Below are 55,219 nucleotides of genomic sequence, written 5' to 3' on the forward strand. Positions count from 1 at the left end.
GCCTGGGAATTTACATTTGGAGTTCTGATGTTAAAGACATTTAGGAGCAATGTTTTACACTGATTTCAGTGCAGGTTTCCAAAGACAGCAGTTGTGTGTATATATAGACAGGCAGGGTGAATTTAGTTGACTTTTATCTCATTCTTGCAATGAAAATTCTATTTCCAAGGCCATGCCTGCTGAGCAGTGGGATGAAGGTTTCTTCCCTGTTTGCCAGGAAAAAAATACCTTCAATACCTCAGTCGAAATATACCTTCAGTCGGGATTTCCAGGTGTTCAGGTTGCAAAGTTTCTTGTCCCAGCACATCAAGCTGCTGTTGGGGAATGTGTTCTTGCCTTCAGCTGGCATCTCTGCTGTTGAGCTTAGGCCCCTACATAAAATTCATCTTTTGTGGCTTTACTGTTCCCACAGGTTTGTTCGTATTAACACAGGGGCTTGTGTAGATGTTTTACCCAGCACACGGATTGCTCATTGCTCACAGACAAAGCTGGCTGTAAAATGAGAAACTCCTGCATTTTCCATGGAGCTGGTCATAATTTTCTATTAAAAATCAAATTATTCTCCTGCAGTTCAGGAGAAGATGGAGGCTTTCCTAACTCATTGCATTGCTGGAGGCAAGGTATCCAGCATGCAAATATTTGGAGAATAGTTAACAGGGTGGTTAAACCACTTAGTTAAGCAAGAGCAACCAAGATTACAATCTAGGCATAGTTAATGAATATGTCTGCAATCTTGTTTTTAATAGGAGCTGAGGCTTTGCCTGCCTTCAGGTGCATAGATTGGTTTAAGTAGCATATAATTGCCTGCTCTCCAGAGCAGATGCCTGCAGACCTCCTTGTCCTGCTGAGGAAGCTGGAGAAGAGCAGAGATGAGGATTTCACTCACACAACCAGATGAAACCTGGTGGTGGCTGCAGGGGCACAATAGGCCCAGTTTTTCAGCAGTGTGAATGGGACTTGTAAATGCTCTGGAAAAAAGCCTGATTTGTGGCTTTTTAAATGGGCTGCTCCATCTGGCAGTTACATCTGCAAGGGAATCCCAGCAATGGAGGGATACCAGTCTAGGGGGATCTGGGCATTCCTGAGCAAATGCAGGGTGTGGGATCTGGGGCCAGGCTGGGAGCAGCTCTGCAGGCAGGGACTGCAGAGTCTGTGTTGAACAAACTGCAGGGCCAGGCTTCCCACATCCTGGGGAGCCCTGCCAGAGTGCATTGGCCCATGGAAGTGTCCCCAAAGGAAAAGGCTTGCTAGCCTGCAGTGTCCATCATGCCCCATGTTTCCAGCAGAGTGTCAGCAAATTCTGGGGTCAGTGCTGCCCTCAGGGTTCTCTGTGGGGAAGAGATGTGCTGCAGATGTGGACTGAAGGTCCTGGCAAAGCTCTGGGCAGCATCTTTTCCTTCACGAAGTGCTGGGGGTGTGCCATTATCCAGACAGCTCCCTTGGGCTGCCCAGCTTCCAGGGCACGTATGGCAGTCTTTGGGGCTGTGTGGAGATGACAGGAAAGCTGGGCATAATGAACCTCTTTCGTGTCATTTTCTCCTCTTTCCACTGTGCAGGGGAAGGTGCACGTGCTGCAATTCAGCAGCCACCCTTCCCAGTGTCACTGTCCTGTGCTGGGGCCCTGCAGCCCTGTGCCAAGCAGGGACCTCCCTTCCCCCTGCTCAGCTGCCTGGGGTTCAGCTTGGGGTCACACCAGGAGGGTATCAAAGTTCCAGCTCCATTTTCTGGGGAGGGGGTCCTTTCCATATGCCCAGCCCTCCCCAGGCAAAAGCTGGGCCCAGGTGACACTGGGGCCACAGAGCCTCGCTGAGTGTCCTTCCAGCTGATGGACACTGCCATGCCAGCAGCACCTGGCTGCTTTTCCCCAGTGCTGGCTTCCAGCAAGGCTGGGCTGATGCTGTGGGGGAAGCAAACAGGGTGGGACAGAAGGACACAGAGGGGGACTGGTGCAGACTGGAGTGAACTGGTGTGTGCCAGGCAAGGGGAAAGCAAAGGGCAAAGCAAAGCAGAAGGAAGGAGACTGGGGCTCTGCCAAGCCGTGGGCTGTCAATGGGATGGCCACAAGGCACAGGGACAGGGGTGTGAGGGGACAGGCAGCACTGCTGGGTGCACAGGTGCTGGTCACAGGTGGAACAGAGACAGCTCATCCCAAGGCCAGGGCAGGGCTGCAGATCCCTGCCTTTTTAAACATATCCAAGCAGAAAGGCATCTTTGTGTTCCCTTGTCACATTCAGGGGCGCTCATAGAACCTGGGCACCAACACCCCCACACACACCCCATGATGATGGGGTGATGAAACCAGTTTCAACAGGTGGATGTTGAACTTCAGAGCTATGTGCCATTGTCCAAAGTGGCTTTGAGTTCCCTCCCTGCTCTGAAAAGGGATTTCTCTTTCCACCTCTGTTGCAACCAGTTCCCTGTTGTCACAGTAACACAAGCAAAACAAGTCAGGCTGGTTTTCAGCAAGGAAAAAATCTCCACAAATATTTTCCTTAGTTTGCAATTAAAAAGCTTCAAACCAAACCCATGGTCACAGGTCAAAAGTTTCCTCGGATATAAAGTAACAGAGGAGCCTCCAAGTCAACTTCTATTTCCCTCTTGTCCTCTAGTCCTCATTGTTATCCAGCAACTTCAGACTTAAATGGAAGCATTCTTTGCCCCACAAGCTGGAAGAGATAATTTAGCACCACTGTTTTTTAGGCACCTCTAACACATTGAAAACATCCCTTCCTGGGTCTAAACCCCATTTCAATTAATTCATTGTCCAGGTTTAACCCCAGCTGGCAATTGAGCTCCACTCAGCCGCTCACTCAGCCCCCATGGTGGCACTGCCCCGTCAGGGTGCAGAGCTCCTGGGCTGTGCCTGGGTGCAGCCAAGGGAAAAAGAGCAGCAAGGACTCACCCGTTCTCCAAATCACAGCAAACCCATCTTTATTAGTGACACCGTGGCAGTGTGTGAGAGAGTAGCCATTCACCAAATGCAGGAGTTGATTGCCTCTGCTTTCCGAGGATTTGATTCTGATCACCCAGAGAATTCTCCCACAGCCCACTGGGCCCCTTCCAGGTTGTGCTTTGTAGGGATGGGATCAAGGGCAGTGGTAATTCCTGGCCTTACAGTCATACCTCAGAATTCAGCAGCTGAGTTAAATATTGTTCCCATTGCTCATTGCAAGTCAGAGAAGGCATTTTCAGAAACTGCTTGAAACAATTAATTTGTACAGTGGTTTTAGGGGGAGAAGCACACTTAAGTGAGCACACAGCAATTAAACTGACACAGTTTCACACTTGTGCTCCTTGGTGTTTGTTGTTCACTTTTCCCTTGATACCAGTAACAACCCTGGACACATAAAGGTGAAGTCCAGGTATATTTTAGCCCTTTGAACCCAACTGTACTATATTTTTTCAAAGCTGAATGGCTTTTTTTTTTTTTTTTTTTTTTTTTTGGCCCCAGCATCAAACTGTACCCAGCCTGTAAGATACTGAAGGGAAACAGGTTGTGCCAAGATATTCCTTTCTCTGGCAAGCTCCTTGTCTTCATCACCAAGATCCCACATAGAAAGCTGCTTGTTTCTAGGCTATACATCAGAAAACAAAACCCAAACCCAGCCTGGAGAAGGCAGCCGTTGTTCCTGGGGTTGTTCAGGCTCTCAGGACGATTTCCACCGCAGGAGCGAGAACACCTTGTGGATCACGTAAAGCAGGGTGGCCACGAATGCAAATACCTGGGATGGAAAAACACAGCAGCCCATCAATGTTCTGTGGCACAGTGCCACTCCAGCACTGAGCCCATGCCCATGCCCACGCCTCGTGACATGCCACATGTCTGGGGACACCCGTGCACGCTGAGATGGTGACTGGTTTCTCTCCCCCCTCCCCAAACAGTTGGTGCAAATACAGATTTGCACTTGAGGCCACTCCAGAGCCACCTGCTGCCATTCCTTGCCCTCCTGCCAGGCACTCACCACGGCAGCAATGTTCTCCCTGTACTGATGTGCCAGGATTGGGAAGAGGCCAAGGGAATAGGTCGTGTAGGCTTCCAGCACCGCGGCACTGAGGTAGAACAGCGCTGCCGTGCAGTGGCAGATGGCATCCTAAGGAGCAAGGATCACACAGTCACCTCCGAGAGAGTCATGCTGCCCCTACAGCCATCCCCAGGCTGCAGTCTGGAGAGCAGCAGCAGCACCCTGCTGGTGACAAACCCACCCCTAGGGTTTGTCGCAGGCACGTACCAAGGTGACCCAGCAGCTGCCGCCGCCGTGAGCCCCACAGAGGTAGAGGCACAGGAGGGAGATGGACATGACGAAGCAGAACACAGAGACAAACATCACCCAGCCCTGCAGCATGGGGTCTGGGACCTTCGAGGATGCCACCAGGATCCACACAAGGCCCCCAATGATCTGCAAGTCAAAGTGGGGGACATGGTGAGTGTGGGGTAAAGTCCGTAGCAGAGCCAAAAGCCACTCATGCCTCTCGCACTGCACATGGCAGCAGCCCATGAGTTCTTCCCAGCCTCCACCCGAAAATGGGCATTTAGCTGGGAGTATCTGCCACTGATCCTGACCAAAAAAAATTCCTCACTGGTGCCACTGCCACTCACACCCTCCCTACACCAGTGTGCTTAGGAGCTGGCTCAGACCGTTTTGAGAGCTGGCTTTAATGAACAGGGAGGCTGATTTAGGAGAGGTGTGTTTGCTTCACACCCAGCGTGTCAGATCCCTGCCAGGAGCAGTGTCAAACCCAGCTCACCTGCACAAGCAGCACAGGACCTGCCCTCACAGGGGTCACATGCAAATATCACTCTGAAAGGAGGGAACAGACTGAGGAGAGGTTTGACTCCCTGGGTAGGGGAAAAGAGCCTGAGGCTCCCAGCTCCTCCTTGGTAAAGGAAGCTTGTATTGCTGCTCCAACTCTTTGAGTCATCCTTCATTGGCTACACCAGAGCTGTGCCTGGTCCCAGCTGCTGGTGTGGGAGTGGGTGGGACCTTCTCAGCCAGCCTTGGGAGTTTGCCATGGGTTTCCTGGTGGTACACAGGGACAGCCATGTCTGGGCTCCATCCCTTGACCAGCAGACTCCTGCACAAGAGGATGGGAGCATTATGTTCAGTGTTGTGGAATGTCTGGAGTGCAAGTGGTGCCTTTGCACTGAAATGCCCTCAGTAGCTTTTCTGTGCCACAAATCAGCCCCGTTGTTCCTTGGACTTGTGCGAAGTTTGGTCTGTGCAGCATCCTGGGATAAGGAGCTCCACAGCTGAGCCCACACTCTGTGGATTTGGGGACCTATACCTCACCACCAGCCAGTCTGGGATTCAGGCAAATGCCCAGAGGTAGGAGAGCCTTGCTCACTCTAAGGTCATTCTGATCCTTGTATGGCCAGTGTATCCCAATCAGCGTCCAAGTGCCAGCTCATACTCATACTCATCTCCATTTCCATTTCCTTCCAGGCATTTTGCAAGTAGAAAGGAAGTCTCTGATTTATGGTAACTCAGAAAATGTTACATCATTTGTGTCACCCCTACAGTTGTAGGAAAGTTTGTTGGTGCCATTATGCAAATTGACACATTTCATCAATTATGTGGTTGAGATGTGGCAAAGACCTGAGTGAAAATGGGTCTTCCAAAGTGCTGCTCTTCTGGTCTCTCTTGTAACAACCAAAGGCTGAGTCTTGAACACTAATCCAGTCATGGGCTGACACAATGTGTGTGTTGCAGCTAAAAATCCTGAGGAAAAGCCTTATGCACCATTAAAATCAAGCACAAATTATGGTGAGATACAAGGTTGGGGAAAGAAGCACCACAGCTCACTTCCTACCACTCACCATCTCTCCTTTTTGCAGGCTGTGCTTACCCACTCAGAAAAGTCTGTTTGATGTGGTTTGATTATTGACTTTGGTTTTATGGTGAAGAATCATAAAAAGGAAGGAAGGACTGAGGCTTTCAATAACTCACAGCAGGATGTGGACAACAGTCTAAGAAAAAAAATCAACCTTTAAATAGCTTTTACAAAGAAAACAATATCTGCTTTCAGCTTGTTTCAGGTTCTTCACATAGGTCAGGGTATCCATATGTGCAGTAAGTTCTTCAAATTAAATAGATTACAAGAATTAAAGTGAGCCTCACAGATTAAAAATTGTAACTTTTGATCAGCCTATGCAAATGTGGCAATCATCTGAGCTGCAGGTAGGATCTTCTGAAAATTTCACAACCATCTTAGCATTTAAAATGCCAATTTTGTTTTGTTTTGTTATGTTACCATCTTGGCCGATGGTAGGCAACCTGAGATTCCACTAAGGAATGAGAAACTCTTCATCCCTGTGATTCAAGGCAGCCATCTCCTGTGTACACAGCAGACATCACACAGCTGCACAGCCCAGAATCTGCCTGGAGATGGAGAAATCCAGTCATGCAGCATTCCTCCTTCCTGGGTAGTTCCTGGGCCTTCAGGATGCACATTTTCAGACCTTACCCAAACCAAGGATAGGGTGCTCACTTCAGCAAGCTGCCCTGCCAAACCCCCGGAGACGGGGATTACAAACAAACAGTTGGAGGGGAATGAGCTCTCTGAGGCCAACAGGACTGACATAACTCAGGGGCAGGGGTGGCTGGCAAATGTCAGCCCGGCCAAAACCTCCACAGGCACTTAGCATCTTCCTTCCTGTAGCTGCAGGAAACCTGGGCATTGCTCTCGGGTAGAGATCAGGTCTGCAGAGCACGAGTGGAGCGGCTGAAGCAAAGCCTTTCCCTACATCCTCTTTGCTACATTGTTATCACCAGAAGAATGAAGGAAACGCTGTCAATCCCAGGAGTGGGGAGCAAGCTGGGTGACAGGAAAGGATTTGGTGCCAGATGGCAAAGCTGGAGTTTTTACTGTGAAATAATCTGAATGGCATCCTAGAATACTCAGCCAGAGCTTTCAGCGCTGGACCAAAGCCCTCGGAAATTGGAAAAAAGCCTCCCAAGCTCTTGTGAGAAGAGCACGTTTCATGCGTGGGCCAGAGAACAGGGGGGAAAAGTTCAAGCTGAGACTTTGTATCTCATAACCTATGCTCAGAGCAAATGCTTTTAACCACCTGCGCCAAGTCCATTAAGATTATGATCTCCTCCTGCTCAATGAAGTTACAATGTGGAAAGAGGTTACAAGGTGTTTGCTCACCCTTTGCTCACCTTTCGCTCACCCACACACCCTGGGTCCCGCAGCTCCGCACCTGCGGCTCAGGAATGCCGCGATGGAACAGCGCAGCCCCGGCTGCTGCAAACAATTCCCTCCGCTCGCCCTAATTCCCTGTTCCAAGCGAGCAGCTCATCCTCTGCCTGCGCTATGTGCTAAAATCACCTCCGGGTAATTAAGCAGTTCCATTTGGCGGCCTACTTAAACCCACCAGCAACCCTTGCTGCTTTTTCAGGCAGGAAATTAAAACGTTTTTCAAAAGCTCCAGAAAAATCCCACTGCAGAATAAAGGAGAACTTCAGAGCCCGTGGTTTTCTCCAAGGATGAGATGCCCTCCAGCCCCTTGTGGCTCAGGGACCTGGCGTGGGTCCTGAGCCACTTGTCTGGGGACAAGTGTCACCCCTCGGACACCTGCAGCACAACCTGTGCTGAGTGCCCAAGCAGCAGCCACGGCCCTCCCCCAGGGACAAGCCAGCACTCACGATTTCAGGGATGAAGAGCACATCTGGGAAGGTCGTCAGGACGGCCAGGCCGCTGGGCAAAGTGCTGGTGGAAGTTGAGGAGGACATTGGAAGCCTCTGGCACGGTCCTTATCGGTCACTCTTGCTCCTCACTGCTGAATGCAGCCTCCTTACCTCTCCCTCTCGCTCTCCCTTCTTTCCTGCCCTTCCTGCTCTCGTTTCTTCCTCTTTCCTCCCCTTCCTGCCCTGGTTCCTTTCCTCCCTGCTTCCTGCTGACAGATGAAGACAGCTGTGAGTGGCACAGGTGTGGCCAAACCCTGTGACCTGGAGTCACATGGGAGGTGTTCGGGACACGCAGGGACAGCCCCGGGGCGCTGGGAGCAGAGTGTGGCTGTCCCCGCAACTGAGCGTGTCAGGCAGGTCCCTGGGCAGGGCCGAGTGGCACTGGGTTGGCAGCTGAGGGCAGCAGGGGACACCTGTGCCCATCCACCTGGACAGCCTCGAGTCCCCTTTGATTTGCACAGTGAGCCTGCGTGGCCCCCGCACACCTGAGGTGGTCACAGCAGAGGACACGAGGGTGGCTGGTGGCCAAGGCAGGCCAGGATGTGACACGGGGCAAACAGTGGGGCCTAGAAATGTCCCACAGACATCCAGGGAGGAGGGCAATCAAACTGCAGGACAAACCACCTCCATCATCTCTGAAGGAGATTGGAAATGCCAAGGTAACACAAATGACCTAAAATGATGAGACTTCCTAGGCAGTTTCACTTTTTAAATTTTACCTTTTTGTCTGTAGTCCATGGCAGCATATGGAATATTTAGTCCTTTTTAACACACTTGGGCACACAGCAAAAACCACAGAACTCCAGAAGCTGAGGCCAAAAAGTGCAAAGAAAGAACTTTCTTTGCGAAAGGAAGACAGGGTAAAACCTGTCCCTTTAAAACCTGTCCCTTTTAAGAAAGCAGTGAGGCAGATGAGGGAGGAGGCTGCAACATCAGAAAAACTGGGGAAATGCTTTTAAGAAGCAGATTAAGTGAGGGGCAGGGTTACATGGCAGAGCAAGCACAGACACAGAGCTGGTGGGGCAGTGAAGGGGTGGGATGGATGCCTCTTACCCAGAGCTGGAGCTCTATTATTTCCAGTCTATTGAAACAAAAACATCTAAGTAGATAATGCCATCCTTCTTTTTCTTCTGGAGACCTTTTTTCACTTAAATGCAGAGTCCACGCTGACCTTCATGACTTCTTCAAATGTGGGAGAGTGTTCTTCCTGCATCTACCTGATCTCCCACTTCTCCAGTGATCCCTTTGCCCTAAGGTGACACAGCTACACATAGTGAATGAAACCTTGGATATGAGGCAGACCTAGAAACCTAGCTAAGAGGGAGAGCTGGAAGCAGTGGGAACATAGGCATTGGAGCTGGAGACACAGACACAGCTCCAGAGGGTCTCACTGTCTCTGTAAGGGATGGAGATTAAGCTTTCCTGTTCCTGGGACCACAGGACTGGTGTGAGAACAAGCAACTGCATTACAAGGGGCAGGGCTACTGGAGCTGTTCCATTTGGAAGGGCTGTGACAGCTTTAAAGAACCCCTTCTTTGTCTTATTCACAAATATTTGGTGATGGATTAAAAACCAGGGGGTTTAGTAGGACACTGGGTTCAGTGGTGAAGAATGCTGAGACCAGCTGGACCGAACTCTTATTTAGGCCCCTCATGAGGGCGCTCCTCCTAAATGAGGTGGGCATCAACAGGGATGTGAAGAGCCTGGTAGGGAAGTGAGAGATGGAAGTTTTGAGCAGAAACGAAAGAACTGGTAACATCTGACTCAAACATGTTCTGCTGAGGACAACACAGCACCTAAAAGTTTCAAGACAGTCAACCTCTTCATACTACAAAAGATCAGTCCCAGTTTTCCCAGCATATCTCCTTGAGATGCATGAAGATCCTTCCCTTGGGTGGGAACACCCCTCAGGGACAGCTCTGGAGGCTGAATGAGAGGCTTGCCCATGGCCAGTGACATGGGTGAGTAACATCAACCTCTATTTGATAGTTATTAAACTGGCTATGTTATTGGTGCAATAAATAGAGCACTGTATTAGCAGCTTTATTGTGTAGTAAATAACTAATCAGATTGTAGTTTTGCCATTTTGCATTTTTCTCTTTTTACATTTTCATCTAATCATTGTCAATTTAAATAAAGCAGTCATTTATTCATCCCAATCCTTACCAGCTGCTGGCCACCTGAAAGAAAAGGATGACACTACAGGGCTCCCTAGGCAGGTATAAGCCACTGAGTTTTCTGTTCTGGAAAGACTTCTCTGAAAGAGATCCCTGGACACACACAGTTTTGGAGCTGGGATCCAAATACTGGAGGTGAGCTCCAGAAAGAGGATGAGGATGCCTTTATCTGCTAAGGTCAGCACCTCACCCCATCGTTGGTGGTGCAGGAGATGCTGTCCCAGGGAGATACAAACCAGCAGCAGCTCCTTGGAGAGAAGTTCTGTGTTAGAGCAGTCCCTGGTGGATGTATTCAACACTGGAGGCAGCCCTCAAATTTTGGTGCAGGGCTCCTGGGAGGATTACTCCCACACTGGAAGTGCCATGAAAGAAAGCAGGTGCTGGCCTTCACCTCTCCTGGGGAGCCTCTTATCTGCATCAGGAACACCAGGGAGAGCTGCTTGCCTTCCAAAATAAATGTGTTTCTTTTTGTGCTGCCACATCTTGCCAGTAGGGTCTAGACACTTCTGGCTTCAGATCTGCCCTTGCGGTTTCTGAGGCAGTATCACAGGACATTCAATTGTCTAGGAAGTACACAGGGTATAGGGTGGAGTTCTGAATGGTGGCAGTGGGAAGGTAAAAGCCAACATCTTTTTTGTCCTTTTTAGTGGGAGCAAGTAGGGGAGGGCTTCAGGTTTGGATCCCGAAGAAGGGAAAGTAAATCACCTCTGCAGTTTCTAGGTTACAAAAGAAAGGTATAGTCCAGCACTGGCTCTTTCTTCCAGGACCTTCTCTGAGGGAGCAGCTACTGGAGTTTTTTCAATTTTGGACATAGATTCTGTGAGAGAATCTGAGGGCACATACAGTGAAAAGAAAGAGCAAAGACCTGCGTGTGGTGCAGTTTACAGGCTGCAAGAGGAAGGGGAAGGCCAGGGCTGGCTTTTTTCCCCAAGAACTGTATGGAAGCAGTTGCTGGCTGTTTAAAGTGTCAGAGCTGGGCTCTGGGAGATGGATACGATGGATGCAGCTGAGAAGGAAAGTCCAAAATTCCAGGACGTGGGGTGTAATTCCAGAGGTGTGAGACAAATGTGGAGTCAGCAAGTATTTCCTCCGCTGGCAGCTGTTGTGACCAAGACTTTTGCTGCATGTGTACAGTTAAGGTACAAGATTTATGTGACTGAAAATACATGAAGGCCCAGTTAGTTGGAGAAATTTTGGAGGTAGCATCCAACTGTGTATCATAGCACACCAGCTCTGTCATGACAGCTCCCACACCATCCAGCTACATACACACATACATATATAAATATATATATATGCACACACACCAGTACAGGCATCGTGTGGGAGTGTCATTCAGCAACCAATACTAGATGAAGAGCCCAGTCTTTGGGTGGGCCAGAAGGAAATGTTCCAAAATCAAGAGAGAAATTCTGTCTCCCCTACTACAGCTCCCACATTTCTGGATTAAAATTTTGCAGCAGTCCCTTGGCTGGAGCAGAGCCATCTCTGCCCTGGACCACACTGGTTTCCAACAAGCACTCCACAGCAGGAGGGGGCACTTTCCCCTGCCAGATCCCAAATTCCTGCTCTTGGGTTCCTTCTATCCCCTCTGCAGTGCCAGGGGCTGAGTGACAGCTGCTCAGCGTGCCCAAGCTGTGAGCTCAGCTGCAAGAACTGGCAGAGCAGGAGAGCTGTTGGAGCTCCTCAGGTTTGGAGGAAGTTGCTGACACAACTTACTCATAAAAAAAGGAGTCAGCAAGAAAACACCAACACTGCTCAAAACTGTCCTGTAAAATTATCACAGTGGGTGGATTTATTTCCACCCCCACTCCTCCCAAACAGAACTGGCAAGTGCTATTCGGTGAGCACTGAAGGCTGGGAAACAAGATTTTAAGGGTGCCTGATCATCTCACTGGGATTAGTCAGAGAGTGCTTCACACAGCACAGCTTTTAAAGCCCCTCTGCACAGAACAGGTGTCTCAGCATCTCTGAGGATGTGCTGCCCAGCTTTCACAAGCAGTGACACAAACTCTGCTAGGAGCTGAGTAACAGTTGGCAAAGCCCTCAAGACCTACCAAGAGGATCCCACAGGGTACATAAATGAGGGGAAAAAAAATTAAGAAATTTGAGAATTAATCACATAATGAGGAATATATCAAGTAACAGCCACAGGTTCCTGATGCCAAGATTCTGGTTCAGTGCCCCCTCCCCTTCTCAAAAACAGCTCACACGCTTCCAGTTTTGGTTTAGGTTGTTTTGTGGGGTTTTTTTTTGTTTTGTTTTTCTTTTTTTTTTTATAAAAGAAGGCTTCCAGATACCTAATACTATTGTGCTGTTTGTGCAGGACAAACTTTAAATACTAAAATGCACAAGTCAAAACAAGCTGTTTTGAACTGCTCAGCAGTGCAGGCTCAAGCACTTATTTGCAATGGCTTTACTCTTTGTACAATCAGTTCTATATGTAGCAATGACTGTATATAAAGAATATAGTACATACTATTGTTTTCATTGTCAATTTACAAGAGAAAAAAATAAATATTTTCCATTCTTATTATACATTAACATTTCAGTAGAAAGTTACAGCTGTTGTGTTGGCATGACCTGCAACATCAGGAGAAGGGACATGCATACTTATCTATTAAGAATTCTAAACTATGACTTTGTAATAAATTACAGAGGACAGATACCAGCCAACAGAATACTGATTATCTGAATCCAGTACAATTGTGATTCTTGCTCCATGGTAAAACCCAAAAATCTTCAAAATACAAAAGCCAGTAGCTTGCATTATAAGTAAGTAAGACAAACCACGTATGGTATACATACATACCACCTATGGCAGAGCCTCTTCTCCAAATGTTTGTGAATAACAGGCTTGTGGCTTCTCAGGCAAAGGAAATTAAGTTGTTGAGTTGGTCCTTGCACCCTTCACACATAACTAGCACCATAAAGATGCAAGGACCTCAGCAAACACCTAAAATTCATGCTTAATAGATAAAGCATGCATTTTGTAGAGTTTGTGCAGGGTACATATCTGTTCATTAAGGTTACTGTGCAAAAAAGATTCTCGACCACTGAAGATGTTTCTGTAATTCTGTTATGATCATTAGCAACATTTTGAAAGTTTAGCAGGCTTGTGTGTGATTAATGAAAAACCTGTACTTGTGCTTCCCCCAGATTGCTGCACCACTCAGCTGGGGGATGAGGAAACAAAGGCAGCAGCCTCAATTCCAATGAAGTGGGGGAAAACGAGCTGCAGTTTGCTAAAAAATAAAATATTTTTAAATGGCACGAAGCTTTGTACAGGTGGATCTACCAGTGCAAATACATATACATGAGGTACAGATTTGTTCAGATCTTTTTGAAGGCCAGATCTATTTATATGTATCTTAAAATCACTCAATTTCCTGCTGTCAGATAAATGCTACAGCTTGTCAGCCTGTAAGTAAAATCAAAATCAAAACAAATTTTCAGCATATTCAATATCAGATTATTGTAATTTCTCTACAATTTAGTTTCTGAGCTTTCACTACTGAGACTACTTAATTTTTGGATTTTTTAAAAGCAAAATAATATAATAATAATTTTCTTTTTCAAGACTTGATATGATGTGAGGAAAAAGTTAAAACTGCATATGTAATTTGGAACAATAACTGTAACTGGCTGAATATTATAACATTGCTTGAAATTTTACCAAGTACTGTTAGGAAGGAGGAACACAGTTATTGCTATTTGAAGACTTAAAATTAAACAAAACCAACCTGAAAGCATAGACAGAACTATTCCAATGGTGAAAATTCTATAGATACAAAACAGCATTCTGCCTAAAATTAGTCCTTTTGCATCTTAAAACTCTTCAAGTTATCTACAGCTTTCTCTCCCTGGTGACAATGATGGCATTTACATGGAGTTATGGATTTGAAGTGGCTAACTGAGGGGGTCACACAGCTTTTCAACTCTGGTAGCTCTTTCTTGAGACGTTCCAGCTGCTCCACCTGGAATATATTTGGTTGTTCAGGATTTGAGTCATATATCCTATAAAGGAGAAAAGAAAAAACACTGATCAGTATAAACTAGCAGTCCACAGAAATCTACACCAGATGAAGCACCTGGGTTTTTTTCCTTAACAGAGCAAAATTAGGTGCCAGAGTCAGTTTGTCTGGGGTTAGTACCTTAAGTTTTGCTGCTTATCTCACAATAGAAAATGGTATTCCCTTTACACAGACTGGTTAGTGTTTCATCGGATATACTAAAAACCTACTGCCATATACTCACTTCATCTCCTGACAAATGTAATTTTACAGGTGGCACAAAGCAGTGAAACAAGAGCAGTGTTCCAGGCTTCAAAGTTCAAAGCATAAGAAATTTCAGAACCCTGAGATTATTTGAACAGATATAATATACTCTAATATACTGCTTGCACATAATACTGCATTGAGTGTATACTTACTGTTTCAAGAAGTAGTTCACCTCCCCCAGTTCAGAATTTTTTCTTTTATAAATGACCATCATTACCACAATATTAAGTGAAGTGCGAAAAATAGAAAATCTGACCTCTCTGCACACCTAATGCAGATCAACCATCTGCACTACTTTGTTTTAAACAGTCTATTCTCTTTTCACTTTCTTCTTTTCATATATGTAAACAAAGCTGCAGATTTGAAATGTCAGCATCATTACCAGATTGTCCAAATCCAAACCACATTTTGAGTGACAGTGCAAGCACTGAGCACAACTCAAACACTACTCTGGTGTAATTCATTACAAAGAAAAAGCATTGGTGCTCCTGTAACCTAACACTGGTACAACACCTATTGTAACAAGGATATACCTTGATTTCCAAAAATTAATTTTTAATATCAGCATGTTTATATACAAAATTTTAATCCTGGCACCCAGCTGCTCTTATTTTTAGCTGTTGCACATAGACAGTTCAAGATATTGCAGGTCTTCAGGATTTTCTTCTTCAAATGAAAACTTCTGCAAGAAATTACCATGGCTTCTGCCTTAGTCTTTAGGAATGATCATACTTCACTTATGAGTCCTTCAACAAAGTAGTTTGTTTTTATTTCATCATCCTTTGTCTCTCACACATTTTTCAATTTATGCCCAAAGAAACCAATGCCACTAACAATGCAGTGCTCAAGTGAGAGAGTGCAAGGTGCCCTTTTACTCTGACAGGACAACTTGTGAACTGCTGGCAACTCCAAGACATCAAAACCAGCAGCAGCTCAAAGACGGGTACAATAATGGGATTCAAGTGAGGAAACACTTCCACAGGAAATAAGTGAGGATAGATGCTGTTTGATGAAATTCAGACAGAAGGCATAGCATCTGAATTACTTGCACACCACTTGTAATCCAATACAGGCCTAAGATATGACCCAAATTTACCCAATGGAAGCTTTCTGCACAATAACAGCTCTTCCTTCCTTCCTTCCTGTGCTTTCTTCAGTCGAGTCAGCTGACACCTTATGAATTTCCCTGCAAATTCCACACAAAACACTGAAACTGAAGGATAGTATTCTACACAAAACACATGTTAGGAGCTAAGAATCTGAAGTCTTTCCCATCAGCTGGACACTAGAACAGCAAAAGAATGGTTCTTCTTAGCCCCTTGTTCCTAGAACTTGGCTAAGCATGTTTCCAAGCAGCTTCTGGCAAGTATTTTATTACTAGTTCTTTACTACAACAAGTATAAATTCTTTCATTTCTGCTCCATTCTAAATTCTTTTCAATTGAGATTCTGGATGAATTCAACCTTTCAAGCTCCTTTTAAGCTGTCCACTAGAGCCAATCCACTCCAATGTGGGTATTTGGTTTCTTTTAAACCAAAGGCAGAGAAGACAACCCAAAGCAAAACTTCAGAATTTCTTGACCTACTTTTTGTTTGGGTCCACAAAAGTACACCAGCAGTTTGCAGCAACAGAGCTCCAGTACTTCTCTAATTATTTCCAACATCACTGTAAAGATAAGGAATAAACTCTCATGTCCCTATCCTCCTTTCTTCAACAGGACAATAATTTGTAAGCAACCATGCACCAAAGTTTCTCCATCCAACCTCCTGTTAATAGGCAAGCCCTGTAGAAGACTGAGAAGTCCTTTAAACATCACTTTTTTAAGTAAGCACCTTCTACAAAAGACTTGCAGGACGTTGCAGGGCTCTGCAGTGTTTGTAAAACTGATGTGGTTGGCTCCTGAAAGGTGTTTTGCAACCTCTGAAAACACGTACTAGACAAGAGGCAGCAGCACTGAAATACTGTTTTCATGCTCAAAAGATTTTCTGAAGCTTTTGATTAAAGCTTTTCACTTTTCTTTAGATCTCGAGGAAAACAGAGTTTACTTTGCAATTCACAAAATAGGGAAGACTTAAACTGTCATTGCATAACATCTTAATTCAACCACTGAGTAGATTATAAATTAACTCCAACTACCCTTCCTTCACATATCCATGCTGTTATTTAGGTAACATGCAGTTTCAGGCAAACAGGGCAGCCCAGATTTCAGCAGTCTTGTGCTTTTGAGATGTGTTTAAAATGCTTTTGATTTGATTGCCAGCTAAATTTGTGCAAAAGTTGGGAAGTTACTAATACCAGTCAAGCACAGCTTTTGCCTGCAAATGCAACATGCAGCCTAAGGAACTGCAGTGTTTGGACAAAGCTCTCATGGAAAAGCTCTCAGCATCCATGTTTGGAAATAGTGATTTAGTATTTTTATGCAGTTCTGTGTATTATTCAACAAAGTTCAGATCATGTAAAGTGAATGAGAAAAGATGATGCAAGTGTAAGCTAGCACCCACCCCCTCTCCACATTGGTATTCCATATCCACAATATACAGCCAGCAGGTGTAAAAACACAAAGGCTGAATTGTTCTTACTGAGATAAGTATCTTCAAATACAGAAATATTTTCTGGACTGTTTCCAAAGCCTATCCAGGAGAAAAACACCAGATCAATCACCTCAGAAACCCCGTGTTAAAAATCAGCATTTTAACCAAGACAGAGAGTTTCACAATAGGTTGGAAATTTCTTCTTTAATTAAAATTGAAACATCAGACTAATAAAGCATTTTAAGGATGTGATTTCTGTGCAGACAGAAGACACCCAGTCATGCACATAAAGTACATTCTTGTTTAAGAGCCCAAATAAAAGCCTGAAGGCAGACATGGCACCTTTCTGTAGAGACTGCCCTTTTAATTCAAATAATTTGGTTAAACACTGAGATGAATGGTAGTTGAACACAGGAAAATAGGAGAATATCATCCCAGCATCCCAGAACATCTGCTTGGATTAATGACTTTGGGTGTATGTAATAATTTGCAGCCCAAGTGGAGAAAGGCCTGGATGGGTGGAGGGAGTGCATTTGTGTTCTTTCCTCTGCCCCAGTGAGATCAGCCTTTTAATATTTTTGGCATTTATAAGCTTCCCAGATTTGGTCTTGCAGTTTTTCTCCATGCAAAGCAAAGCCAGACCCCCTACCTGCATTTTTTTTTTCCCCAGAGCTTGGTGGTATCAACTTTTGGTATTCAGGACACAGTTTTTCTGCCATCTTCACAACTGGCTACAGTGTTTTGGTCAATTCTACATGGATGATTAAAGTTTGGAAAAAAACAGCTTACAGAAATAATCTCTATGCACACAGTTCATAATCTCAGAAATAACTACTGCACACAGTAAACCAGGGCCACAAACATGCAACCTAAAATTCACTAAAATTCCTCTATTCACTTCCTAGATTATTCAGATAATTAGCACTTAACATGGTGTTAGTGAAGGCCTAGTAAACAGCAACACAAAACATCATATTTAATAGATATCTGGACTTGGCCATAAATCCAGAGAACAAAAATACAGAAACCACGGAAGAAGCACCATCTTAATTCAGCCCTAGAAATATTCTGGAATTTGAAGACACAACAACAGCATGAACTGGCTTTACACTAAAACAGATTACTGCAGTCCCTACTTATTACTTACACCTTGGAACAGTCATGTACATCTCTCTCTCTCGAGTTCCACTTTTTAAATTTAGTCTTAAATTTATTTATTTCTAACCTAGCAAACAGCATAGGATATGGACGCTGATACCATACCTATTTAAACTCTAAATATCAACTTCAAGTCTCAAGTGATCTGAAAGACTGGCTCTTTACCCAGCAGCTCCAGCTGTGAGTGGAAACGTTTGCTGCCAGGTTTTACATCCCTGCATTCCAGGACTTGCAGGTACCACCTGCATTTCAAAATGTCCACCTTGAGACATCTGATGCAACTGTCAGAAATTGTCATATCCCTAACCTGTATTAAGAGTGAATTTAATTTTACTTGCACAATTAGTAAAACTTGAAAAGTAATTAAGAATTGCAAAGGGACATCCCATTGTTTGTTTTGGCCTACACAAAAAAAAAAAAAAAAAAGGGAAATTACACTTAACAAGCCTGCAATATCAGCTTTGGAGTTAATACTAATTTTGAGGTTCCTCTCCAAAAAAATGGGAAGATGTTGAAGTGGAAGTGATAGAGGAGGCAGGCAGCGAGAGGAGAGATGAACGCTATTAAGAATCCAGATCATCTAAACAGTGAAGGAAGGTTAAGAAATTTTTGTTCAGTTAAATCCACAAGGGAATTCAGCCTTCCAACAAATGGGCTGGTCATCAGAAAATGAGATAAAAGGTGTTCTACTGTCCTACTACAACCTAAAACACACCAAACAGTACAACAGGACACATAAGGTGACAAGTAGCTGACTTGCAGCCTCAACATAAATGCCACAACATTTAAGCAGCATGGAGTATCTAAAGCAATAAAAGCCACATGAAGTCAGAAGTTAGGCTGTCCCCTGCTTTACTGTTTTATCCCAGTAGTGAATATCTATTGCACAAGGAGTAATTAACAACTCTGGAAGACTGGATTAGTAGACATGAGACGAAGAGACATTTCACAAACACTTTATGCAGTGAGGTTTGATTCAAGCACCCCACTAAAAATATATCAATTTAACTTATGCATACCACAGAATAAAATTTCATTACCCTGTGATTGCACATTAAGTAGTTAAGAGGATTCTTTCCCCTGCATTCTAGTCCAGAGGTATTTTTCATTGACTAAAGGGGGCCCCAACCCTGAGCTGCAGCAGAGGTGTAACATGCAGCACTGCTGTAGCAGGAAAGAGGACTTAGGTGTCCATGTCTCCAGTCTGAAGCTGCTCCCCAGTGTAAAAACCTAGTTATTCCTTTTTTTACTGCCACTGAATGGGAGACATTCTGTACAGCACAAGAAGGGGCATCTCTGGCAAACCTGAGAAGCAAGGGACCCACCACCTTGAAAGGACTCTCAGCAGTCAACAACAGATTGAAAAGAGTTAACTATTTTTTCCTACACTGAGAGCCTAGAACCCTAGGAGCAAACATACTTGATTTCTTGCCCCTAAAGATGATTAAACTGACTCTTAGTTTTCACTTTATAAAACAGAGCCTTTGACAATTATTGATCCCCTTTCCTTTGTTTTTTGTTTGTCTTTGTTGCTGTTGTGGTTTGGTTTTTTAGGTAAAACAATATACAAAGCAATACTCTTTCCAAAGCAGAAGGTTTGAAAGCCTTCTGCAGTTTGAAACTTCAGTTACACTTAATGCTTTCCCAATTACTTTCTTATCTATTGGAAATTCTAGTTTAATACAGTTTTTAAAATTAAACTTCACCTGATAATGATGAATTTCTCATCTTCAAAGACAAAAGACCTAAAACTCTGGGTTACTGTAAGTAACCAAATAACACAACAACACTTTTGTCAAAATATTTAACACAGTATTCTGATGTTTCTACCTGAATTTTTGGATGTAACAGCTCCTTTCTGAAATTACTAATTTGGCAGTCTGCCCTGGAGTCACTCCAAGCTAATTTTAATAGGAAAAATGTGAATTCACAGCTTTGAAACACACGAAAATGTTATGCTATTTCCACAGCTCAATGTAGAACACTGAAACTTCCAGTCAAACAATTAAATAACATTTTCCTCACTGTATCACATACATAACTTTAAAATTACTATCATGAATATTAGTAGCACCTTAAACATGCGTGCCATATACTTGTTCTTTAAAGGATCAAATCACATTTATGTTGATTTCAGGAAAAACAAAAGTTATTTTGCTTCATAGATACAGCTGAAAGAGTAGGAACTGGTGTTAGACTTATTCTTGATCCAGGTTTATGGGGTCCTTGTACTTTCTGCACCCAGTCAACCAAGAAGTAACATGAAATTTCACCAGAATCAATTTACAGCAGCTTCTAAGCTTGATGATGGTGGTGATTATGATTATTCTTTTAGAAATCCACAACTAAGTACCTGTCATATATTAACCCATGAACACCATATTCTCTCAACTTCTTCCTGTTATCTGGGTCATTTGCATCGTCACCCCATGAAAAAATAACCAGGCCTTTGGATATGGCCTGTGTAACAAATGATGGATTCCTCAGCAGGTCTTCAGAATGCACATTAATTCCCTGAAATACAAAGGACTTCAATTAAAATCCATGTTTCTGAAAGACTTACATCAGCTTTTTTAATCTTCTAACACTGGCAGCTCCTTACTGTTTCATCCATAATAACAAAAAACATTTAATACAATTAGAGAGTTTATTTATAGTGCTATTTTTAAAACACTGTATTAAAAAACATTTCAACCATCTGACTTTTTTTGGCAGTTACCCAATATTAGTGTATTTCTTCTGTGAGGTTAGCCATAATTTAAAGCATTAGTGCCAAAAATGACAGATTTAAAACAAGCAGTAATACTTCAGTTTGATTTTAACTTGTTAGCTTACCAGCAAGTTCTCAAACTGTGCAAAGTTAATGGCAATTGGAGTTGTGCGACATCTGAGATCCATGAGCTCTGGATAGAGTTTAGATTCCCCTTGGGTGAGAAATAACACAGGATACTTGTTTTGCTTATGCCGGATCCTGTCAGGAAAAAAGTCCACAAGTAGCAAATTAAAAAAAAAAAAAAAAAAAAAAAAGGTGAAAAAACAAAGATTTTCTCTCACTGTTTCAAGGGGAATTCCTCTCTTTCCTGCATGTTCTTCTAGTTCCTAGCTGGTGACTCACAGCTTAGCATCAAACTGTGCTGACAAACTGCTCAAATGAGTCCTTTTGCCACTACTGGAGATTAACACACATGTTAAGGGAAGCTAGACTTGATGTTGAACTCAGCCTTACATCCTCAGTATGTTTATATATAATCCCCAAAGGTCATTTAATTCTCTAATTTTCTTCTTAAATGCACAGATTCCTGATGATCATGAAGATTCAGAACAGGGTTTTCTAATTATGGTTAATACACAACCCCTAACCTTACTAATGCATTTTTCAAGCTGAATACTGTAACAAAATTATTTGTTCCTAAATTAGGCTTGCACACCCCTCAAGTATGACTGGAAAAGACTTTGGGATACCAGAAGAAACCCTGACATTTTTTGTTGTGCTAAGAAAGAGTGAAACATCCAGAAATGCACTTGACAAAAATATCCACTATGACTTTGTTCACCTATTTTTATTTTTCAGGCTCATTCCAGATAGCAAAGTGGTCTCATTTCAATTCCCAACTATTCTGGCACCCAAATTTGATGTCTAAGGAAAACACCTGTTATTTATTTCCTGGTGTGTATTTTTAAATACAAAATAAATTTTACCAAATAAAAATAAATTTCAGAAACAAAGTACATTATTTCTCTCTTCTTAACTTACATTGTACAAATATCTGCATGAAAAGAAGAAAACACAATTCTTCTTCGTCCAGCATTCATCAACACAGTTTTCAGAATAATATCTAGAAAAAGGTTCATATCAAAGTAAGTTGACAAGTTGCCATCCCATTGTCCATCCTGGAAAAAGAAAGCACAAGTTTGAGTCACTTAAATTAATGCTTACTAAAATTATTTTAACCAGCAATGGTCTCTCAGTCAACCTGAGCAAAGTGAGAACTCAGCTGACCAGTTTGAATGCAGAATCAATCCTTCAGTGTGTTCAGTGCTGGTTCCAGCTCTCAGGGACTGACAGCCTGAGAGAGGTGCAGCTGAATTCTCACAGCAATAAAATTCACTGAAAAATTCCCTGTCTCCCCATCCAAGGAATGCATTCCTAGGAAGCCTATTACAGCTACAAAAACACAAAGAAATTCCCTAAAGACCAGTAATTATAGCAGCTACTCTCTGTTGTTATTTCTAGCATACTGACTTCCACCTACCACTCTCCTTAGCTTCCTTCCTCTACTCCAGGCTTCCAATCCCAGCCTTTACAATCATTTCCCTCTGGACTGAGTGTTGCACAATCCAGCTGAGTCAGCATCCCTGCTGACTAGAAGGAAGCACTGCTTGCATTACTGCACCATGTTCTAGCTGCTCCTGCACAGGGCCGGGAGAGGCTGAATTTCTTGGCACTTTCCTGTCTGCCCTGTTGTGATCTGTTGACTTTAAAAAGAATCTCCTACTGAAAGCAGTCCGAACTCAATCCTATACATTTTATCATTTTAAGAATAAGACTGTTCATTTCTTGGAGTGGTGCTCCTATACCCCCAGTTTAAAAATATTTCAGTATTTTTTAAAAAACTGACACAAACCCCCACAAAAATTATGCCTTTGCAGCTCATAAATTGTCACATCAAATTACAAGCTTTAGCCATAAGAATGTCAAACAGTCAAAGTAAATCACATGTATGTTTACTTACCCTTTGTTGAGAGATCCATTTTATTTCTATGTCAAACCCAACATCATTAGGAATAGACTCCAGGACCTGAAAAAAATTTTACTATGAAGAGACCCCACAGCAAAAGAGGACAGCAAAGCACTGTGAGAATGAGAGAATACATTGGAGTTTAATGCTAATGGTGTCTCACAGTAGAATTCAAAACCCTAGGTTTTTAACATTTTATACAACACACATATACACCCTTTTCTACTCCAGTTTAAACTTAATGAATACATAAAAGTGGATACAATCTTAAGGACAAAATTTTGACAAGGTACAAATGTGAGTCAATTTACCTCAACATATATAAGAAATGCCCCATTTGTACTCCTAAAGAAAAAAATATTTTTTCTTTCTCCAGAAAGTTCTTTTGAGTGCAAAATGCATCTTAAGTATGAAATCCAGGGGCTTGCCATTACCATGATAACAAAAGTTCTTTCATGTGAAATTCCTGTAAAGAATTATTTGCAAGGTGATTTCACATGGTGGAGCTAACACAAATCAGTCCTAAATGGAAACACACTGGAAATTCACTCAACATTTCTCACTGTCTGGCTCTGAGAGATGGCCAAGACATTATGAGGAACTGCCAAAGGCCAGGTGTGGTTTCTTTCAAAATTAGAAACAACTGTCAATGCATTAACAGGCAATGCCCACATGTTAACCAGCTGTAAAACTGAGTGCACCCTAAGCCACACAGCTTGGGCTCATGAATTCAGAAATACACACAGACTGTTACTTGTAAGCACTGAAAACCCTCCAGTGTCCAACAATAAAACCCTGCTCTCAGTTTCAGTATTGATACCAGAGGCCTAAACCCAAAAATAATATCCCCCTTGCTATGTGTGCAAAGCTGAAAGTAAAACACGGGTTTTCATGTTCCCCAATCATCTTGCTCCATATTCACTACTTACTCTTTGCAGAGAAGGAAATGGCTGCATCTCAAAAGCAGACTTCTCTTCCTCTTGAAAAGATGCTGCAAAGAAAGATAAAATATTGAATTAAAACAAACAGAAGCATAATCCCAGTAATGGCAGCAAGAAAAGACTGGCTCAAAAACCTAAGGCCTTTAGGAGTGAACAATGAAACCAGGTCTCCCTTTGGATTACCTACACCTTTTCCTCTAACACCAACATATTCCCATGATGGTGTTGGCAATTCCTGGTTTGGAATTTAAGACCTTGCCATAATATATATATAGAATGGCTTCTCCCATCCCTCACCACTTCACTCAGTGAATTAAATCCACAATAAACCTTGGCTATCAATGCTTATTTGTTTAATTTTTTAAAATTTTATCTTCTCTTATACAGGTAGGATGTGTGAGATAATTTGCTGTCCCTACAAAGGGGATAATTAAGGCCAAAAATTTACAGCACTGAAAAGACATCCTACAGCAGTTACCAAAGTTCTCTTCAGCAAGTCTAAAGAGCTGAAGGTATAGCTGGAGAAGCATAAGATGGAAACATCAGTGGCAATTTTGTTATGATTATTCAGAAATACAGATTGATCTATATATTTGCCTTCTACCCTTCTGTCCCTGCTTTCCAAGGGAGTAACTTCTGTTCAGATATTTCCTTCCCAGTAAAGAACTCTACAACATGCACAAAATTAACTACATAAGCATTTAGAAATGTTCAGGACAAATGTGATTACAACAAGAAGCTGCAACCACAAAATTTATATAATTACATGGTAATAAATCAATAAATCAATCAATCCCAACACTCTTCCCAACTGGAACATACCATTGTGATCTTTTACTTTCAGGGCCGTCACGTGAGCCAGCTGAAGAGCATAAGAGCAACATTAACACTCTACCCACATCATCCTACATGTAAAACATAACTAATTTTTCTTGTAAATAATTTTACAATTTAAAAGTCTATCATAGACATAGTTAGCAGTAATTTGTAAAAGAATAAAAGACATACTGTACACATCACAATTTTCTTTCAAACTTTGTTTTAACCATTTCAAGAAAAGCTCAAAACCAAACTGAAAACATGCTTACTGAAAATTCAGGATTCGTGTTAAGGATAAACCCATACAAACTATAATTCAACATCAAGATGTGAAGAAGTCTGAACACTAATCTCTCCTCTGTGTTTCAATCCAGCTGACCTGTTTTATATTACAGTCACACATACTGAGCTAGAATCAGGCCAGACACAGCCAACTCCCTTGCTCCATTCAAATTCTCTCTTCACAAAAAGAAGCAGACCAAGTAATTTTAAGTAAAAAGAATCATATGGTTCTTGGACCAGCCAGATGGTTTCCTTGACTGAGGGCAGGGATCTCAGCAGGGTCTTCAGTAGCCCACTCATCCCTCTTTATCTAGACAAGGCATTTCTGTTTGGAAGGTAGAGCAGTTCAACACAATCCCTTTATCATGTGAAAATTAGATACCATATTTCTAGAGGATAAAAGTAATGACATTTATCCAAGTTGTAAAAACAGAGCAAAAGAATTTTTCTTGGAATTACCTAACTGTTCTGTTTGAACAATTTTTAAAACTGTACTCTCCAGAACCATCTGTAGTTACTCCCAAAACCTTCAAGCTCCATAAAATTCTACACACCGCATATTGTACTAGCCAAGGAAAGAATACCTTTAATAACTGCAGCTGATCAAATGTGAGTTCTTTGACTGCAATCTCAAAGAGTTCCAAAGGCTCCGTATCCAGTTTCTTTGAAGAGAACCAACACATAATTAAGCATCACTGAAAACAACAAAGAAGCCTACACACCTCCCATAAAGTAGCCATAAAGGCAATTAATGTTTCCTATTTTATAGATAAAGAGACAAGTCATATCATATGAATAAGATGATCTGTTTTCACAAGACAGCACAGGCACTTAAAAGCATAAAACAATTTGAAAGAAGCCCAGTGTTTTGTCTTTCATCCAATTCAGAGTCTTTAAAGTTCTTTCCTCCCAAAATGGTAGCATAATTATTCTGTAAAAACTTGATTGGTTAATGTATTCAGGAAAGATGCTTACAAGTAAGGAAATGAAGTAAAAAATATTCCAAGGCAGTTCACTTTACTGCTGTTTATCCAATGTCTCAGAAACTAATAAAAAAATATAAATGTCCTGGGGTAAAATTCACACACAGAGACCACTCCCAAAATAAAGATCTGTTGTCAAAAAAATTCTGTCCTTTCTCACTTCCCCTCTTCACTAAGAATTTTTTACTGAGCAAGACAGTACTGAGTGATACATTGAATATTCATTCCCCTCAAAGTACCATTTCCACAGCTGTCCTAAACCAAGCTTCTTATAAAGTGCAATACTACAACGAGTGTGGGAGTTTGAAAACACAAAGACCCAGAGCCAAGAAGCCAGAGCAGTGTGCTCTGCAATCTCTTTGGATTTACTGCCAGAACTAGGAGGGAAGATAAGCAGAACAGTACAGAATGCAAACATTCAGGCCTCAGTATAAGAAAGCCCCATAGGCACCACAGAATATAGCAGAGCTGTCTGCCTTTTTCTTCCAGATGTTAAGTCAGAAAGAAGCTAAATAGTAACTACAATGTCAGCTCGAAGAGTGCCAAACCATGCATCTGAAATGCTGTTGCTACAACAGCAAAAGGAAAAAACTCAACTTCCCTGCTCTATGCACTAAGTAATGCTGCATATTTATTGCCATTCCATCCCTTGAGTCCCCAGAATTGTTCCAATGAGAGCTTAACATTTTACATTTCTAGAACGGGCATATTTATTCATAAAATACAGCAATTATCTTCTTTACCTTTTTCATGGCCATGCAACATGTGAGATCGTGGTATACTATAGGCACATGATCTTTAGAAAGATGTACATCAAATTCCACAAATGCTGCTCCCTACAGAAAATTGAAAATCACACAGAACAGAACAGAAGCCCATTAACTACTTATGCACAACGACTACAGAACTGCATGCAAGTATTGTCAAGTATTCAAGGTCCTGGACATCAAGCAGAAGTTGAATACACCTGGCTGTTACCAGTTAAATCAAATCATGCTCAGCAATGGATTATTAAAGATGAAAAAAAATATATGGCAAATTATCCTAATTACTACAATACAGACACACACATATAAATATATATACACACCCATATATGTATGTATGTGTGTGTGTATATATATATATATATATATCTATATCTATAGATATCTATCTTGGTTAATCTTGTAAAACCCTCTAATAAGATTTAAGTCTTGTGAACCTGATTACATGAAAGACCAAGACAATATTTTTAGACACAGATAATTTTGAGGCATCTTCCTCCTTCCTCCCCACAATCACACCAAGAGACAAGTGATGGCTCCATACTGCCAAGGCTTTAGGGAGATATTCCATATAGGAACAAACTTCAGGAGTCACTAGTGACTAACACAGCAGCAGTGTGTTATAATCTGTGCAAGAGCAGAAATAGCTGCATTCAGCATTCTCCTGCCCTTTTCAGCTGTAAATGATTTTCTGTTAGGCTTTAAAAAAGGGAAAAGCATTCAAAAGCTCGAAGTACAGTCTTAAAGAAAAGAGGGAGGCCCAGAAATAAAGAGAAAGACAGTAACAGGTTTGGGGTTTTTTACTTCTATTGACTGTTTGCAAGTCATTCCTTTGAAGGCCTCCAAGAATACCATTCATCAAATTATCACCCTGACACCCACTTTTTCAATCATCACAGAGAGAAAATAGGACATGGGGTTTTTTTCAGCCCTTTTCTCAGCAGAAATATTTTCAAAGTGGTGGCTTTCAGCCTTTTCAATCTGCAAATAGATGAAAACAATTCTCCAGTGATGCTGCTGATGATTTCACAGCAAATTTCTGCCTCAATGCATATTTCTTGTGAGCATTTTAAAAGCCTGTCTATAAACCTGTAGTGTCCACTCAGGGATTAAGAACTACTGTTCAAAACTGTCATTTAGCAGCTACAGTTCTGTTCAGTGATCAAGATTACTGGAAGGAATAAAAGTGACCACCTCCACCAGAGAATTTAGGCACATGGAGCTATTATCTCCCAAACTGGAAGTTCTGTCTTAGGATTCTCAAGTCTTCACTGCAACAAGCACCAAAACAAGGACAGGTTTATTCCACCAGCTCAGCTCCCAAGTCACATTTTCAGATAGCAAGTTTCAGTACACAGCAGTCCCTGAGCAAGACCTTTGCCACGTGAGAGGATACTGACAGACTCTAGCAGTGCCAAAATTTGATTCTTTTGTTCAAACTGCCTGTAGAGGGTTGAGATTAAAATTCTCCTTGTACTAGAATACCAGCAGAATATACTAAATGGAAGCTTTGATTTTTTTAAGGGACTTGAGAGTGAGAGTCTAACCTACTACTAACTTCCCATAACTCAGGCAATTTCCACAGCGATTTTTATCTCATTTACATCAGTTCAATTACCACTCACTGTATTGAATAATGCAAATTAAGTGTACAAGCCAACCTAGTTTGCACTAGACAGGTGCTGTGTGTATGAAAACGTGTGTACATACATGACTAGCAGCGCTCCTCATGGATGCAATGGTGTTCTCTTGAACTTTAGCAAGCCTGAAACAACAGCCAAGAAAAAGGGTTTGTTAGATGCAGTATAGCACAGAAATGAAACAACAGAAACACAAATCAGAAGTTTTAGAGAATATCCACAACTTCATACTGAAGTAAATGACTGTGGGTTGCAGCTTTTCAAACTGTCTACACTCTCAATTGATGTCAGTGACACAAAACAATTTCCCCAGTTTAAAATGCAAACAAACTTACTTAGTGGTTGTTGTAGAATTCCCTGCTCCCCTGTGTCCAACATCCAGAGTTGTTCTTGGTTTCCAGTACTTTGCATATGAAGCCTGCATATCACAAGCATATCCCTGGATCGGTTTGATAATGATGTAGTCCACTGCAAGAAAAACAGCAATGCTTCACATGTCAGTGAACAGAAGATGGCTTTGAGGAAAGTTATCTGCATCTGTTGCTGGCATCAACTGTACCTCTGACTTTTCCAATTGTCTTCCTTGGATTTCTGCTCATAATAGCAAGTGTAAGAACTCCAGCACTCTTTCCAAGTTCTGCAATTGTGGATGACAGAAGGCAGGCAGAGCCTACGTGACCTGGGAGCACATCATCTTGTACTACCTTCTCACCTAAATCTTCCTGAAAACAAAACAGACAAAAACCCACAACCCCTACTGTTAGATGTGAGTGAGAATTCTAAACAAACTCTTCTGGCTTGCTACTCAGGACACAACACAAGTTTCTTGTGTGTAACACAAACACTAATTTCAGCTAAAATTGTTTAATGTAACAGCAAGTTATGAATTACTATCAGGAAAATGAGAACTTTAACAGAAATCTACAAAACTCACATTTTTCTCTGACATTCCTTACATCCCATAAGCTTTTCACATCAAAATAGCATGCATGGAATAGCCTGTCTTCTAAAATGCCCAAGTCCTGCTTAGAACAAAAATTAACTGGAATAATATTTATGCTCAAAATGCTAAAAAACTTGGTATGCATTTGTAGGGAAGAACTAATATACAGACTGTGCACTTGACCATAGTCAAGTTCAGGAACTATGTAGACACTTTGCAATTATGACTGTAAGTGATCTTAAAAGCATTTTCAGACCAAAAAGAGAATGCTTAAACTTTATTCTGTGTAACCTGCTTTCTTTGGAAAAGAACTTCAAATACTAAGACCTTTCAGGGGAAAAAACAGCACAAAATAACAGACACAATAGTGAGAATCCAGTTTGATTCTGCACAACTTAGTTCAGAGAAATGTCTTTTGTTTATAATATAAAAATTTAGATTCAATAGTTGTGATATAACCAGTTCATATATATATTGTAGGGGCTGAAGCAGAAGCATAACTTAGCTGATAAAGGATTAATACCAAGCCAACCTAACAGCATGCAATACTGCACACATGCAGATTCACGTCTAATTTGTACCAACTTCTAAACAAGCAGAACTGAAAAACTTCCTGTGCCACATCAAGAAGGCTCACAAAAACCTTTCTACAATGGGCTGGCAGTCAGTAGTCTCCCACTTGTGCACATAAATCCAAAAGATGAAGAACATCAGGCAGTAGCTCTGTTTCAACAGTGAAATCTTCACGACAACTGAGCTCCAAGAGGCAGAATGGAGTTGCTTCATAGGAGTAAAGAGACATACCTCAAAAAAATCAAATATTAATTCCAAGTTATCAGGCTCCATGGTTTGTATTGTGTATTCTATCCATCGGTCTGGCTGCAAAGCATAGCCACAGTCTGGCTGAGAGTGCCGACACTTGTAGTCGTCGTCACTGATCAAGGAGAACTCCACCGTGTTTGCCATTTTCTGAGGGACAGTAGGGGATGTCTTCTCTTGGACCTCTTCATCATCATCCTTCTCTAGGCCTTCTAGGGTCAATTTTACTCTACTCATCCAGAAACACAAATCAAATGGTTAAGTCACTGCAGTGCCTTTACAAATGATCAAGATTTAGGAAGAAGCTTGAGCAGAAGCTTATACAATGCAAGAATTCTTCTCAAGTCCACCACTCACAAAACAGAACTGTATTCAGAGGCTCCTCACACGAGCAAGAGTTTGCAGCCATTGTCTAAATCCTATTTTAGTCAGATTTCAGTGCTCAAGTCACTGCTAGAAGTTGAACATGGGTAAATATGAAAACTCTGCTAGTGGTCTGAGAAGCAGCACTCCACCAGACTATTTGGTCTGCCAAAGAGACAGCCTTCCTGTACAGGCAGGCTGTACACCCATAATGCCAACAGGTTAATGAAAAGCACTGAAATCAGAAGTGAACATCAAGATCAAGACTTGAACATTGGTGGCTGCTGCTATGTCTCTCTGATAAGGCAGATAGGTATGCTCTAATAGACATAAGTAATATAGGCTGAAGTAAATCCCTTGAAAAACCCTGAATGAGCATTTAAACTGAATGGATTTCTGAAAAATCCTGGACTGAGAAATATAAGCCTCTCTATAAGACTCAGAGTCCTTTATGATACAGAGCAAACCTTCCTGACAAAATTAGTTATGTCAGTGAAGTAAGCATCCATGAGTAAACCAAATCCCTTCCTACACCACAGACACAGCAGATGAGATACAGGATTATCATTCATAGATGCCAAGTCACCAGTAAAACTGAAATCACATATCTCAAAGAAATAATTACAATCATGGAAATCTATTACATCAAGTCCACACTGAAATATATCCTCACAAAAAAAATTAAAAGAAGTTACAACACAGGTACTCCAGAAACTTGAAAAATGACACTGCCATAGCAAGTGACAGTCACAGAAACTACTGGACAGATCCAACATTTTAGGATAGAGTATTTAGTGAATGCATCTAGCTTATCAAGTTTTATTTCAACCATTTAACTTAGACAAGAAGCTGGCTTCAGAAATTACTCTCTCTACCTGCTATAACATGCAAGGAAAAAAGGCAAAGCTGTACAGAACACAATGTAAGTATTAAATCTCACTGAAGAGCATCATATTAAATAAATCTTCCCCTCATCAGCAAATCTGGAATTGATGGGAGGGGAAACTAAATCAAAACTGGAAAAAAAGAAATCAATCAAGTATAACAGATCCATGGAATGGTTTGGTTTGGAAGGGATCTTAAAGATCATTTAGTTCTACCCCCTCTGCCACAGGCAGGGACACCTACTCGACCAGGTTCCTCCAAGCCCCACTCAACTTTGCCTTGAACACTTGTTGGGTTTCAGCACCTACAACTCTGGACAACTTGTGCCAGTGCCTCACCACCCACACACTAAAGAATGTTTTCCTCATATCTCATCTAACCCTGTCCTCTTTCAGTTTAAAGCAGTTCTCCCTTGTCCTATTACTCCAGGCTCTTGTCCAAAGTCCCTCTTTAGGGACTGCTGCAAAGGTCTCCCCAGAGCTGTCTCTTCTTTAGGCTGAAGAACACAGAATTTCTCATCAAGTGTCCACAGCAGAAGTGTCCCAGCCCTCTGAGCACCTCCATGGTCTCCTCTGGACTCACTTTAACAGCTCCATGTACTTCTTATCCTGGGGTCCCAGAGCGGGATGCAGTTCTCCAGGTGAGGTCTCACCAGTGCAGAGCAGGGGGCCAGAATCCCCTTCCTCACCCTGCTGGCCACACTGCTGCTGCAGCTCACAATGCACTTGGCATTCTGGGCTGCAAGTGTGCAGTGCTGGGTCACATGGAGCTTCTCATCACCAACACTCCCAAGTCCTGCTCAGGGCGCTCTCAATCCATTCTCCACCCCCCAGCCTGCACTTGGGATTGCTCCAATTCAAGTGGAGGATCTGGCACTTGGCCTTGGTGAGCTCCTAAGCCTGTGAAACTCCCTCTGGATGGCATCCCTTCCCTCCAGTGTGACTGCACCCCTCAGGCTGCTGTCACCAGCAAACTACTGAAGGGACACTCAACCCTATTTTCCATTCCACCAACCCCTGAGGGACACCCCTCATCCCCATCCTGCTCTTCACTTGGGACATCAAGCTGCTGACAACAACACCCAGGGCAACCACCCAGCCAATCCTTATCCACTGTGTGCAACAGTGCACTCCTCTAAACACCAAGGCTAAGATACCCATTCCTGACAATTAACTGTGGAGTTATAAAAATGCTTGCTTTCTCTGCACAGAAAAGCACCAAACTGATCTAAGTAAGAACTTGAGAACCCTACAGTTCCAGCCAAAAAGCAAGAAACACCTGTACAATTATGGAGTAAATATTTGTGCTTTAACACTGGGAAATTGGGCTATTAGTAACCCAAAATGAATTCAAATCTACATCAATTAAATAAAAAAATATATATCCCTAATAATGACAATTAACATGAGGTAAATTGCATACTGAGATGAGCAAGCTCTTACCTAAACCTTGATGTTTTAAATTTCTTCTTAGATATCAGTACAGGGGGTTTCTCAGAATAATGCAGACGTAGCCTTATTTCTGTCTGACATGTCAGCCACCCAGCATCCACATTTTTAATACCATCTATCAAAAGCCAAACAGAAAGGAGAAGACATTTTAGTAACTTATTTTAGGGAGATCTAGGCAGTTCTTGCCATCACCTTGCAGATAATCCTCCTTATCACCAGCCTTGATCCACAGTAATGCAGGAAGTTGAGTGCAGCCTTTCCCCAGTCTTTCTAAACTACCCAGAACAGCCAACAGGAACTACAGTAGTCTGCTGGACTTTAATGGGATTAAACAGGAACAATGATCATGTCTAAACTATCTGCAGGACAGCACTGAGTAACATTCCCTTGTCCTGGGACCTCTCAGCACATGGAATAATACTGCCAGGAACTCTGAAGGCTCATAAGCAATCAGAGGCTCCCTGTTTGTGATGAGATACAGGTGTCCATTAGCCCATCATAATCAGTGCCAGTAAAGCAGTGCAAGTCTGCAGGACAGGGTACAGCAACAGTTCTGATGAAAAGCATGGAGAATCCTCATCCTGAACATCAAAACAAGGAAAGCCTGCAAGCAGGAGGACCAGAAACACAAGCTGCAAACGAGGTGCCAAAGCAAACCTCACAGTTTTGAACAAGAGTTCCTAAAGAGCCAAACCCATCATTTGCTGAGGATATGAGGGGGAAATGGAAAACCTTGAAGATAAGATTTATGAGGTATGACAAGGAGTTACTTTCAGTGTCAGAAGATTGAACATTAAGTGAGAGGTGGGTCAGAACTGTCAGAAGTGAGACATTTGTGCACACACAAGAACATGAGGTGTGGGCTTACAAGAACCCTTTGGCAGCTGCATCTCTGACTGAAGAGGCAGAGTGGGCCCATTCGGTGTCAGTGATCATGTTTTTCCAGGCATGAGGAGTTTTTCTAAGGCCAGGTATTAAGAGAAAGCTAAGCCTTTTCTCTACTTTCAAAAAATGCATGCTCATGATTTATAGTTTCCAAATTTCAACCTTTAACACCATCAGGGTGACAAGACTTCAATTCTTCCTAGCACTCTTTTATTAACATTAGAAGGGATAACAGCCTAAGTGTGATTTCACAAATCCTGGATACAATAATAACTGTAAAAACAGAGAAAACTATCATAGGCAATTCTTCTCAAAACGTATAATCTCAAACATTTCTCAATTACAAGACTTAACCTTGTTTAAATAAAATTCATGGTAAGGAATAAAGGTTAATATATCTCACTTACTACAGATTCCGAAGTCTCCATCATCGACATTAATTTTATTTTCTAGAATTAAAAGGAACGGAAAAGAATGGAAAAAAGTAATTAGTATTCACATTTAAAAATCATTGCCAAGTTAAATTAATTCTACTTCTCCACTTCACTACTAAAAAGTGTATCTAAAAAAATGCAGGAAAACTGAAACAGAAAAAGCAGCATGTTTTCTGCAACCTTCTATGAAGATTGATCTCAATTTATGTTTTTTCTCAGTTTCCGCATGAAAAAAAAAAAAACAAACACACAAAATACCACATTTCATTTCAAGTAATCTGAACTGACAGTGAAAAGGTTGAACTATTTTCTGGCTTGCTGCAGTACTTTGCTGCTAACTACAACCCACTAGTATCTAAGATGCTTTACTTGTCAAAGTAGTGTCAAAGACATTAAATTTTCTTGCAAACATACAAGAAAGTTGTCCTGCTGCACATTTAAAGCTTTTAAATCAAGTCAGTCACAATAAAAATTATAATTCTGCCCACATGACAGAAACCAACCTAGCATGAAATACTGAAAACTCACTTCACACTTACTTTTATCCTTACCCTTTCCAAAGCTTTAAGAACTGAAATCCTAAGGTACTAAATAAATTCATCAGCATTAACAGAACAGATAGTCTAAACAAACCATCCATTTCTCAAAACATAAAACTTCACATATTTTTGCCTCTATAGTGATTAATCCCTTTTTTTCCCCTAAGAATCATTTCACTCAACCTAATTTCTAACTATGAAGAATTGAGTATTACCTGGGGTAAAAAAAAAAAAAATCTCAACTTGGAATGAGGTAATCTAAACTTAGAGATAAAGTCTAGGCCCTAGCAGAGGATAGGCTGCTTCTCTTATCAGTTACTGACAAATACAGAAATAACCTTCTTACAGGAATAGAAACACTACTAATTAAACTGAAATTAACAAAAAAAAAGGCAAAGGGAGAACAGAACATGATCATGGCACTATTAATGACTAACAGATTCTTTGATACCACCTTCTTTCTAAAAGACATTTTTTCAAATAATTAGAAAGTTTCTTAACAAATGTAAACTTCTAAGTGTGGAGAAAATAGTATTTTTAATGTGCTAGAAAAGACAGTGCATAAAACATGCCATAGCAGCATAAGAGATCTAAACTACAAGCTACATTCAAAGGTTATTTCAGTCACTCTTAAAACCCAAACTTTTTCCCAGTTCAGAAATGCATTAGTAACTCATATGCAAGTCTGCATGCCACCCTTTCCTTCAGCAAAATACATTTCTGCTAAACTGACGGGTAAATAAGTGCATTCATGTTTCTATTTTCATAAATCCATTTACTTATAGAAGCCTAATTAAATATTTTTTGTTTAAAATTTTACTAATTAAATAGTACTTAAATAAAAAACAACAGTGACTTCATACCCTCCCCACATTTTCTTTAAAAAAGATCATATGGATCCTTAGTCTCAAAGAATTAAGCTTACAGAAAATTATTAAAATTTCAAATTAATAAAAAACCAACTCACATAATCTTAAGGATGACAGCAAAGAATTTCACATCCACTTCTATTTTGAAGCCACTTATGTATATATACATATATATTTTGAGAGTAAGGCCCATGTTGTGCAACGAAAAAGTCTGTACCTCCCACACATTAATAAATTTAAGTATTTTAAAACTATAGCTATCAATCCCTCTAAGCCAGTGTGCAGCATATCAGCAATCTTATGCATATGCCTCAAACAGATGCAGTTGATGCCCATACCTAAAGGGGTAATTGATCGTGGTTGTAGATGAGTCTCCCACGTGTGAACTATGACTTCACAGGGACCATCGATAGTCTGTAATTTAAAAGTTAAATGTCTGCAATAATTTCTTTTGTTAGATCTGACTTTGTACCCATGAAGCTGTTTGGGATGGTTGTGAACTAAACTTAGAGATTTAAGGAAGTAACAGAAGAAGAAGAAGAAAGGGAGAGGAACAGAGAGAGAAAAAGACTGAAGAAGAAAGAAAGAAAGAAAACAGATGAGGCTTCTTACCCCTGCAACTGCTGATGACTCTGTTTGATGTGTTGTGAATACATATGACAAAACTTTTGACAGTCTGGCATGGCAGAGAAGTTACATGGAATCATTAAACCTTTACTGCTAACAGATGCTCTGCTGGACTACTTTAGTTTCCTTCTGATACCAAATAAAAAAATCCTCTGAATTCATTAAGAGTGCTCACTTTGTTCTCAAGCTACAGCAACAGTTTATGAAAAACATACCCCACATCTCTTATTCCAAACAGCACTCAGCACCTACTCATGCACATAGCAGTTGCAGGGGTGAGTTCTCCTTCAAAATTTGCCTCACTAAATTCAAAGACTATAAAACACAGTTATTTTAGTTGTGGTACTGGAAAGCAAGTTATTTGTCATCTAATTAAAACATGAATAATTGATCCAATCAGCCAACAATGCAGTCTATTCCAGCTGAAGCAGGATAAATTAAGATACTTTCATTAAAAAGAAATATTGTCCATCAAAAGAATACATTTGTTGACAAACATAGCCAAGACTCAGATAACCAGAACAGTCACACAAACTCTTCTTTCAGAACAATTTAATTTTGAAATAGCTTTTCTAGATAAAAGCTTGTAGGTAACCACAACTTAACAACAGACAGAACATGCCTGATTACCAGTACAGTCACCCTGAGAAGGTTCCCCTAGCATGGCACAGTTGTTACTATCAGATGTAAAAATCACTGTCAAATAGGCTCCAAAACATCAAAATTGCAGCTAAGTAACTCTTATTTCCAAAAAAATTTGCTACTACTGCCAAAGACATAGAAACTTCCATGCCAGCTCATCCCAGTAGTTCAGGTTTTTGTTGAAACAGATTTCAGACCCACAGGGACATCCAGACAAGCTTCAAACTCAGCAGTATAATTACACAGCACCATAATGCTTTGTTCCATTACAACTCACCCAATAAATTGTTCACATGCAGATGGGATTTCTTAACAGACATTGAGCACATTTAATCTCTCAAGCCTTTGGACGAGTTAACATCAAGCAAACACCAAACATTTAACAAGAGCTCAGTAGGATAGTTTTGCTCTGTGAGTCTCAGCTAAAGCAATGTTCCTAATGAGTTCAGAGGCATCCACACTTAAATGTCATGTCAGAATAAAACACATATGCTTAGTTATGTTTTAAAGACAGAATGCATGTAAAATATAAATAAAATTATATTACTGCTTCCAGTTTATTCCTGTTATGGGGCAGTTTTAGTTCCCAACTTCTCACTGCTGCCACAGTGACCACACTTAGGATTTCTAGAAAAGTAAATAATGATAAGTTTCTTTCCCCTTCTTTCACAGCACAGTGACATTTGCCTGTCACAATGACAGTTTCTAAAGCTGCAAACCATGTTTGTCAGCAGGGAGACTGCCATTTACTCCCACCATGCAGGCATGCAAGTTCTCCAACAGCAGCTCCCATGAATACATGTACAGCTTTACTTTGTAAACGTGGGCAATGCAAATCTTCCTAACATGGACTAAGCTGTTTCCTTCAGAAGGTAAGCAAAGGTTTTTCCTTGTAAAACCTCCAATGTATTGTATGAAAATATCAATTTATTTCTTCCACTACTGTAACTGTCCATTCTAAAGTTAGGTTCTGAAATGATGAATGAATTTGGATAACATTATCCCAACAATAAGGACACCATGCCAGATACATTCAGCACAATTTCCTCTCCTGAAAGGAATACAATGGACTGATTGTGCATTTAATCCCAGGAACCCTCAACACTTTCCATACTAAGAAGAGCCAAGCAAAGCTACCTGGAAAAAAAGGGCAATTGATTAGAGAACAGGCACAGACATCACTAAGAACCCTCTCAATCCCTGCTCAGACCCTCTCTGAGTTTACAGGCATTTTAAAAACTCTCAATTACATGTAACAGAAGCCATTGTTACAATGAGGTCAACACAGTAATGTCATTTCTGTGGCATATACTGACCACATCTGAAAAGCAGCCAGCTGAGCAGCAGAACTAAATGATGTGTCATCAATATTAACAGTATGTAACATTGCCTAAAAGGAGAGTTTCTAGAGGACAGTTATAAAAGGGCATCCATTCAAATGTCACATCAACCATCTCATGGGCAGTACACTGAGGTAAGTGGCACTGTGGATCTTCTACTAATACAGACACTTTAAATGTTTTTAAAAGCCAACACGAATATTATGTTGCTTGGTCTTGATTAGCTGAACACCCGATTCAATTTTCAAGCTTTTAAAGGACATTCAAGAACTTTCTTTAAAAATCAAGTCTTCTTCCATTATGAGAAGCTGGGGCCTCCCTCCCCAGCAGTCACTAAAGACTTTTGAAATGAAGGGGAAAATGCCTATCTAGCATAATGGTTCTGAGGTTCAAAGTAGATGCACCATCTGCATGAAGTGCCTAGCTTCCCAGTACAATTAAATAATGAAAACACTTCTGTGGATGTTTAAATGATAATTTAGGAGATCAGTTCCAAGGTTCCTGCTTTAAGGCAACACAATAGAGTAGGCATTGGAGGGTGGGGGGAGGAACCCATACCAAACTTAAAAATGCCACAAAAACACATTTATCCAAGTGCACTTCACTAATTAAAACTATGTTTCAAGAATAATAATCTACTTCAATCATATGAAACAGCTAAATTAGACTTAATTGCTAAAGCTGAATTTCTGACCAAAATCTCTCTGGATTTGTGTACCATGTAGAAGACAATAATTAAGCACTAAACTGAATAATTAAAGCCATTCAGCCATCGCATCCAACTTGCAAGGCAGCAGCACATAAAAGTCACCCGGCAGGAAATGCTGAGCTCAGTAGAGATTTTATAGCTCTGGTATTTCCAATAACAGTTTCACACACAATCTGCTATCTCAGCAGATAATAATGCCTTTGTGACTATCATGATAGGTTCTTAATCTACACAAAGCTTTTCTAAGGCATTAATTACTGAGTCTAGGTCTAAGTTTCATCTTTATTACTACAGTCCAGGCACTAAATGGATTTATTTAATTGCACTTTAAAAAAGTAAATCTAACTCTCATTTGAAACCTCTGTAATTAAGCAGAAAGTGTGAAAAATGTCCTCCAATCCAGTTTTTTAAGTCCTGCTACATGCACAGACAGCTTAGTTATTTCACACTTGCCTTGAAAGAAGTAACCTTGAACTTGCATGCTTATTTACAGTTTTAAAAGCAAATACAGAACACGGCTGAACAGATTAAGGTCTGTTCCTTACTAAGGTTTTCAAACATGCTTCATGCAAACAAGGCATGTAAAATTATTCTTCTAAAACATAAGATACACAGAAGACAAATTCCAGCCAAGGGAGTTTTGGTGTGCCTCACACAAACCCCCTCACAACCCACTGCCACAAAGTGAGTGTAGAATAAAAGAGGAAGATCCTCACAGGGAGCTCACTGCTCCCAGACTACATGAAAGAACAACCTCGACCAAAATAGTTTAGGTTACTGTCTCATTTCATCCAAGTATGTATATTTTTTTTTCTTTTTAAATGCTGAAGATCACAATGTTTGCAACACAGTAAAATCTCTTGATATGCATGAGCCAAGACCTGACACCAATTTTATAGGAAAATGTATTTTGGATATATATTTGTATTCATGCAAAAATTCTACAAATTTCAATATATCAAGTATTTTAAAAAAACACTGCTCTGTTTACATAACCACAATTATGTTAACAGCAATATGCTTCACTACAAACAAGACTTTCATTACATCACACTTTTCTTCAAGTAAAAAAATTTTAAGGTCAAATGATGATCTTCTTAAAGGGAGGTGAGAAAAAGACAGCACTTTTTTTTTTAATAAAATGTCAACTGTTCTACCTATTTTCACATCTAGCCTGTAGCACTACTGTGGGTAATCCAGGAACTACCATCTCTCTGTGTAAAGATGTATCAGCCTCATCTCTGCCACTATGTCCAACTCAAGCATCTTCACAGAGGCAGTTGCTGTAGAAGTTGCTAACTTCAGGTGGATCTGTCCTCAGCATGATTTACTAATTATGTGATGTCAAATTCATGTACTCAGACTTGAACATATAGTTAAGATTACACTGTTGTTTTACTACACATAAAATTGATATAAAAAATTAAGTGTCAGAGATCATATATTGCCAGCTTGTCAAATTTAGGAGATTAATCACATGCAATGCCTAATGAAAAAAAATCTGAAATAAAAAGAGGCAGAATAATTTAACTTAAAAGTATATTTTCCTTATCAGCCTTTTCTTAATGCTAAAGTTCTCCACGTACAGTCTCACTTGCACTATACTGTACATGATATTCCTGTTACTTTTTCATTGTTCTGCAAGAGGTTTACAAAAAGAGGAAGAAAACGACATGGTACCTGGATTTCTTTCCTTCAAAAGACTTTACAAGAAATCAAGTCCTGTGCATTTAACATGTAGAAGTCGGACTCCACTAAGCTGACAACCCTGCACCCCGGAATTCACATACTTTGTTTTATAGGGTGGTTTCCTTTTTCTCCTGCTCTTTACACTTAGAAGCCCTTTATGCTGGTATTGCATTAAATTCATACTTACCTTGGCAGACCCTGCATCACACGGTGCATAAGTGTGCAGACAGAGCACCTACTCAAAGAAACACACTCACCAATACAGAGGGTAAACTTTTGTAAATGGTTAAACAGAAATTGTATTGTCTTATCAACTATGGCTCAGCCTCTGCTCACTAACTCTGCTTTTTGAGTGTGTTACATCTGCTTACACTTCCGGACATTTAAACTTCTGGTCATTTGCAAAAAAAAAAAAAAAAAAAAAAAAAAAGTAATAGGTCCATCAGAGCTGCTGAGTTGTAAGAATTAATCTACTTTTGGCCTCCGTTTGACCTCAGCAAAAGAAATCTTTTACTGCCTTTCCCTTCTTTTGCCTCAAAGTACCAATTTAAATACCAGTTTCTGACTAGACTATTTCATATGCTCTAATGAAAAAAAAAGAACTGTGTCCCATTTAAAGTAGTATCCTTCACTGAAATGATACCTCCATCAAATGTGATTTTTTTTAGTTTAAAAAGGCTGACAAAAACTTACACGCTCTTGACAGTAATTTGAAATTTTTTAAAAGGTATTGATGAGATGGTTCTGTAATTCCTTTGCACATTTAGCTCATAATCCCAGTTTCAATGAGGAACTAAAGCCCATGGTGAACAGCTACAGAATATTAACAGAATAAGAAAGAGAGCAAAGGCAGCATTAAATTTCTCAAGATTATTACTTGTTATTATGAAAAACAGTTTGAGAGTAGCTGCTTATTAACCCAACTTAGCCCAGCTTTTTCCTGGATGCAGTCTCTTCCCATCTGAAGAACTGCCCCCTGCTCTAGTGCAATGTTTACAAACCAGTACACCGCCACATACATTAAACTCTAATTTATGTAACTTAAAGTCATATGCAACTTTGACATCAATACCTGTAAAAACACATCTGTCTCTGTCTCTTGGCTCTTTTTTCCCCCTCCAAGTCGTGCAAATACCTATATACAAACATACAGAAAACAATGGGATGCCTCATCCCTTGTTTCACCTTTTCACTTCAAGAGATTAACTTATGTTAATTATGCAGCACAAAGTCTGGTTAATACTTCTCATGCTCCACAAAAAGAAATCTGCAGTGATTTTAAAAGCTTTTAAAATTTTAATGCACCTCCTACACGAACCATTTTTCTCCTACTATCACTTGCTTCCATCCTAACATATAGGACAGATATCACATACCATCACATTCCTTCCATGGATCACTTGAGATCCACGCCCTACTGAAATCCATATGCAACTATATTCTAACTATGAGAACTTCACCATATTATTTAAGCTTTATAATAATGTCAGGGATTTCTTTACTTCTGAAATTTTTAGAACACTAACACTGGTAAAAGATAGAAGAGAATACAATTACAGTTAAGAGCATATGGTCATGTAGTGAAGTGTGAGTATTTCCACAAACTTTTTCGTGCTTCACATGTAGCAAATCAAGATTTATTTCTAAAAAAAAAAAATCTCATGTTTAACTCAGAAAATCCTTTTTTTTATTTCAAGTATGGGAGTTTTTCCTAGGGAGGAGCCAACTTAAAGTAGACAAGGTTGTACATACCTTAGGTTCTAGAAAGTATCCTTTAAAATACCGATACTGAACAGGAATTCCTCTAGGAAGCTCTACAGTAGCTTTCCATCTTTTCTCAGACATACTGTGGAGAAAAAAGAAAACAGTCAAACAAAAAAAAAAGTTTCAAAATACAGTCTAACAGCCACCGCAGACACATCTAAGTAATATTCTGAAATAAAGTCTAGTGTATTGTTGCAAGGAAAGTTATTACAAAGTACCTTAGCCAAACATGCACAGAACATGAGATGTACTTAGAATTGAAACTGAACTTTTTGATTGACACATCTCAAGTGCTCTAAGAGAGCAAGAATTCTCATTCCCGTTGAACAGATGGGGAAAACATGGTGAAGTGATTCAGAGACTCATCCAAGATCATACAGCCAGTCACTGACAGAATTACAGACACAGCCTGAAAACTTTACTTTCCTTCACCACAGAGCGGACATAAGCTAGCACCATTTTAAGAAAATACTGAATTGTTCTACTGCATTTAAGCTTTTATTCTGTACACTCATGCTTATACATACATGCCCTCCCCCTTAAGAATTTCAATGCAACTCTGAGTTTAAATAATCTCCTCCCTATCACTTTCTAGAACAATAATAACTCATTTATAGTCTTTACTTTCTTATTATCCTATACATCTCCTCTAACTTGCTGCACAGCCATGAGACTGAGAATTGCCCCAAAGCAGTTTCTTACTCCAAGTATCTAAAGCTAAACTACTGAAATGCCAGCCACAACAGCAGAAGCATCAACTGTATCTAGAAAAGAACACCCAAGTTTCATTTTTCTTAAATATATTCCTAAGCGTTCAAAGTGCTCAGGGGCAACACCAGAAATTCTGGAGTTCTGCTAACAGTACATGCAGCTCAGGAGTTTACGAACTCAAAGACAGAATAATTTTGTTGCTTCAGAACTCCAGCTACTTCACATGGAACAAGTAAAAAAAATTCAAAACAGAAGAAAAAAAAGCCCCCCAAAAAACCAAAAATCAAAACCAACTTACTCATCCGGAGTCTGGAGGACCACGGCAAGCTGGGGATTCCAATTTCCCAAAGCACTGCAGCTCCCACATATTGCAAAAACCTCTCCTGAAAAATCCAAACAGAAAAAACCCCACAGTCAGCATTACCTCAGGATAGATGGCATCAGCAAGTACAGCCACAGTCAAACCTTCAAGTATTTTAAATACCACTCATCTAAGATCCTGCCTGTCCAGAAAGGAATCTTACCCCACGCAAAACTACAACAGCAACTTCTTCACCATGCCAAGGACCTGAGAGAGGGCCTAATGACAACCCCAGCCCTTCAAAGGGTTGGCTTCCAAACCATTCTTAAGGAATAGTGCTCAAAACATCTCTAGGAATGCAGCAGGCAAATTTTCACAGTAAAATGTTTAATCTCAAGATAACACAGTTATTTCCCTAGATGCTCTGTATTTTTTAATGTATGTCCATATTCGCTCCAATTCATACCAACAATTTAGAAAGCACAGACAAACAGGAGTTGCTAGCATTATACCCAAGGCAACATACCCAATTAATTTGATTCCCAAAAGAAATAAACTTAATTTTGCAGCTATGCTTTCAGTTTTTACTGGGTATCAAAACATAACATTGTTACACAAAAAACCCACATGAAATTGTCACACTTATCTTAATGCATACAGACATACAGAACCCAAAAGGTTTCAACAGTATATTTAATTTAGGGATATCCCAAGTGACCATTGCAACTTACCCTTGTTTTTAATATAAAACCTCTATGTATCTGACTGTAAGATCAACAATGATAAATACTAATGGAAAGAACAAATTAGTTTTTTGCTCTCACAGGGTTTGAACAAGATTTTTAGACACAATAAAAAGCTGTTGCAGAATGAGCAAATATGGAGTTTTAAAGTACAGTTAGGCACCACAAAAGAATGATACAAGCATCTCTGACTTCTTTCCTGTTCTCAAAATGAGTAGCGTGGGGGACACAATAATCCCAAGATACAAAGTAGACCAGCTGTGTGCAACAAGTGTACACTACCTCTCCCTAAGCCACAAATCACAGCTGACACTTCAAAGTACACAGTTACAGTTTTGAGGATGCCCTTTTCTCTCTACAATTGTGTCCATTTTCTCCAGTTAAACTATGATGGGATACCACAGGCCTGCTAATGAAAGAAACCTCTGCAGACCCAGGGGTTGGAAAAAATCTAGAGAAGACAGAAAGTAAGACAACATTTCTCTGAAAGCAGCTTACTGAAATAACTTTACATAACACCTTGAACTTCAGCAGTTTTTTTTTTTTAATCTTTTGCTGCAATTCATTAAAAAAAAGAAGCCTCAGCTTTCTGGATGCGCACTGTAAGCATACAAAGGCAGAAAAAAATCTACATTATGAGTATATTTAGTATGCAATTGCCTATGTCAGCTTTCCCCTTTCCACCCTATCCTGAGGCACATGATCATTTGTTTTTGCAGGGGGAGATAAAGTGGGGAGGGAAGACCATCTGAACACTACACAGGCAGAATTTCTGAGTGGAAATACTAAAAAAAAAAAAGCTAAAATTCTTTTAACATCCCTTTAATACATGCTTAATACATCTTTGTGTACACACAGCTAACTCTTGAAGTGCCATCTAATTATATTCCTCTTCACAGGTGCCAGCTGGAATAGTTCTCTGGGCTCCTATATTAAACAGACATGTAAACACCCAGCGACCACCTCTCACTCAGTAAGGCGGCACACACAAAAGGCAATGCTTGAAGAGGATGTGCAGCCACTCTGAACTCCCTTCAACAACTGCACCCAGGCCAAATTAGGATTTGTAAAACCCTGCCTTAATTATCCCAGTAAAGCCAAAGTGAAATGCAGGGCAGACTGCCTCCCCACAGGCAATTCTGAACACACTGCGGGGTTTGGTTTGCATTTCAAGCTCAGGGGTCCTCAGCTTCTCCCCTCTCCTTGTCATGGAATTCAAGGCTGCTCCTGGCAGAGCTCCTTCAGCTACTTCAGCAAAGAAGGTTAATTTAAGCCTTCTGCCCCAACTCAAAGCTTGCAACAGCCTCATTGATCCAACAATAATAATAAAAACCCCAACAATATCAATGTTGTCATTAGCAAAAGCACCCTTTTGTGTCATCTCTTTATGCTGTATTTCCAGATAATTCTTTGTGAACAGCCACTGAGGCAGGATCTGGCTCTCAATAATCCTTCTTTTCATTGCAGATATTATTAGCACAGGAAGAAGTTATATATCCAAAGTCAGCTTTGCTAGTGACAGTGCCATCACAGCTGTGGAAGCAACAGTGTAAGCAGGACAGAGAGAGCACAGCTTGCAATACTTCATGGTACAGCTACACAGGTCTTGAACTAAGGTAAATTTACTCTAAAGTTCTACAATTTCCTCCAGAATGCTACAGAAAATTCTACTCTTTACTAACAGCTTTATGCCAGCATTGAGTACCAGTTTTCAGTTCCCAAATGCCAAATCACAAGGGAGAGACACAGGAGAGGTCTAACACAGGGCAGATGTCAAAACCTGTACAATGTTTTTATCATTTTCTTCCCCGCCAGCTACAGGAGACACTTCTGCCATCTGGTATTGGCCTGGCACAGGAATTTTGCCAATCTGCTCCCACATCCATATGTTTCTGTTAGGCAATAATCAATTACTTTTTTGATATAACTTCTGTGCTGGTTTTGGCTGGGGTAGAGTTAATTTTCTTCACAACAGCTAGTAGGGGCTGTGCTTTGAATTTGTCCTGGAAGCAGTGCTGATAACAGAGGGATATTTCAGTTACTTCTGGGCAGTGCTCACAACATCAAGGCCTTTTCTGTTCTCTCCCCACCAGAGAGGGGGCTGGGGAAGAAGAAGCTGGGAAGGAACATGGCTGGAGCAGTTTTGTGGATCTCAGTTATCAGCTGTGGTTAAACACAACTCCTTCCTTCCAAGTTCCTGAAGATGAAGGTCAATGTAATATGCACAATTTATCAATACCAGATTTTCATGTTCTACCTGATGTGATACCTATTTGATCTAATATGTTCTTTTATCTCTGAGGAAAACACAAGACAGCCTTTGAACACTCCTCTATTAAGTTTTCTCTTACACCAACCATACAAAAAGGAGAAAGTATGATTTGAATACCTGGTGCTGATGATCCTCTTACTACAAAAGTGACTTGAGAAGACGTCATTTCTGCAGAACTTGTGTCTTGGGATTGTTGAAATCTCCTACAGTGGGAAGAAAGAGAACTAGTTTGAAGAACAATCACTACATTTGTTGCTGCTCTAAGTAAGAGGAAACAAAAATCCCACCATTTACAGGGAAGCAAGCCACTTGTGATATTACTGCCTGAGTGAGCAGTAGAAGTAGAAAGCTCTATAAAAGCAGCTGCAGACCCAGAAAACAGCATCCAGCTCAACACTGGCATAAGAAAAAGACTGCTAAATCAAATACCACGTGCAAGTATCAGTATCCTGCAGCATTTCTCAGTCTTCAGCAGAGATTTTTCAAAACTCTCTTTCTGACTAATTTTGCTTCCAAGAAGGCTACTGGAAGGTTTTAAGAGATTTAAGATTAGGTCCCTTGGCAAACAGTAACTTCTGTCTCATCAGTGCTGAAGAATCCTCTACAAGGCACAAGAAAGCTTCCACAGAGAAGCACAACCACCTTGAAGGAAAAGGGGAACAACTCATAAGAGATGACAGCTCTCTGCTGTCACTTGTCCATCCCTGTAGACTCTGCTTCCCTACTTCCAGGCTTTCACAGGAAGCACCAGGAGCAACTGGAAGCACCAAGCAGTCTTCAAAGCAGCACAGCAGGAAGAGACTGTCTTTAGCCACAACAGCAGCGGGAAGACTGACTCTGCCTCAATTTTCTCCTCCAATGCACACCTTGACTAAAAAAAAAAAAAAAAACAAACCTGGCAGAAGCCCATTTTCACCATTACAGCAGGAACACTATTGATATATCACATCCTTTTATATTATTTACAAAAGCAGCAGTCATAGTAAAGTCCAAATATGGATGTGGCTAGACTATCATCACCTAAATATATTTATCTGGACATGGGCTACAAAATAATTGTACCAAATATGTGCAGAATAAATTTTGCAATGGTTTCAATTAATACAGTTCTCTACATCACTGTGAGGGGCTTTTTGTTCTGTGTGTGTTTTGTTTGGTTGTTTGGGTTTTTTTTAACCAAGGAAGTAGAATGTTACAATTGCTATTTTTGAACAGGATAAATAGCACTTTATTTCAGTACAATCTTGGTCAGCAATCTTTTAATAACAACATCAGAAAGAACTAACAACACTGAAGAAAAATTTGCCTTTCATTAGCTCTACTACTACAAGGGGAAGGCCATGCCTTCAAAGGGCACAGGACAGTTAAACATGCCTCGAAAGCAAAAGACAGATACCAAATAGGAGGGGAAAAAGAATCTCATCATCAAACCTCATTCTTTGTGGGCACTTAGAATGCTATTGCAGGTATTGAACCTTCAGAACTGTTTGCTCTGGATTTTCTCCTCCTCCTCCTCTCAATTCTAACTCTCCTCCTCTATTCCTACTGTAACTACAGCTGACTTTACATTCCTTTTTCTCCGCCCTTATTTTCCCTCTTCATGTCAAGGAAGATGACTTTTCAGTAATTAAATGAGAGTAAAAAAAACAGTAGACATGCAAAGGTTTCTGGTCACATATTCCAATTTTGCATTTGCCTTTCACAAATTTCATCATTCTGCAAATGATAAAATCCCAGACTACTGAAGCTAGAAATAAGCACAGCTGATAAACAGCAATTCCATGAAGGGCATGCCCTTTCGGAACTTTCTCACCAGTGTATGTTAAGTGACACATTCTAGCACTTGTTTTTAGCTGTTATTTATAGACAGAGAAGCACAGCACGTTTCAGTGCTGAAACTAAGACTGGACTCACGAAACTGGTCTAACATGACAAAAAAATCTCAGTGCAATGCAGAGAATATAAATTACTAGTGTGCATTTATGATGACACCAAGTAGTCAAGGGCTTGGCTGTGCTCACCAAATGCCTGTTTGGACAGCCTTTAACTGAAAGGGCAGAGGAGCCAAAGGGGAAATGAAGTAGGCAAAAATGCCTTGCAAAAGTCAAGCAGGAAAGTGAAAGCTGATGTTTGCACCCAGTTCCCCAAAGCAAGAATAGGCTTTTGGCTTGCAAAAAAAACAAACCAAAACAAACAAAAAAGCCACACACAAAAAAAAGCCCACCAACAAAACAAAAACCAAAAAAAACCTGTTTCCACAGCCAATGCAACAACTCAAATTTAAACTTCACAAAACCCAGCATGTGTCCTACTGCAAATTAACTAACTACCCAACTGTTCCTAGAGAATCATCCAAAATCCTCCTAAGTCTATAAAGCTTTTAGCCAATCTTGTAAAAATTCTATGTACCTATTTTCCAGACAGGCATGGGTTTTTCTAAACGGCCTAGTAAAATAATTTTACTTTTCTATATAGGAGTAGCCAGTTGTAAGGAGGTTTTGATAAACTGACTTTGTAAAATTGCCAGAATTCTACCCCAAATGCATTTTATCTCAAAAACCTACTCAGCCTACCCAAGGGATGTATATGAAGAAAAGAAAAATTCCACTTCAAGCAAAAGCATGTTTTTTTTGTAGCAGAACTGCAGGTACAGGTATTGCTCTTATATTTAGGGTCAAAGTACCATCTCTTATTCTGAAAAAAGCATCTTTTCTAGCAGAGCACTGAATGCAAACACCCAGCAAGGAAAAACGAGGTCTGCTTTTTTGTTAAGGAATCAAACCTATGTGGTATATTATAATGCACTTATAAAAGCAGTCTGTTTTTTCAAGACATGATACAAAAACATTTTACTGCGGGGGGAGGCAAAAAAAACCTAACAACCTAAGTTTAGCTGTCTAGTTACTGATGGTTCCTGAAAAGAGATAGTAATTTAATTCCCAAAGGGGAATGACAAGATTTAACAGTCAAATCCTCTGACCTCTAAGTGTCAGGCATCTTTGAAACGGGATGTTCCTTCCTTCAGATTTTCAGCACTGCTTAACCAAAGAAGCTGGCAAAGAATTAACAAAACCCTCCTTTGCTCCCCACTCCTGTAATGAGGGACTTTTTGGTGAATGCAAAGAATTTTCAGCTCAGAGGGGTCATGTCAAAACTGCTTAGGGGAACTGAAGCAAATTAGAAGAGCTACATTAAAAATGATAAATATTTCCTAATCAGCAAATATTAATAAAATCGACTGAGTTGATTTACAAACTAGAAATCCTTGTGCAACAACCCTTTTTAAACAACCTCTGAGTCCAAAAGTAAAGCTGAATTCACATCTGCTGCAGCAACAGGCATTCAGATGCTAACCTGGGTGCAAACAATTGCTCCTCTTCCTTTGGTCAGCTTTTATAGCCTACAACCACATGGAAGAAAGCAGTGAACACTTGAATCTCAGTTCTCCTCATGGGAAAGACATATCACACAGGTAGAGACTTATCAGCACTTCACAAAAAAAAAAAAGGAAAAAAAAAAAAACAAAACCACCCCAACATGAAACACTAATAGGAAGAAAAGAATACGAAATCCAAACTCTCCTCTCCCTGATTCTAAAAGAGAACTTCTAGAAAATGTAGGTAAGAAAGAAAAGATGACCTATCTATTAAAGTGTCACAAAGTATCAGAGATTTCCTCTAAAATGAGGTAATAAATGTCATCATCGATAGGGAAGACCAAAATATTTTTGGTTGTAGTTAGAAATATACCGGGACAGGGACTTGATTTATTAATTCAAATCCTGAAGTTCATTTGAACCTTCTGGCTTACAGGTTTGGTGATATATTAAAACCCTTCACAAGCCTTCTGCTTCAGTGGATTATTCTGCCCCACCCTTAACTTCCCTAACCTTTCCAATATGATTTAAGAGGTGCTGGCTGCTTGCTGTACCATATCTTATATGTTTTTTCAGGATTACCTAAATACACACCAGGTAATCTGGGGCAATCGTGGAATATAACAGACTATCTGACAAACACTGAACAAATTCCAGAGTCATAAAAATTCACAGCAGCCATGCAGCCAGGTTACCTGCTCTCTACTCATTACAACCAATATTTTTCATAGCAACTTGAACAGATTTTGAGGCTTTGATTCTAGTGGTCCAAGGGCAGGCTTGAAGTACAAAGGGATTTTTTCCTAAACTGTGGAGATTTACAAGCCTGAAGGCCTTGAACTTGGTTGCACAGACAGAGGGCTTTCAAAATTAGGCAGGGAACTTCAAGCAACTACCCTGGCTGACCTGAATGAAAAGCTGATTTTATCAACTCTAAGTTGACTGTAAGGGCTGCAGAATGGCAGGTTTCACTTAGCATATCCATTATGGATAATCAGACTTTGGCAACTCGCTGGTAAGAAAGCAAAAAAGTATCAGACTCACACCAAAGTGTCACATTTCTCCCCTTCTCTCCCCACAAAAAGCCACCAATCTCTATCTAATGAACTAAATGTAAAAAATTCTGATGGAAAGCTATCAACCCAAAACTCTCTTGGGTAACATTATATTTAAAAATGACAGGCTAATATGCAGCACAGATTTTTCCAATGAGATGGAAAAATACAGCTCACAAAGTATCATTTTAATGAGTGGGGTTTTTTTTAAACTAATAAATTTTATAGATACTTATTTTTCAAAGGTAATTAGACAACTAAGGACACAGGTGCCACGAATTTCCTGGAACGCATTTTAGTACTTTCAAATACCTGATATTTAGTGTCAAATTACTTTTGCCTGTTCTACTACCAAATTTGCTCGGTTAGCTGCAGAAAAATGAAGCCCATTATACTGGCTCTGGCTGAGAGGGAGTTAATTTTCCCTACAACAGCCCTCACAGAGCTGTGCTTTGTGCTGGCAGCTAGAAAGGTGTGGATAACACCCAGTTTCAGCTGTGCTCACACAGCCCCAGGGCTGTCTCTCCAACATTCTCCACTATCACCAGGAGGCTGCGGGTGGGCAACATCCTGGGAGGAGACACAGCCAGGACAGGTGACCCACACTGACCAAAGGGACATTCCTTATCATATGACACCAGCTCAGAGATTGATAAATTAAAAAAAAAAAAAAAAAAAAAAAGGAAAAGAAAAGCTAAAAGAAAGGAGGGTGTTTGTCATTTAAGACCTTTGTCTTCCAGAGTAACTCCTATCCATATGGAAGCCCTGCTTCCATAATAGGGAAGCAGAGGATAAAATCTTCTGTTTCCCCTTGCTTCTGCAGAAATTATTTTTGCTGTATTAACTACTTCTACCTTGACCCCTGAGGCTTTTTCCACCTTTCTCCCCCTGAGGAGAGGAGTGACAGAGCTGCTTGATGGGCAACTGGGAGGCAGCCAAGGTCAACCCACCAGCACCTCCAGTGCACAAACAGGCTCTTTCAAAATGCTAGCACACATTTCATCACAGATCCTGGGGCACAGTCCTGGAAGTGCACAATCCTAAAAGCAGTCATGCTCAATTATTTCAAAATATCTCTCCATTTATTGCATACAAAGATAAAACAGCAAGGACTAGAAGGCTGGAATATTTTTGGTTTTATTTTTGTTGTCTTGAGCTGACACTTTCCACCTTAAGAGAAAAGACTTATGAGCTGTATCAACACCCAGGAGAGCCCAGCTCCACGCTGAAGCAGGGGAAAGGTGCCACAGCCCTAGCCAAGTCATCTGACAGCTGGGAGGACGCACTGGCAGCACTGGCACTGACAAAGAGCACCCCTTACAGCCTCCATCACGAACCATAAATTTGAACACAGCCCAGCACTGCTGGAGAAGGTACTGTGCTCAGATTTTACCTTCTTAAAAGATGTGCTACACACAGCAACAGAAAATCCACCTCGTATCAGATCTACTGCTGTGCTGAACAAAGGGACATGAGCCTAAGACACACACTGTGATATTCTGAAGATACCATGTGGTATCTGGTTAATCTTGTAGTATGATGAACAGATTTTGTTGCTTGTGGATGGTCCTAATGAGGTATCAGATATTACAGAATACATCTAAAGCAACAAATTAGACATGCAAGAAAATTATGTAACACCAGCTGACGACACCTGGGTTTTAGAACAGCGTCAGAGGATATATTTGTCAGGGCATTCCCTTTAACAACTGGGAGAGAATTTTTAGAGACAGCAATACAGCATCAACTCCTTCACATTCAACCAAACAAGAGGGTTCTTCCTGCCCCCTCCTCTCCCCCCCACTGCACCTTGACTGCAGGAGCAAGGACAAAGTCAGCAGGTCTCTCCTTCTGCATTGCAGTGCTAACACTGGACAGCAAACAAACTTGCACAGAAGATCTGGACATGCTGTTCTGATTCAAAGGCTGAAATTTTACCAACAGCCTTAATGCTGACATTTAGAAAACAGCAAAGCCCCAGTGACACCTCTGAAACTGCATCACACCAAAACACAGCAAACGAGAAAAATATCTTGAGGATTGTATTTTCAGTATCAATTTAGCTCCCCATGAGAGGGGCCACATCAGCTGCGGTTCTCTCCGCTCACCCAGAACGTATCTGCTTTGTTTTAAGTAACAATAAGTTAATTGTTTCAGCATTTGGCAAATACCTGTCCATGTGACAGACTCTTCCGCCTCAGCTATGCCACAGCAGTTTGGCGAAGTTCTTGAAGGAGACAGGAAACAGCTGGGGCACATTTGTAAGTGAGAGCAGCATCAGTCCGATTCCTCTTTTGTGAGCTGTTGCTTATTATTAACATACGGCTGACGATCTTAGGCAGGGAGTAATTTAGCTCTCTGTGATCACACTAACATTCCTCACTTAGGAATGACTCGGACAAATAATACGAATAATGCTCCCCACAGCTCTCAACCAACCACTTTTTTAACAGGTTCCCAAAGCCTGGATCCATTCTATTGAGGGGCTACACGCTTTACTAAAAGACTAATTACATGGCAGCTTGGGCTACCAGTGTCTATTCAAAATCAATGGCAATCTCCTATTTTTTAAGACCTTATATAGTTATTTTACAGGAAGCAGTGCTAGAATGGAAATATACATGATGAAAATAATTCCACTTATCAAATATTTCACCCTACCATTAAAAATATTTTGAAGGTTAACCTCCATCTAACACTGCATGCTCTGATAAATTAAAACACTAACAAGACAAGCTATTAACTTAAAGGGAAAAAGAGAAAAATGGAAGAACGAATCTGTGCCTGGTTAGGGTGACAGATTAATTTTTAAAGTTCAGCTTAATCTAGAGCTGCCTCACTAGCTCCTATGCGATCAAGAACATCAAACCTCCAACCGGCAGCACCACCGCTGTGTTCCTTTAGCGCAGAGCCGAGACAAAGAACAGCACAGCGCACACCCCCACGCCGGCAGAGCCCAGCGCGCTGCAGCGTGCCCAGCCCGCCGCCCCTCGCTGCCCGCTCGGACACGGACCGAGGGCTCCCGGCGCCGCGCACGGCACCGCCCGTGGCGGGAGCCCGGCCGGGAGGCGGCGCGCCACGTCCCCGGGCCCGCCCCGGCCCCGCCGCTTGCATAATGCGGCAGAGCCGCGGGACCGCCCCGGGCCAGGGCTTTAGGCGGCGACATAAACAAACACAGCCGTAGGCCCCGCGTTCCCCGGCCCGCCGCCCGCCAAGCCACCCACCGGTGACAGCCAGGGCCCGGCCGGACGGCGCGGGGAGCGCGACGCGCCCGCAGCCCTCCCGGCACGGCACCCCCGCCCCGGGCCGGGCAGTACCGCAGCCGCCCCCGGGCGCACGGAGCCGCGCTCTTCCCGCCTCTCGGGAACCTGAGGAGACGTCCCGGTACCCGGACGAGGCGCTCCTCGCCCACGTCCTCTCAGACAACACACCGGCCCCACGGTGCTGCGGGGAGCGCGGCACCGCTCCCTCAGCGCCCTCTGTGCACAGGCTCGAACAGACCCTGCTCAGCCGCGCCGACCGCCCCCTCCGCCACCGCGCGGTCCCGCCGCCGCACGCGGCCGGCGGCGCCGACTGACCTGGCGGAGCAGAGCGGCGCTCCGGGTCCCCGCTCGCTTTGTGTGAGGCTGCGGACAGCAAAAGCCGGGCTTCCCGCCCCTCCTGCCGGGGCCGCCGCCCGGGGCCACCTGACGGGGGTGGGGAGGGGGCGGCGCGGCCCCAACCGGTTCCAGCTGCCCCCCGCCAACACGTGACCGCACCCGCGGGCCCGCCCACCCCGCCGCCGCCAATGGGAGCGCGGGAAGAGCCGGGGGGCCGGGCCCGTTCCTCGACAGCCGCGGGCCCGGGGCGGGGCTGAAGGAGGCGTGGGGAGTGCGCGGAGCGGGGGCAGGCGCAGGGGGGCTCTGAGAGGCACGGGGGGGTTCGGGGGCGGCTTGCGGCCGCCTGCACACGGCGGGGGAGCTCTGCCCTACGCACCTCTCCCGAGGACCAAGCACCACCGCTTCCCCGCGCCATATCCCCGGTACCCTCCTCAGAGAGCGCGGCGCCGCTCGCCCAGCGCTCTCCCGACCGCAGTGCGACCCGATCTCCTCCAGCCTCCAAGACCTTCTCAGGAGCGCGCACCGACCGCCCCTTGCCGCCGTCGCCACCACACCCCTCTAGAGCACTCACGCTGGCCCCGCGCCCCCTCCGCCGGCGGCATGCACTGACCTGGCCGAGCGCTGCAGTCGGCTGCCCACCCCTTGGCGCGGGGCTGCGAGCGGCGCTGCCCGGGCTCCTGTTGGCGCTGGCGGGGCCGCTGAAAGCGCGGGAGAGGCAGGGCAGGGGGCGGCGGGGCCAGCAGCCGGATCCAGCGGCCCCCGAGCGCACCAGGGAGAGCGCGGCCACGTGACCCGCCCGCTGACGCGTCACTCTGCAGCCCGGCCCCGCCCCTCCCGCCGCAGCCAATCAGGGCCGGCTGGGCGGGGCGGGAGGGGCGCGCGCCGTTCCCTTGAAAGCCTCGGCGCTGAGGGAGCGCTGGGGCTGGTGAGGGCAGGAGAGTGTACCCGGGGATAGTGGCCCCGGGGGGCAGGAGAGTGTACCTGGGGATAATGGCCCCCGGGGGGCAGGAGAGTGTACCCGGGGATAGTGGCCCCGGGGGGCAGGAGAGTGTACCTGGGGATAATGGCCCCCGGGGGGCAGGAGAGTGTACCTGGGGATAATGGCCCCCGGGGGGCAGGAGAGTGTACCCGGGGATAGTGGCTCCGGGGGGCAGGCAGGAGAGTGTACCCGGGGATAGTGGCTCCGGGGGGCAGGCAG

General features: G+C 42.0%; 2 protein-coding genes across 9 annotated transcripts; both read right to left on the reverse strand.

The window, feature by feature from the left end:
- Positions 1-2,905: 2,905 nt before the first annotated feature.
- On the reverse strand, positions 2,906-7,921 carry MAL (mal, T cell differentiation protein). The gene is made up of 4 exons (XM_059840939.1): positions 7,647-7,921; positions 4,230-4,397; positions 3,963-4,091; positions 2,906-3,722 (listed from the first exon to the last, which is right to left on the reverse strand). The coding sequence occupies exons 1-4, from the start codon at positions 7,731-7,733 to the stop codon at positions 3,648-3,650; spliced, it is 459 nt and encodes a 152-aa protein (XP_059696922.1). The 5' UTR covers positions 7,734-7,921; the 3' UTR covers positions 2,906-3,647.
- Positions 7,922-12,233: 4,312 nt separating this feature from the next.
- GPCPD1 (glycerophosphocholine phosphodiesterase 1) lies at positions 12,234-54,809 on the reverse strand. Of its 8 annotated transcripts, XR_009485688.1 has the most exons (24): positions 53,292-53,438; positions 52,594-52,670; positions 46,109-46,194; positions 42,974-43,058; positions 41,953-42,046; positions 41,273-41,335; positions 35,532-35,607; positions 33,759-33,800; positions 32,458-32,581; positions 29,753-29,996; positions 28,565-28,727; positions 28,341-28,473; positions 28,076-28,130; positions 26,342-26,434; positions 25,200-25,277; positions 24,337-24,376; positions 23,503-23,564; positions 22,568-22,633; positions 21,589-21,725; positions 20,670-20,805; positions 20,188-20,348; positions 17,326-17,427; positions 15,731-15,810; positions 13,853-13,882 (listed from the first exon to the last, which is right to left on the reverse strand). XR_009485688.1 is itself a non-coding variant. In XM_059840937.1 (23 exons), exons 2-22 carry the CDS (start codon positions 52,599-52,601, stop codon positions 17,373-17,375), a joined length of 2,001 nt encoding a protein of 666 aa, XP_059696920.1. In that variant the 5' UTR covers positions 52,602-52,670; positions 53,292-53,438; the 3' UTR covers positions 13,853-13,882; positions 17,326-17,372. The 8 variants fall into 8 exon arrangements, 7 of the variants coding, with proteins under 7 accessions (XP_059696913.1, XP_059696916.1, XP_059696915.1 ...); XM_059840937.1 differs by lacking the exon at positions 15,731-15,810; XM_059840930.1 differs by lacking the exons at positions 15,731-15,810; positions 17,326-17,427 and having other exon boundaries at positions 12,234-13,882; positions 53,292-53,436.
- Between the last annotated feature and the right edge of the window lie 410 nt (positions 54,810-55,219).

Source organism: Haemorhous mexicanus, chromosome 3 (genome assembly GCF_027477595.1).
Source record: "Haemorhous mexicanus isolate bHaeMex1 chromosome 3, bHaeMex1.pri, whole genome shotgun sequence".
NCBI lineage: Eukaryota > Metazoa > Chordata > Aves > Passeriformes > Fringillidae > Haemorhous > Haemorhous mexicanus.

Excerpts from the sequence above, each read along its gene's own strand:
- MAL (XM_059840939.1), bottom strand. The coding sequence starts at position 7,733 with ATGTCCTCCTCAACTTCCACCAGCACTTTGCCCAGCGGCCTGGCCGTC. Across the intron at positions 4,398-7,646 it reads TGCTCTTCATCCCTGAAATC|ATCATTGGGGGCCTTGTGTG; the intron begins GTGAGTGCTGGC and ends TTTGACTTGCAG. Across the intron at positions 4,092-4,229 it reads GCAGCTGCTGGGTCACCTTG|GATGCCATCTGCCACTGCAC; the intron begins GTACGTGCCTGC and ends CTTGCTCCTTAG.
- GPCPD1 (XM_059840930.1), bottom strand. Across the intron at positions 35,608-41,272 it reads AGACAGATGTGTTTTTACAG|ACTATCGATGGTCCCTGTGA; the intron begins GTATTGATGTCA and ends TTTAAATTACAG. Across the intron at positions 28,728-29,752 it reads TAATATTTGATTTTTTTGAG|GAAGATTTAGGTGAGAAGGT; the intron begins GTATGTCTCTTT and ends TTTTGTTTTCAG.